At 40.3% G+C, this 71,661-nt stretch overlaps 3 protein-coding genes across 4 annotated transcripts in view; 1 reads left to right on the top strand and 2 right to left on the bottom strand.

The window, feature by feature from the left end:
• Nucleotides 1–2,842, bottom strand: part of DUSP13B (dual specificity phosphatase 13B) — a 7,507-nt gene extending 4,665 nt beyond the window's left edge. Inside the window, exons 1-2 of the mRNA XM_068982742.1 lie at nt 2,669–2,842; nt 1,613–1,707 (exon numbers count right to left, since the gene is read on the bottom strand). Of these exons, the coding sequence (XP_068838843.1) occupies nt 1,613–1,707; nt 2,669–2,842 (269 nt within the window). The remainder of the gene's footprint in view (nt 1–1,612; nt 1,708–2,668) is intronic.
• A 2,410-nt stretch (nt 2,843–5,252) lies between these two features.
• DUSP13A (dual specificity phosphatase 13A) lies at nt 5,253–7,993 on the bottom strand. The gene is made up of 3 exons (XM_068982998.1): nt 7,845–7,993; nt 6,777–6,994; nt 5,253–5,452 (listed from the first exon to the last, which is right to left on the bottom strand). Exons 1-3 carry the CDS (start codon nt 7,991–7,993, stop codon nt 5,253–5,255), a joined length of 567 nt encoding a protein of 188 aa, XP_068839099.1.
• A 28,163-nt stretch (nt 7,994–36,156) lies between these two features.
• SAMD8 (sterile alpha motif domain containing 8) lies at nt 36,157–56,616 on the top strand. 2 transcript variants are annotated; one of them, XM_068983007.1, is made up of 5 exons: nt 36,157–36,734; nt 45,668–45,763; nt 49,481–49,598; nt 55,981–56,131; nt 56,312–56,616. In XM_068983007.1, exons 1-5 carry the CDS (start codon nt 36,157–36,159, stop codon nt 56,614–56,616), a joined length of 1,248 nt encoding a protein of 415 aa, XP_068839108.1. The 2 variants fall into 2 exon arrangements, with proteins under 2 accessions (XP_068839108.1, XP_068839109.1); XM_068983008.1 differs by lacking the exon at nt 56,312–56,616 and having other exon boundaries at nt 55,981–56,169.
• The last annotated feature ends 15,045 nt before the right edge of the window (nt 56,617–71,661 follow it).

Genomic DNA, 71,661 nt, shown 5'->3' with positions numbered 1-71,661 from the left:
TGACCCTCCTGGAGGCTCCTGGGAGATGGAGGAACCAGCAGAGGGGTCGGGGATGAGAGCTGCTAGGCCACAGCCCAGCCTCAGCCTCCTCAGGGCCTAGGCCCAGGTCTGGAGAAGGGGGCCTTTTCCTTGAACTCAGGAGTACTCGTTGTTAGGCCTCACCTTGGACCTCACACTCGATGCTCATGGATGTACCCACTACGTGTCTGCTCTATCCTGTGAGGGCCCAGCCCCCACCCAGCGACTCATCCTTAGAGCTCTGGGCACACCCACAGCTGCAGCAGCCCCTGGTTTCTGCCATCCCCAGGTCTAGACTGAGAGTCCTGCCTGACCCCTCCTCCTGCATCTCTTGGCCATAGCAGGGTGAAACCTGGGCCCGATGTCCAGACAAGATCGGGTGCGTTCAGGGTGACGTGGCTGTAGACACGGGCCACATATCCAGCAGGGATAGGCTCTGTCTGGCTCTGCACCCCGCTCCCTCTGGTGCCCCTTCTGCCTCCTTCCTGAGTCTCCCCTTAAGCTGAGCAGCTGCCCCTGTGGGCGGTGCTCTTCCCTCTCTTGAGTTGCTGCTGTTTACAAGTTCAGACACCTGTTTTCTGCCTTTGTGCCTCTCGTACCCTCTATGTTGTCGCCAGTGCCTCTGTCTCCACCCCACTCACAGGAGCTCACACTCCCCCACAGACCCCCAGCATACTACCCCACATGCCACAGCCTCAGACCAAGGCTCAGGCCTCCACAGGGCAGGGGAGCAGCTGTCTGCCATTCACCCCCTCCTGGTCTTCCCTCCTGCTCACTCTCTCCTCTTCCAGGCAGACCACGCGGGACTGTGGCCACAGGAGAGGTGGGGCCGGAGAGCTCAGGGCAGGACAAGTGAAGAGTCTGGCAAAAGAAGCCTTGGGGAGGGTGGCAGGCGGGCGGCCAGTGGGGAGCTGCCTGTGGCCCTGTGCCCTGTGTGCTGGCCTTGGAGGAGGGCAGGCCTGGGCCAAGTGCTCAGGTCTGGAGCTGGGATCTGTGTGGTCTTCTCTGAGCCAGCTTCCTCAGTGGAGCTGCTGTGAGAATGCCATGTTTAGGGCACCTCCCCCAGTGTCCGCCTCCTGGTAGATGCCCAATAAATGGTGCATCTTACTCTTATCATCGCGCTTACCCTTTGAAGCCTCAGCCATATCCCATGGGACAGTGAGGCTTGGTCTCTATCTCTTTGTGTTCCTTAATTTGTCTTCCTCTGTCCAGTAATGGTTATTATATTTACCACAAACTAAGGATATGCTTTGTATCAGACAGAGCTAAAGGCTTAAATTTTTCTCACTGAATTCTCACAGCACTCTTATGAGGCAGATAACATTTACCATCCCCATTTTTACAGATGAGGAAACTAAGGCTCAGAAAGACTAAGCTCTATGCCCAAGGTCACACAGCCAATAAGCACAGGAGCCAGGATTCAAGCCCCGGTTGATCTGATTACTAGGCTTCATCTGGGCCTCTATCTCCGACCCAGTCTCTCTGCTAATCCAGTGCAGCCGCCTCTCCCACCCCCAACACGCACAGGCACAGGTGTCCTGGCCCTCTTTACCCAGCATGCTCTGTAGCCCCCAGAGTAGGGGCGCTCACCCACCTGTGGGGGTATTTGGCCCAGGCTGTGGTCTTCTCTGACGGGCACTTTTTGCTCCCAGCTTTCAGACGCCCGTCTCTGCACACTTGATGCTGTTTCTATTTTTTGATTGGAGTTTAATTATAAAGCATGATGTGCTGCTCCCCTCCTCTGGCCTCCCCCTGCCACTCCCAACTCCCCCACGGGTCCCCTGGCATGGTCAGTGCCAAGCCCAGCCAGGCACCTGGCCCCGCTGGGAGCAGAGGCAGTCCAGCAAGGGGGTCTGCCTGTGATGTGTGTGGACGTGGATATGGATTGTGGGGCAGGAGGAAGGGAGACGGAATAAGCCATTTGGGAAGGTCCGTTGGTCTTCATGGGGAGCACGTGGAGTATGGGCAGCAAGTTAAAGCGAGAAGGCGTCTCCATGGGGGAGAGTGGGGAAGAGAACAGCCAAATCACGTCCCAGCTGGCAGCGCTGACACCAGAACCCAGGCCCAGGGGCCCCTCGCTGGGAGCCAAAGGTTATAGGACTGGCCCCGGACTAAGATCCAGATCAGGCTGAGGGAAATGTGGGCAGAAAGACAAAGATGTAAGTGGCGTTCAGAGCAGGTCTTTGGAACAGGCCCGGCCTACAGTCAGAAACCGTGCTTCTGGAAACCAGCCTGTTCTCTGCGAACCTCTTCCCTCCCCCAGAAGACATTCCTGGAGCAGACCTCACCGTTCTGTTAAGTCCCTTCCAAGGCTGACGGCTCAGTTAGAGACCTTGGATTTAGGTCTGTTCAGAATTCTCACTCTTCAGAGACCCTCCTCATATACCCATGCTTCAGTACTCTTCTCTACTCACACCCCCAGATGACCGCCACACAGATGATTACCTACAGCCACGCCGCCTCTGGGTCTCTGAAGCCGGAGCTCCAGCAAGCTGGGCTCAGCCCTTACTGTGGCTCCTTGAGCCCTGGCGAGGGCTGATGGAGGCAGCTGTGGCCACAGGCTATCAGGAGCACTTAGAACACCCCTCCCACTTAGAGCCCCTGGGAGAGGAGTCCTCAGGGCCTGGCTGAGAGGGGAGCCCCTTCCCACCTGTGAGCACTGGAGGCCATGGCTGAGAGGGAGTGCAGGCAGCAGGAGGAAGTGGATGGAGCTGCAGGCTCGAGGGTGGGCCCCGCACTGGGCTCTTACCATCTTCTGGGTATCCACCTGGGCCACAACCTCCAGCAGCACCAGCAGGGCCAGGGCAAAACGGCAGAGCCCCATAGCAGGGAGTAAGGCCCAGTTCTGGGGGAGAAATGAACTCCATGTTACAGGCAGGTAAACCGAGGCTCAAAAAAAAAAAAACAAACAAAAAAAACCGAGGCTCAGATTGGCCGGGACTCACCACGGCAGGGACAAGAGCTGCCAGCTAAACCTGCTCTGCCTTGAGCCTCTGTGTAAGATCAAGTGGGTTATGGGTGCCAAAAGATTTAAAGAGGCAAGTTTGCGGCCCAAGGCTCTTGAAGAGAGATGACCTCTCCCCAAAGCCCCCTCACCTCTGAGTCCTCAGCCCTAGGACTACTGTGTACAGTCACACAGGTTGCTCACTGCACAACTCTTGGGGGCCCCAGCTTCACAGACTATTTTGTGGATGTAGCCCCAGGAATTGCTTAAGGCTATAGCCCAACTGACTCCCCCAAAGCCAGCTGCCTGAAAAGAAGAATGCAGAGGCCTGAGGTGAGAGGATTTAAGGCCCCAGGCTGAGGAAGCGGGGTGGTTGGGCATGATCAGAGATGTGCTGTTGCTGCAGTTCCCAAAGCCTGCCTAGAGGAATGAGCAAGGTGGGAAGATGCTCTTCCCATCCCCCTCTTGGCTGCCACACCTGCAGAACCCCCACAACAGTTTCCCCCCCAGCTTCGCCTTGGGCCTAATCCCAACCCCAGCTATAATGCCTATTTTCTTTCATGGCATTCACCCTCAAACTAACCGAGACCTCCTTCCTGCCCCCATTCCCAACCCCAAGATGCTCATCCTCCTAACACCACATGGGAAAGGGTTGATATTGCTCACGTGCTCCCCTTTGGCCAGGCTGGTTATGCATTCAGAGACAAAAGCAGCTCTTATGGGTGGTGGGCAGGGGGAGATTCGTTCATGCCCCAGGGAGGCTCTGGCAGGAGGAGAAAGCTGCTACTCTCCTAACTCTCAGAAGAGCCCAGGACAGTGTCCCACTTCCAGCTGGCAGCCCTTCTGAGCCAGTGGGTGGTGGGGCACAGCCAAATTCAGGGTGAGGAGAGGTGAAGGAAGGAACAGTATGGGTAGCAGGAACTGGAGGTGGGATGGGGGAAATGGAGAGCATCTCTGGAGGCTTAACTTTCCCTCAGATGGCCCTCAGTGGGGATGGAATATAAGGAAAATGAGCTGTTGGAGCCAGACAGGGACAGCCCCAACATGGGCATGGTGGGAGAAGACGGGCAGTGGGCACTCCTCAGCTGCCTCACAATCTGGGGCCCCCACAGCCTCTCTACCCTCAGGAAGAGACACCCCTGCCTCCTCTCAGTTGAGCAGGAAGAAAACACAGAGCTGATGCCAAAGAAATTACAGCAGCACCTTGGCAACCATTTGTGGGCTGGGAGCCTGAGATGCACCATTGCTGTGGGGGAGCCAAGCTCCTTCTGCTGGGCAGCTGGGGAGACTGGGGCCTCTAGCAGGAGGGAGGTGGCTTGGGCAGAGGAGATACTGGGGATCTGTCTCTTTTATGAAGCCTAAGGACTGAGGGCTTGTGCTCCAGATGCACTGAATATGGAATAGGAGGAGGCAGAAGGTAAATGGATAGACTTCAGGAAGGCTTTATGTCCTTTGGGGTCCCCAGAATCAGAGACGGAGGGAGGTTAGGGAGGGTCCTTCTGTAGATCTCTGAGATCACATTGGGTGGGGTGTGAAGGTAGAGAGTGGGGTGCTGAGTCCAAGGCAAAGAACTGAAGGGCGTGGCGATGGGAGAACTTTGTATCAAGCAGGGCTTGTGTGAGGAGGTTGTGGCCAGTGGCAGGAGCACCTGTTCTCTTTCTCCATTGTGGGAATGGATGCGCGGGGCTGACATGATTATTAACTAAACTTGGAGCAATAGCTGCAGCCCCACGCTTCACCAAGGACTGGGATCCAGACCTGAGGGGAGGGTGTGCAGAGGTGTGGGAAGAGCCAGACAGCCCTCAGGTACAGGACCGGCTGTGATCCTATCTTGGTGGGGTTCAGGTGGGTGAACCCCACAGGCTTTTGGCCAAGGAGGTAGGGCAGGTCAGCACCAGGACCAGTTTGGAAGGCCTTACCTCTTCCATTTTATGCTTCCCACCCCTTTCTTTCCCAGCCTTTCCATCTTCTCTGGCTCTGAAGAATCTGTGAGTGGGCTGGGAGTAGGGGGAGGGACTGATGATCAAGCTGCCTGAGCCAGGCCTAGGATTGGTGAGGGCAGCCCAGTAGCTTGGGGAATGGGCCAAGCCCCTTTCAACCCTCCCCTCCAGCCCCACTCAGCCCTGAAACCCAACCTCTGAACTGCTCTCATTCATGTCCTCTGCCTGGCCTCACCCAACCCCTTATTCTAGTTGTACCCTTGCCCTCTGCCCAGCCCTCACCTAACCTTTCACTTGGCACTGCACCCAGCCTTGGCCCCTCACGCCCTGCCCAACCCTCACCTGGCCCCTCAGCTCCGGCCTGCACCCCGCAGCTGCTGGTCCAGCCGGCAGAGCTGGTGAAGGAAACCTCTGTTGGGGAAGACCCATCGGCGCTCCCTCACGGTGATCACCGCCTGGCGCAGGGAGAGCTGCTGGCGCAGCATGAGGTAGGCCAGGACCAGCGTGGCAGAGCGGCTCACCCCGACCACGCAGTGTACCAGGACCTTGGCTGAGGAAGACATCCTGCTGAAAGACCCTTTCCCACCAGCCAGCCCACCCAGTCGCTGAGGTGGGGACCCAAGTTCCTTCCCTTACTCTGCTTTGGGTGTATTCTGTGACCCTCGGCAAATCACTCAACATGTCTGGGCCTCCATTTCCCGATCTGTCAAGTGGGTACATTAGCACCTCTTATGCCTACCCTTGGGATGGGGTAAACACACTCCACCCAATACGGCTTCTAGGACTCTCTGTGGGCTGGCCTTGCTGACCTTGCAGCTTCACCCCAGGCTGTCCCACCCCAGCTCTCAGCTCTGGAAACACTGGGTAACTTGCAGTCCCTTGAAGCTGTCATGGTCCCTGGCCTCCAGCCTTCCCACGTGCTCTTTCGACTACTTGTAAAAGTTTTTCCCTTCTCTCAGTCTGACTAACATCTACTACTCATTTGTCAGGATTCCACTGAGATAAGGCTTCCTGACTACTCATGGTATCATTTGAATCACAAAGCAGCTCATCCTTTTTGCATGGATGCAACAGTGAATACATTGTAGAGGGAATTCCCCCCAACTTCCTGATCCTCTGAATCCAGGACCCTGTCCTGTACTCTGATCGCTCTTCACTTTTACCGACTCATCTGAGGAGTGCTCAGATGTAATAACATTTTGAATGTCTTTCCACCAGGGACCCTGCTTTGTTTAAGGCAAGTATCTAGTGTCTCCTTATCTAGCTCCATGCCTGTCACAGAGAAGATAATAAATAGTTGATGAATGAATGGGTGAAGAAAAATGAAGCTCAGGATGCTTTGGATTGAAAAGTGCTATGAGCCACAGTCTTGTCTTTCCCATGACACAGATGAGAAACCGAAGTATAGAGAAGGACACTGGCTCATCTGGGGTCAGGTAGCAAGGGGCACAGCTCTCACCCAGGATGAACACGAAGCAGCTTCCCCAGGCTCCTTTGTTGCACCCCAGATATTAGAACATTTTTTTTTTCCATTTGAAAGTACTTTGGGGGCAGAAACCAGACATCTAGATACCAGATGGCAATCTCCCAAGGCTGAGTGATGCAGAGAAAGAACTGTTTTATTGTTTGGGAGACCTGGCTTCCAGCCCCAGGGCTGCTCCTAACTCGGGGCATGACCTTGTACTTCAGGCCTCCCTTTCCCTGTCTGTGGAGCAGTGCTACTGGATAAAGTGCTGGGACACTGAGCAGAGGATTTAAAAAACATGGTGACTTTTTAAAAACTAGAGGTGGGAAGCCACTGATGTTAAAGGGGAACCTGGACATCTTCCCATGACTGAGCTGGCTGGAATATGGGTTCAGATGCCAGGTCCTACCCCCAGGCGTGCTCAGGGCACGGTGGATGAAGTCAGCTGCAGAAGAGAAGTAGACACTGATGTCGAACTCAGGAAGGTCGTGGGCTGGCACCCCCAGGTAGCTCACACTGCTGCCATAGAAGTCAGCGTTGCCCTGACAGTAGAGGCCCCCGTGGGCGGCATTCAGCACGTGGGTGATGCCCAGCTTCCAGAGCTCAAAGCGGTTATTTGCTGTGGCCCTAGGGAGGGGAGGAAGGGAAGCCATGAGGTCTGGGAAGGAGGCGTTGTCTGGTCCCCCGGCTTAGAGCGATGACTCCATTAGGGTCCAGAAGAAGCCAGAGGAACTTGTGGGGTTCACGGCTCACAGCCTCACCCAGGAGCTTTCTAGTAGGGGAGCTGGTAGTACAGGGATGTAGCTTTAGCTTCTCTGCTTCCTGAGGCAATCCGCCCCTGCCATGCCAGGACAGGAAGGAAAGGATTGCTTCAGCCCTAGGACCCAGCTGCACCTCCCTGCTTGCCCCATGCCCTGCCTCGCACATCCGGCTCTTCCTGGCCACTACCTCATACCTGTTTTTAATCTGCAAATATTTAAAGGTGACACCTTCCTTGATTCACCTCCAGTCAGCCTTCCTCACCCAGTCTGTGTCCAGAGGAAGAAGGCCGGAACCGGAAAGGGGAGCTCTCTGTCCACCCCATCTCTCACCTCAAATCACCACGATTCCCCGTCCTTTGCCCCACCCACCCCACCCCACCCCCAAGACCCCACCCCCCACCCCCACCCCAAGACCCCACCCACCCCAAGGCCCCACCCCCAAGACCCACCAGTTGTTCCTGATGTAGAAGACTCTGGGAACTTTTGGGAGCTCCCTTCTTTCAGGCAGGCAAAGTCCCTGCTCCCCCTGGTGGCTGCACCTGATCACTGCACTGTTCCTAGCACGAAGGGGTCCTGGAGGAAGTCCCTGGCTTGGGAAACTCAGAGCAGAACCAGCTGCCCTTTCTCTCACCCCAACCCCCCATCTCTGGTAAAGATCCCAAGAACTGTCTCTCCTTGTCCTCACCCCCACGTCCCTTCAGCCAACTACCACTCACGCATCTCCTATGTAAAGGTTGGGCCAAACTTCATCCACGTGGCTGGAAGAAACCTTCCCTGCCCTCAGGAGCTCCTCCAGTTCCAGGACGCTGGGGCAAGGCGTGGCTTCCGCATCTCCCCTCAGCTGTGGGAGCGAGGCTTCCGCCATGGGCCAGCCCACCCACCCCTCTGTCTCTGTGGTCACTCCTCTCTGCCTCTCCAGTGTCATTCCTCCTTCGTAGAGACTGGCAGGGACAGGTGAGACGGGAGCAAGTGACTCAGCAAATTACAGGGGCCTCTAGAGAAAACAGGACATTTTCCTCCCCAAGTCACCCCCTGGCCTGGAACTGCCTGACAATAGGGAATCAGATCTATCTATGCAAGCCACGTTACCTCTCAGCCTCAGTTTCTTCATCTCTCAAGTAAGAATGATAAGGATTAGCTGAAACAAAAGATACTCTGAGTCTAACACACAGTAGATATTAATAGATTTAGAGTCCTGTATAAGTCTATTTGGTTCTGAGGACTGCGTTAAGGTAGCGATCCAGGTGCAGAGGAGGTGGTTGGCTCCAAGGATGCATGATGGGAAAAGTTCTTCAGGTCTGGGTGGGTCACATACTAAGTGGAAACTGTTTGACTGTTGGATGAGCTTCTGGATTATGGGACTCAGGGGAAGTTTCCTGAGTTAGAGTCTGAGAAATGTGTGCCCACGGGGTTTGTGGGGGAAAGTTTGAACAATAGTTCTGTTATGAAGATGGCTGATTTCTCAAAAGAGATGGCTAAAATGGGCCATGTGTGCCAGAGAGGCAGAAGGGAGAGATGAATGTTTCCCTCGACCTTCTGAAGAGGCAAAGAAAGGGCTGTCATCAAAAATATTTTGGGGTGGGAGGGAGATTCCTCTGCTTATAAGGGCTTTTGTCCTCACAGCAAAAACAGAGAAAGGTCTGTATTCGTCCTTCTGCCAGAGGTCCTTGTAGGCTGAAGTGAGATGTCTTGCCCACTCTCAGATGCCTTCATGAAGGCTTGGTGGGGGGTGGGGGGGGCATAAGCTGTAGTGGGGAGGCTCCCAGTTGCACCTGGCTTTGAGTCTGGTTTGAGGGTAAAGGCCATACCAGGGCATTCCACGGATGCAGGTTGCACTCAGTGTCCACCCTAGAATCCCACTCCCATCAGAGCCACTGAAGCCTGCCTTGCACCACCCGAGGAAGCAAGGTGAAGAGGGGGCTGGAGCCGAGGTCGAAGGCGGTTTTAGAGGTTAAAGCGTCTGCCTGGAATGCAGGAGACCTGGGTTCGATCCCTGGGTTGGGAAGATCCCCTGGAGAAGGAAAAGGCAACCCACTCCAGTACTCTTGTCTGGAGAATCCCATGGAGGGAAGAGCCTGGTAGGCTACAGTCCATGGGGTCACAAAGAGTCGGACACGACTGAGCGACTTCGCTTCACATGCCACGGCTAGGCCTAAGGTGGGGGCTTCCTTCAGAGTGGGGTGGTACAGTAAAGCGAGAAGAGCATATGTTCTCAAGTTAGACTTCAGTAGGAATACTGGCTTCGGCACATATTAACTGCGAACCTGAGGCAAAGTTGCTTGGCCCTTCTCTGTTGTGATGCCTGTAGAGGTGGCACAAGGATTAAGAGATATATTTATATGGCATTTGGCATAGGGACAGTCAGAGAGTAAAGGGCATATAAACGGTAATAATGATGACTGGAGGCTGGCTTTTGGAGAGGAGCTGGCTCCCTGCAAAGGAATTAGGGGAAAGTCCCTCTTGCCCCCAATTTACTAATCCCATAGGCCCCGCCCCGCCTGCACTAGCTAGCGCCTCATCTCTCATCTCGTTAGCTTTGGACCAAATGCACGCTCTCTTGGGTTTCCTTGCAGCCGTTTCAGATCACCGTCTCCCCTCACGCCCATCTTGAACCCCGAGCCTCTTCCGGGTTTTGCCCCACCCCCTAAGGCTCCGCCTCCCATCGATGGGGCCCCGCCTCGCGAAGTATATCCGGTTCGGGTTTGAGCAGCTGCCGGCGCGGATGAGACCGCGGCCGGGGCCGGGCCGCAGCGATGCCTGCGCGCAGCCGCCACCGCCCCAGCCTCCACTCCGGCTCGCCTACCCGGGCTCCGCCCCCACCGCTTGAGGCGTCTCTCTCCAGGGAGGCCCGGAGGGCACCGGACTCCGGCAGCGGCTCGGACGCCGACCCGGAGGCGGGTCCGGGGAGCGCGATTCGGAACAAGGAGGTGAGCGGCAGCTGAGGTGGAGGAGAGGGGAGTTCGGGGTGGGCGCATGCAGCACGGGTGAATGGGGGAGTCGGGGATGGAGGCGGGTGGGGGTGCCAGGGACAGAATTCGGAGGGGCCGTGGGAGACGGTTGAGGGAGCGTGGAGAGTCTCTTAGAACGGAATCTGAGGGAAATGGAGGTTGCTGAGCCGAGGCCCTGAGGCGGGTGACGATGGCCCGCGACTAAGGGGTAAGGAGAGGGAGATGTGGCCTTGAAGAGGCAGGGCTTGGACGTTTTTGGAAAGCCGGGTGAAAGTGAGGGGAGAAGACCGAAGGGTCCCCGGGAATGTAGGACCGGGGGGGAGATGCTCTGCGGTTTGGCAGTGGGAAGAGGGCTCAGAGGAGCCGATCCAGGGTCGATGCTACCACTGGGCGAGAGAGAAGGAACTAGGGTGGGACTGACGAGATTGCTGACCTAAGGGGTTGGTACTAATTAGGGGGAGGATTTAGGTTTGAAGAGGAAGGGGCTCTCAGGTGGCAAGTCGTCTGGCCTTAAAGACCAGAAAGAGATAAATGGGGTCAAGACCGAAGAGGAGCCCTTGGGGGCTCTAATTTAGGGCTTGGGCATTTTCACAGGTGTCTTTCATAGCATGGAAGGTCTCTGGGGTAATATACTTGGATTATGGAGCTTTCTAGTTTGTGGACAGTGAGTCCTTATAAGAATCTGGGGTGAGAAGGGTGTTCTTTAACACTGATTTGCCCAAAGGACTCGGAGAAGTAGTGAAAAGGAAGTGATGTTTGGAAAAGATAGTGAAAGGAGTGGTTCTGAATGTAAAGATAAATCCTTGGAATTTATTCTCACAGTGATAGCGTGTTTCTCTTTATTTGTTTGTATTTTATTTAAATTTGTTTTGTCTTAAATACCTGACAAGTTTAGGTAATCTTTAAAAAAAATTTAATACTTTACCTTTATTAAAAAAAAATAAAGTCGAAACGAGTTTGGAGACTTAGATTTTTCAGATACTCCGTACTGACTGATTTCACTCTTGATCATTTGAGTTGACACATACTGGTCACGAGGTAAAAATATGATCACGGCAAATATCTGGGTTAAAAGTATCTGGTTTTATCTACCTAAAAAAGTAGATAAAACTGTCTGAAACCACCACAGTCCAGGAGACTTACCAGACCTTTCTCTCTCCCATGACTCCACAATTGGAGTTATCTCTTGAAAACTGGAAGGATACCCTTGACAGATTTGCAGGACCAATACTTTGCAGTTATTGTATAAATAATATTTTTAGTAAAGTTATCTAGAGTAAGAATAGAGGATGCTTGTAGCTGGCAGTTAACAGAACTGGGATAGGTGGGTACACAGATGCCTTTTACTGTATGGAAGACATAGTACCAAAACCATGATTGTGCCAGAAAAATAATTATTACCATATCTATATTTAGTTGAAATAGGGTTTGTTTTTTTTTTTGTAATTGTTAAATAGCGTGATTTGGTGAAGTGTTTGACTAGCCACATCTCATATGTTGTTTTACAACTTTTTATACAGTTAGAGGTTTACAAAGTTGTTGGCATTTCAAAACAAAAGTTTTAATCAAGTATTTCTAGTCTAAATGGGTATCTTAACAGTTTAATCTTAATGAGATGATAATTTACTTACTGCAGCTACTTACTAAATTAGTGTATGTGTATACACTCTATGTCATATCTTCAAATGCCCAGTGGACTGATAATTATTTCTTCAAAGGAGAGATGAATTCTTAGCCTTGCTTTTAGCTATTGTTCAAAATTAGCTCCTTTTTCTTTAAATTAGTATAGTTGAGAAAGTGTGTATACTGTTGCTTATTTATGTTTGTTTACCCTCACTAAGCTTCCCTGGTGGCTCAGAGGGTAAAGTGTCCACTTGCAATGCGGGAGACCTGTGTTTAATCCCTGGATCCGGAAGATCCCCTGGAGAAGGAAATAGCAACCCACTCCAGTACTCTTGCCTGGAAAATCCCATGGACAGAGAAGCCTGGTAGGCTGCAGTCTATGGGGTAGCAAAGAGTTGGACACGACTGAGTGACTTCACTTCACTTTACTTCACCCTCACTAAACTGAGATTCTCTAGAGATCTTATCTTCATACTTAGCTCTAAATAAAAGTCTTGGCATGTAAAAATTTGCTGCACTGAACTGAAGTATAAGAACTCTATTAAGATTACATCTTAATGTTAGCGCAGAATTAAAGAAAGGAACTTTTAGATGAAGTTGTACAGTTAATATATTAGCGTGCCTAATAGTTATTTTGTCTTTGTTTAGCCTTGGCAATTTTCACAGCCACTTAGTTGTAAATAAAATCATTTTTATGGTAGAGCAGTTTCTCTTAGGCAAGACAATACGTATTACTCCCAAATAAGTCATTATGATTGCAATGGCAGAACATGCAGATATATTTAGATAATCATTTTTTATTTCAGTAGCATCTTGGCCATTGTGCAAAGACTCTTCACATTTCACAATTCCTCGTAAGCATTTTTATTTTGTTAATCACTAGATCCTCAGTGCTTTTTCAAAACTTTGCCGTAGATGATTTAGAGACATTTTCATGACTTTTCTTATAATTGAAATTTGAACATTGTTTTGGGGAAACTGTTGAATCACAGATGTTCTGGTGAATATTATTATTTTGTCTTGTAACAGCGACCATATTAACTAGTTATTCTTTCAAAATTCTTACCTCTAGGCCTGATACAATACTATGGTGTTTGTAGGATGTACTTAGCGTGGCCGTTATTCATGACAGTGCTTCTTATGTATGTGTTTGTGCTTCTCTTGGCTTTGAGAAATCAGGTTAACTTAGGCACCCTCTGAGACCATTTCAGTGTTCATATGCTGCCTTTTTCATTGTCTGGTAATTTACCATTTGCAGATGTGGGTACAGATTTATGACGTACCTGTACCCTCTCCTCCCATACACGGCACCATCATCAGTGGATCTTAATCTCCCTGACTTCAGGCTTCTATAGTTGAAGTGATTTTTTACTTCACTAAATTTTGCACCCTGTTAGTAATCACCTCACTGCAGAATGTAACATAATGTAAGTGTATCTTGGCTTTTGCTTAGGGTAGTAGAAACTAAGAAAACTTGGTCATAGTAGTTTCAGCATAGAGTTTTACCATTAAATAGTGCTTTATGGTATGAACCCTAGAAGAATGTTACGGAGGCAGAAACCTATTTTTATATTTGTCTTGAATATTTATTGTGGGTTTTGTATAGCTTTTGATTTGTGGCTGAGATAAGAGAGGTGGTAATATGTCTATTATCTTGACCCTCTTTCTGTTCTCTTAAAGTTTTTGATAGGTAAGAAATTCTAGTATGGAGTGAGAACCATGAATTTAGGTTCTTTCTGTAAGTTAAACTGTGTTACTGAATTTCTGGAGATACCTGCAAGCTGGTTTTAGTGTGGAACTTTGAGACTAAATTAAATTGATGTCAACTTCATCAATGTAAATTGGTATGAAAGTCAAAGATTCCCAGAATCATACATTAAATTTTGGAGCCAAATCTATTGTATTTGCATAATATTGTAAGGGAGAGTGAAGTCTTGAGCCAGTTTTTCATTTTCCATGATGCTGATTCGATTTAGAGGTGTAGCACATTTAAAAATAAAGATCTTTACCAGTCTGTCAAACCACTACTAGACTGCCCAAATATTATTTTAGTGAGTAGAATAAGAATTTGAATTTCTTCTATTCTTCTTTACTGGTGTGCTCTGGCCTGCAGCCAGGTTAAGTATTCTTCATCAAACTCACCAGTAAATTTTAGCCGTTGTGTAAAAACTTTTACTATATCTGAGGATGTAACCTACACAGTGTTGTCTGTAAGATTCTTATTCATTGAACTGAGACAGTTCTGACTGTGATATAGAATTAGGTGCAACCTAATAGTGGAAGTCTTAATTTGAATGCAAGTTGGAGTCGGAAAACTTTTGTGTTCTGACAAAAACATGAAAACTTTTTTAATAACGGTAGGTAACAGTGCATGGTCTGGGGCTGAAGTGCAGCCAAAAGAGTGATAATGTAACTGAAGAGGCAATTTAATGTATTTCAAATGTGCTGCCCCAGATTCTACTGCCCAGGAGTGGGATATAGCAGAAGGGTTAAAAAAAAATCACTGCTAGTACAGAGTGAAGCAAGTCAGAAAGAGAAAAACAGTTATCATATATCAATCAGTCTATATGGAATCTGGAAAGATGGCACTGATGAACCTATATGGAGGGCAGCAGTGGAAGTATCAGCATAGTGAACAGCATAGTGAACAGACTTGTGGACACAGTGGGGAAAGGAGAGAAATCGGGAGGGTAGCACTGAGACATAAATATCACCATATGTAAAATAGATAGCCAGTTGGGATTTGCTGTATGACGCAGAGAGCTCAGATTCAGTGCTCTGTGACACTGTAGGGGGTGAGATGAGGAAAGAGGTTCAAGAGGGAGAGAACATATGTATACCTGTGGCTGATTCATGCTGATGCATGGCAGAAACCAACACAACATTGTAAAACAATTATCCTCCAATTAAGAATAAATAAATTTTTAAAAATTACTGCCAGTGTTTCAAAAATGGTAGTAAGTGGTTCTGGGTCTTTGAAACAGTTTTGTAATTATAGCAAATTCATAGATACTTAGAAATGGTGCTTACTAAGAAACAAACTATCTTTTGATAACTGTAAAGAGAAAATAGTAGTTTTTTGTTTGCTCAGTGAAAAGCTTTTAATTTAGGATTAAAAAATTTTAATGGGATTTTTAAAAAGCTGCAGAGTCCCAAACACTATAAACTGAGAGCTAAATGACCAAAGTAAATCTTGTCCTCCTAAAAATTATTTTTATACTCTGATTTATGGATCTGCACATTGGTATAATTCGTCTCTATTATGCATATTGAATAAACTTTATTAGATAAAGTTGGATTTAAGCTTATTTTAGTGTGAGTGCAACTGTAGCGTATAATTGCTTTAAGGAGAATAGATTAACATTAACTTCATAAAATTAAAAAAAAATCTCTTCCCCATTGTTTGTCTTGGGATATGGGTATTATTTTTTAGATTTTATACATCACTTGGAAATGGTAATTTTTTAAAAAATTTACTGGATACCAAATCATGAATAACTTCCTAAAACAGCACATATATTTATGAACCAAATTTCATCAATCATTTTAAATTCCTTTAGGGACATTTAAATGTGTGGTTTTTGAAGACAGCGTATGATATTTAAAGTGGACAGTTATTTCAGGCAGCTGTACTCCAGTATTTTAGAATATTTGTACACACACACAGGCATACACACACACAATCTAGTGAAACTACAAGAAAAATCCAGCCTTCTTATTTATTTACATGTTTATATATTCCATTATGGTTTATTACAGGATATTGAATATAGTTTCCTATGCTGTACAGTAGGACCTTTCTGTTTATCCTTTCTATATGTAATTGTCTGCTGTTTCCAAATTCCTGATCCGTGGCCCCCTGCTCTGCCTTGGCAACCACAAGTCTGTTCTCTCTGTGACTGTTTCCGTTTTGTAGATTAAGTTCATTAATTTCATATTTTATGTTACGTATATAAGTAGCATCATGTGACATTTATCTTTCTGACTGACTTTGGTATAATGATCTCTAGGTCTGCCCATGTAACTTCAGATGTCATTATTTCATTCTGTAAGAAAAATTCAGTATATTTAAATCACTACAATCACCACCTGAATAAAGATTTTGGTTCTGTAAAACACATGACAAGTAAAGGTTTCATTTTGTTGATAATGTCTTCATTATGTCTAAAAAACTGCATAATGATAAATTAGAAGCCATTTAGGTCTCTTGTGTGTTTGTGTAATTAAGACCAGGGGAGTGGTTTGTGTCTTTCCACTTATTGGTACCTGTCGTGTTAGGAAATTTTCCCAGTGAATTCCCAAATTGTCATAGTATAGAAGTTCTTTTGGTGTCAGCAATAATCAATTACATCAACCTATGACATACTTTTAAAATGTGTTGGTGAGTGGTATGTTCTTGTCGAAATATTTTTGCTTAGTTAAATTTGGTATTAAATAAATGTTTGAGAAACTCATGTTGACATATAGAATTCTGCATTGGTTTACTGGAATCACTATTGTTACTTTGCTTTTCAGTTTTTGTTACTTAATTGCATTATTGTTTCCCTTAAAGATAATTCCACCTTGAGTAAAACCTTTATAAACTTTTAACAGTTGTTTTCAAATACCCATTTCTTTTGTATTAACAAAAGATTTCAAGATTTTGTATTAAAAAAAAGATTTCAAGAGGTAAGAGTGGGTTTGATTATTAGTTGATAGATGACTGATCCTAATGATTTAATTTCAGGTGTAGGGCAACACGAGCAAAGAGCAGAGTTGATGGGGGCAATACCAGCTTACATTTACTGAGAATTTCTCTTTGTCACACATTACTACAAATGCATTACTTGTATTAGTCCTTGTATTCTTTACAACAAGCCTGTGGAGTAAAGAACTAGTATTCTCATTTTACATATAAAAATAGTGACTCCCAAAAATGTTAAGTAACTTCTGTAAGATCACATAGCTTATAGCTTGTGAATGGTAAATCCACGGTTTGAACCCAGGCAGTTTGATTCCAGAGCCGGTACATTTTTTTCTTTTCAGGGAAAAAAAGAAGGATCCCACTTACCTGACCAGGGACTGATCCTGGGCCATAGTAGTAAAAGCCTGGATTCCTAACCAGTAGACAACCAGGAAACTCCCAAGACTCCCTACTCTTAACTACTATGCTTTGTGGTTTTTATATCAGATTCTGTGTTGGAATAGCTGTTTGAAATATTTAACTCTCTAGCTCTGGTTTCTTAAGCTGTAAATTAAGAAATTGTACTAGATCTTGCAGGTCACTTCCAATTCTAACATAAGAATTCTTCCATCCTGACATAAAACATGATTTTAATATTTCTGATTATTCTTTTTGAAATCTCTTGATCTGTTGAAACACAAAGGTTCAGTCATCTTCCAAAGTCACACTGTTAATGGATAACAATGGAGCTGGGTTTGTACTCAGATCTCTTATTATCTTGGTCTTCTTGTATTTAGTATGTGTGTGTTTGGTTGCGTTAATTGAGTTGAATTTATTTTCTTAATTTTCAAGTCATATCTGTTTGTGTGATATGCTTCAAACAAATGAGAAATGATATTGCTTTTATTTTCTTAAAATAACTTTTCCCCCCTGATTATCAAGTATTGCAACATGCTTATTGTATAAAATTTAGAAATTTTAGAAATACCACCCCAGTATTCTTGCCTGGAGAATCCCAGGTACGGGAGAGCCTGGTGGGCTGCTGTCTATGGGGTCACACTCGGACACGACTGAAGCGACTTAGCAGCAGCAGCAGAAATATTTGATATAGAGAAAGAAAGAGTCCACTGGAGGAGTAACTATTGATAGCTTGGTATTTCATTTATTTTTAAATATATACATATGCTACAAGTGCTGTGTACTTTTTAGGACACTTTCTCCTTTAAAATTTTTTAAAATTTTTTATTTTGAAATAATTATAGATTCATAGGAAGCTGTAAACAGTACAGAGGAATCCCATGCACTTTCAGTGGTCACATCTTACATAATTATAGCGCTATATTAAGACTAGGAAATTGACATTGACTCAGTGTGTATATATGTATGTCATTTTATCCTGAGCAGATTTCTGTAACCATTAATCTACTCAAGATATGGAAATATTTCATCACTGTGAAGATCTTCGTTGGGTTAGCCCCATCCCTCAACAAATTCTCTCTAACCTCTGACAGATAACATTTAACCTCTGTACTGTTTTATACCAGTATAATTTTGTCATTTTGAGGACAAATGAAATCATACAGAATGTGAGGTTTTAAGATTGACTTTTTTCGCTCAGTATGATGCCCTTGAGAACCCTTCTAGTGTGTGTATCCAAGGTTTTACCGCTGTGTTTTCCATAGTATGGATGCATCACAGTTTAACTATTCATATATTGTAGTATACTTGTTTTTATATGTCTCAGCAATTACAAGTAATGAAGCTAGGGACACTTGAGTATAGGTTTTTGTGTGGACATAAGTTTTCATTTGTCTGGGATAAGTGCCCAAGAGTACAATTGCTAGGTCATATGATAAATTTATGTTCATCTCTTTAAGAAATTGCCAAACTATTTTCCAGCATGGCTATATAATTTTACTTTGTCAACAGCAGTGCGTGAGAGATCCAGTTTCTCTGCATTCTTGCCAGAATTTCCTTTTTTCAAAATTTATTTTAGCTATTCTAGTAGGTATATAGTGATACCTCATCATAGTCTTAATTTTCATTTCCCCAGTAGCTAGTGATGCTGAACATCTTTTCATGGCTTATCTGCCATTCATATATCCTCTTTAGTAACATGCCTCTTCATATCTTTTGCTCATTTTTGTTTCTTTTCATCCTAACTTCAACCCTCATAATCATTTTACACTCTTCTGACAAGTATTCTTTCTAAAGCACACTCTGATTATATCATCCTCTTTTTCAACAATCTCTAGTGGTTCTCCATTATCTGTAGAGTATTCTCAATTTGACCAAAGTTTCCATTATCTGGCCCTAGTATACATTTTCAACTTACTATACTACTATTCCCTGTGCCCTAAGAATACTAACAGTTCTCAATTGTTTTCTGTCTTAATACCTTTGTCCTGTAGTTTTCTCTGCTGTTGTGCTTTTTCTCCATCTCTGCCCAGTTTTTAAAGTCTCAGCTCAAATGTTACTCCCAAGAACTCTTCTGTGATCTCACCAACAGGAAATAACCTCTTTCCAATTCTCTTTTTTATTTTTAGCAAGTCACTTAAGTAACCACTTTATTAGCATTCTTCAGAGGGTTAAATGAGATAATAAAGAACTAGCAGCTATAATTCCTTTTATCTTTTTAAGAAATGACTTTCTTCAATACCCACCTGTAAAATCTTTGAGGGTAGGCTCTGCTTCAGATTTATCTAGGTAAATGCCCCATTGCCTAGTATGCCTTCAGATAGCATATGCACAGTTTTAATCCAGTTGATGACCAAATGAAACAAGAGGGCATCTTAAGACTGTGTCCCCAGTGCGGTCCTAGCTGACATCTGTATACAACAGACAGTAAATGTTTGAGAGTGAACAGTGCAAAATTTGTGATTCACAGAAAGCCTTCATTATTAGGCAGTCTCATTACTGTAATTATTTTTTTTAAGATTTTTTTTTTAATGTGGGCCATTTTTAAAGTCTTTATTGAATTTGTTGCAAAATTGCTTCTGTTTCGGTTTTTTGGCCATGAGGCCTGTGGGATCTTAGCTCGCTGACTAGGTATAGAACCTGCACCCCCTGAGTTGGAAGGCAAAGTATTAACCACTGGACCACCAGGGAGGTGCCTCATTGATGTAATCTCTGACGTAACTGAAGATCTTTGATAAATTCTTCTGCTGATAAGTAGAAAATATTCAATATTTATAACCATCAAGCTCTACAAAACTCCATGCACCCTTAGCTCATGTGAGATGGTGTGGTGTAATGAATAAGCAGATGGACTTTGAAATCAGATTGTCTAGGATGGAGTCTTGTTTGTAGTAGTTACTAGTACAAGTTTCTCTGTTTCAGTTATCTGTAAAATGAGAAAGATAATATCTATTTATATGTTTGTTGAGAGGGTTATTTGAGCATATTAGTAGAGTATTTAGAACATGCTGGCACTTTGTAACTGCCTTAAATGTTAGCTGAGCTATTTAACAGGTATGTTATTACTTCCTGAAAATACACTGAACAGAGTTTAGAATTAAAGGGAATGAGTTAGGGTATATAGTTAGTTCACCCTTGAGCAACAAGGGTTTGAACTGTACAGGAGCACTTATTTGTCAATTTTTTTCAGTAGCAAATAACTGCAGTACTACACGATTTTCAGTTGGTCAAATCCCTGGATGAAGAACCATGGGTATGAAGGAACTGCCCATTTGGAGGGCTGGCTAGAGGTTATATGCACATTTTTGACAGAGCAGAAGGTGGGCATGATATTTTTAAGGATTAACACTGCTAAGCTAAGCTAAGTCGCTTCAGTCGTGTCCAACTCTGTGCGACCCCACAGACGGTAGCCCACCAGGCTCCCCCGTCCCTGGGATTCTCCAGGCAAGAACACTAGAGTGGGTTGCCATTTCCTTCTCCAATGCATGAAAGTGAGAAGTGAAAGTGAAGTGGCTCTCGTGTCCGACTCTTAGCAACCCCATGGACTGCAGCCCACCAGGCTCCTCTGTCCATGGGATTTTCCAGGCAAGAGTACTGGAGTGGGGTGCCATTGCCTAAGGATTAACACTACAGATGTCAAATATCTTGTACCTGAATAACTTGCTCACCATATCCCTGTACCACTGATTGGATGCCTCATTGTGCTTATCATCCTGTGCTATGCTTAGTTACTCAGTCGTGTCCGACTTTTTGCAACCCCGTGGACTTTGCATTGCAGCACACCAGGCTCCTCTGTCCATGGGGATTCTCTAGGCAAGATACTGGAGTGGGTTGCCATGCCTTCCTCCAGGGATTCTTCCCAACCCAGGGATTGAACCCAGGTCTCCCATATCGCAGGAGGATTCTTTATCGGCTCAGCTACCAGGGAAGCTTGTGTATATGTTTATGTTTCATTCAGTTGTATCATGTAGATTATAAGAGAGACAACAACTCAACATAAAAACAGCCAGTGTATAATAGGTCAAATAAGATGTGTGCACAGTCACCTCAAAGATTAGTTATCCAAGCCAGAAGTAGAAGAACAAACAGAATTAGATTGAGCAATGTAACATAGTGCTTTGAAACTCTTGGTACGTATCAGAATTGCTTGGAGAACTTTTAAAAATGTATAGGTATAAAGATCCTCTGGAAAAGGTCAGTTTTCATTCCAATCCCAAAGAAAAGCAATGCCAAACAATGCTCAAACTACCACACAATTGCACTCATCTCACATGCTAGTAAAGTAATGCTCAAAATTCTCCAAGCCAGGCTTCAGCAATACGTGAACCGTGAACTCCCAAATGTTCAAGCTGGTTTTAGAAAAAGCAGAGGAACCAGAGATCAAATTGCCAACATCCACTGGATCATGGAAAAAGCAAGAGAGTTCCAGAAGAACATCTCTTTCTGCTTTATTGACTATGCCAAAGCCTTTGACTGTGTGGATCACAATAAACGGTGGAAAATTCTAAAAGAGATGGGAATACCAGACCACCTGACCTGCCTCTAGAGAAACCTATATGCAGGTCAGGAAGCAACAGTTAGAACTGGACATGGAACAACAGACTGGTTCCAAATAGGAAAAGGAGTATGTCAAGGCTGTATATTGTCACCCTGCTTATTCAACTTATATGTAGAGTACATCATGAGAGACGCTGGGCTGGAAGAAACACAAGGTGGAATCAAGATTGCCGGGAGAAATATCAATAACCTCAGATATGCAGATGACACCACCCTTATGGCAGAAAGTGAAGAGGAACTAAAAAGCCTCTTGATGAAAGTGAAAGAGGAGAGTGAAAAAGTTGGCTTAAAGCTCAACATTCAGAAAACTAAGATCATGGCATCCGGTCGCATCACTTCATGGGAAATAGACGGGGAAACAGTGGAAACAGTGTCAGACTTTATTTTTCTGGGCTCCAAAATCACTACAGATGGTGACTGCAGCCATGAAATTAAAAGATGCTTACTCCTTGGAAGAAAAGTTATGACCAACCTAGATAGCATATTCAAAAGCAGAGACATTGCTTTGCTGACTAAGGTCCGTCTAGTCAAGGCTATGGTTTTTCCTGTGGTCATGTATGGATGTGAGAGCTGGACTGTGAAGAAGGCTGAGCACCGAAGAGTTGATGCTTTTGAAGTGTGGTGTTGGAGAAGACTCTTGAGAGTCCCTTGGACTGCAAGGAGATCCAACCAGTCCATTCTGAAGGAGATCAGCCCTGGGATTTCTTTGGAGGGAATGATGCTGAAGCTGAAACTCCAGTACTTTGGCCACCTCATGCGAAGAGTTGACTCATTGGAAAAGACTCTGATGCTGGGAGGGATTGGGGGCAGGAGGAGAAGGGAACAACAGAGGATGAGATGGCTAGATGGCATCACTGACTCGATGGACATGAGTCTGAGTGAACTCTGGGAGTTGGTGATGGACAGGGAGGCCTGGTGTGCTGCGATTCATGGAGTCGCAAAGAGTCGGACACGACTGAGCGACTGAACTGAACTGAACTGAACTGAAAGCTCCTCTATCTTGAGAGATTGTGACTCAGTTGTCCTGTAGTGGGGCATGGGGATTGTTGGTACAGACATGTTTTTAAAATTTAGATTATTCTCATAATAGCCAGGGTTGAAAGCCATCATATATATGGTTTACTTAGAGCATAGGCAGAGGAGGAGTCAGAGAGAATTGGCTTTTTATATCCTGCACTGTGTAGAAGAGAGATAAACAAACTGGGAGATATAAACAGCCTTTTCTAGATAGATACTCTCTGTGTGGCACAGATGGTACTTTAGGTCTCATAACAGTCTGAATTAAATTTTACTTAATAGCATCTGTTTTTCCTTGTTCTGATTACTTACTCTACAAGTAACATTCTGCTTACTAAATCAGCCTTCTAGATATATCCAAATTATAAGGTTGTGTCTGAGACAAGGTGTTTGAGCATTCGCTCTAGACACTTGTCTAGTGTGGGCATTCTGGTTGTGAGTTTGCTGTTAGTCTCCCTTGGTTTTGATGGACTTTAGAGGTACTGACAAGGTCAGATTTTGAAACTTCAAGACTGGATACCAGATCCTGATTCTTTGTGAATTTACCAAGTTAGTGACCAGGGGTTGTCTCTTGGGAATTAGACATTCTAAATTTCTTGATTTAAAACTATTCTAAAGTCCTGAAGAATTTGTAATAAAATATTGTAATTAAAATAGGCATAAATAACAGGAAATTTTTTAATCTTTTTAAGAGTGTATACTTTCAACAATGAAATAACCAATCTAAAGGCAGGATTTTGTTTTTTTTTTAAATGATCTTGTTCAAAAAGTCTTTGGGAATTGAGTTCAGTTATTTTGATTACTGCTACTTTTTTGCACATTCATTTAATAATACTTACTGAGAACCTATTATGCGCTAATCACACAGACCTTAGTAGTGTTCTTAGTAATCCATACTATCTTCTGTAAAAATAAAACAAAAATAACCTAACAAAAACCTACTTAATTTTCTTGCTGTCCTAGGTATTAGATATTTTTTTTTGTTTACTAAATACATTCTTATTTTCCTTTTTCTCCCCCTTTCTTTAATTTTTACTGTAGTATTTGTGTATTTTCTTATTCTTGATATTGTTGAACCTAACTAATAGATGAAATGGCCACATCTGAATATAGGCTTTATTTACATTTTTAATGGGACATTTTATTACTCTAAGTCCTTTTCTACTGACCCAGTGTTCTTGGTTGAGGAAAAGGTATTTGAATAGCCTATTGTAATAAAAGGCTCAGAGGTTAAAGCATCTGCCTCCAATGCGGGAGACCCGGGTTCGATCCCTGGTTCTGTAAGATCCCCTGGAGAAGGAAATGGCAACCCATTGTAATAAAACATGTCATTCATTCCAAAGAGAATGGTATATAAATTTAATAAGAGCAGGAAATTAAAGGAAACAGCATAAAGTTATTTGCCTTACCTAGAATTTTACCAGATTGTGGACCTTATGAGTTAGTTTGAAGCCTTTTAACTTTGGGTACTTTACTTGCTTTGAAAGATGACAACTTGAAAGACTGAAGGGCTAAAATGATTATATTCAGTCAGGGTTCGGTTACAAGAGACAAACTAGCCTGTGGACTGGGCTGCTAAGAGTGACTTCTATTGTTTTGTTTTGTTTTTCATTTTGTCTGCGCCAGATCTTAATTGTGGTATGTAGGATCTTTTAGTTGTGGCATGCAGACCCTTTAGTTTTAGCTTGTGGGATCTAGTTCCCTGACCCGGGATCGAACCTGGACCCCTACATTGGGAGCGCAGAGTCTTAGCCACTGGACCACCAGGGAAGTCCAGGAATGATGTCTAGAACAAGATTTGAACAAGCCTGCTAGAGGAGTGCTACCTTTGCTGCGGTTAGCAAAGGTAAATATTAGGGTAACAGAAGGCCAGTATGGAACTGTTAGTTTAAGAACATACCATTTGAACAACAACCATCACAGACCAATTCAAAAATGAGCAAAAGACTTGAATAGACATTTGTCTAAAGAATATATACAATTGCCCAGAAAGCAAATAAAAAGATGCTTACCATCCCTAGTCATTAATGGGACTCAAACCAAAATTACAGGAGATACCACTTCATACCCATTAAGAGGACCATTATTAAAACCAAAAATCAAAAAAAAGCAAGTGTTAGTAAGGGATGTGGAAAATTAAAACACTTGTGTGTTGCTCTGGGAGTGCAGCTGCTTTGAAAACGGTATGATGATTCCTGAAAAAATTAAGCAATTAATCAAATGACCCAGAAATTCCACATCTGGATGTATACTCAAAAGAAGTGAAAGCAAGACTTAAACAGATATTTGTATATACTCATGTTCATAGCAGCGTTATTCACAATAGCCAAGAACTAAAAGCCACCTAAGTGTCCATTGATGGATGAATGAATAAACAAAATGAGATATATACATACAATGGAATATTATTTAGCCTTAGAAATGAGAAAGTTTCTGACATATGCTAAAACATGGTGAATCTTGAATATTATTTAGCCTTAGAAATGAGAAAGTTTCTGACATATGCTAAAACATGGTGAACCTTGAAGATATTATGCAAAGGAGAATAAGGCAGACATGAAAGGACAAACATTGTAGGATTCCACTGGTTGTATCTCAATTTAGTGCAGTTCAGTTGCTCAGTCGTGTCCAACTCTTTGCGACCCCATGGACTTGTAGCACACCAGGCTTCCCTGTCCATCTACCAACTCCCGGAGCTTGCTCAAACTCATGTCCATCGAGTCGGTGATGCCATCCAACCATCTCATCCTCTGTTGTCCCCTTCTCCTCCCGCCTTCAGTGTTTCCCAGCATCAGAGTCTTTGCCAATGAGTCAGTTCTTCACATTGGGTGGCCAAAGTATTGGAGCTTCAGCTTCAGCATCTGTCCTTCCAAAGGAATATTCAGGACTGATTTCCTTTAGAATGGATTGGTTTGACCTCCTTGCCGTCCAAGGGACTCTCAAGAGTCTTCTCCTAACACCACAGTTCAAAAGCATCAGTTCTTCAGTGCTCAGCTTTCTTTACAGCCCAGTTCTCACATCCATACATGACTACTGGAAAAACCATAGCTTTGACTAGATGGACGTTTGTTGGTAAAGTAATATCTGTGCTTTTTAATATGCTGTCCAAGTTTGTTGTACCTTTTCTTTCCAGGAGCAAGAGTCTTTTAACTTCAAGGCTGCAGTCACCATCTGTAGTGATTTTGGATCCTCCCAAAATAAAGTCTCTCACTGTTTCAATTGTTTCCCCATCTGTTTGCCATGAAGTGATGGAACTGGATGCCATGATCTTAGTTTTCTGAATGTTGAGCTTTAAGCCAACTTTTTCACTCTCCTCTTTCACTTTCATCAAGAGACTCTTTAGTTCTTCACTTTCTGCCATAAGGGTGGTGTCATCTGCATATCTGAGGTTATTGATATTTCTCTCAGCAGTCTTGATTCCAGCTTATGCTTCATCCAGCCCAGTGTTTCTCATGATGTACTTTGCATGGAAGTTACATAAGCAGGGTGATAATATACAGCCTTGACGTACTCCTTTCCCAGTTTGGAACCAGTCCATTGTTCCATGTCTGGTTCTAACTGTTGCTTCTTGAAATGCATACAGGTTTCTCAGGAGGCAGGTAAGGTGGTCTGGTATTCCCATCTCTTTAGGAATTTTCTTAAAATTTAAGAATTTTAAGTTTATTGTGATCCACACAGTCAAAGGCATTGACATAGTCAATGAAGCAGAAGTAGACATTTTTCTGGATACTGGTTGTGTCTAGAATAATAGAGACAGAAAGTAGAATGGTGTTTGACAGGAGCATGCGGGAGGAAACAGTGGGGAGTTTTCATTTGGCATGATGGAAAAGTTTTAAAAATAAATGGTGGTTAATGATTGAACAACAATGTAAATGTACTTAATTCCACTGAAGAAGTGAAGTGCTGTGCACTTAAAATGATTGAAACAATAAAATTTCAGGTATGTATAGTCTAACACACACACAGAAGAAACGTATCGTCACATATGTGATGCAGGCATTAGGGAGCCGGCACTGCTGCTCTACAGCTGCAGCTGCTTCCAGACAAAGAGTGAGTGATTGGAAACTGGAGAATTACATACACACTCACACCCAACATTTCCATAATCTGTCTTGTGGATACCAAACTTTAGAAAAATTTGGCCCCTACTTCACTTTCCGCTTTTGATACTGTGCAGGGGTCCCTGTGGGGTTCCTGGGCACAAAGCCCTTCTGTGTCCCGCATTTCTTTGATTATAGGAAACAGCCTTCATTCATCCTCCATCACCTTCCCTGAGTCCCAGTGGGCAGATTCAAGCAGTTGTTAATTAGGAAAGGGATGGGAGACCAGAGAGAAACAAACAGTCCAGAGCAGCCTTGGGGCAAGGTCCTGTTTCCCTATCAAAGGTTATACACATCATCTTTGAGCTATTTTGCAGATACTTAAACCCTCTCCAGGTGGGAGAAGTTAATGATTAACCATGATATGCTATCCACAAGCATGTAGACCCCAGACCAGTTGGACCTGAAGGTGGATGATGCTGACTCCTACTTACCTCGCCATCAACCTATCAAAAGAATGTCTAGGAGCCGATCACACCCTCTTGGACAATTACTGTAAAACTTCTCACTGTCTTCCCCAAGTTGGGACAGATGGTTTTGAGGGCATTAGCCTGCTGTTTCCCATTTTGCCTGGGAAAGCAATAAAGCTGTTCTTTTCTACTTCAGCCAAAACTTTCTCTGAGATTTGATTCAACACTGGTGTACAGAAAAGCTCAGCTTTCAACGTCACTTTTCCACATCTCATGTCAGGGGATATAGTTGGCTAAACTTAATTCACATTTAGAACCTTAGTGGCAAGGGATCCTGGAGGATAATTTTTAGTTTTTTAACCTCTATAGTACAAAAAACAACTGGAGGGAGATTGGAAAGGATGCTGAGTGCCAATTCATTGTATTTGTCACAGACACTGAGTCAGTGGTGATTCACAGATGGTGATACTCCTTGTGTCAAGTCATCATTTCCAGGAGTGGCCAGATTGTCCTGTAGCTGGTCAGTCACAGAGATAGGGAAGGGCAAAACAAATAGCTTTAGTGAGGCAGAATAGGGAAAGAGTTTGTTGATAGACATTGTCTCTTTTTGTAGTTCTGGACTGATTGTGCTTGGTTTGTTACACCTAATACACAGTATTTACAGTTTTAATATAGTATTCACAACTGAGTTATTTATATTATTGTGAAGATAATAATTTAGTGCCTGTCACTCCAGTGGAATGCATACCACTCACTGATTAATGAATAGCTGTGCTTCTGTTAAGAAATACCAGATTTTGGGAGAACTTCCCTGGTGGCCCAGTGGTTAAGACTTTGTCTTCCTATGCACTGGGTGCAGGTTTGATCCCTGTTTGGGAAGCTAAGGTCCCACATGCCTCATGGCCAAAAAAGCAAAAACATAAGCAATATTGTAACAAATGTAATAAAGACTTAAAAAAAAAAGAAATACCAGATTTAAAGTTCTTGTGTTTATGTAAGCTGTTTTCATTGTGTTAAGTATGGAGATAAGATCATAGGAAATAATGAATTCTTTTGCTGTCAAGCTGTTGAAATCTCTAATCAATGTGAACTAAATTTGGAGAGAAATATAAATTTGCTAGTAAATGAACAAGTTGATATGCTGAAAATTGAATTTTTGAATAGGTTTCAAAAATTTGTCAGTCCATCCAAAAGATAAGATATCTGTACAGAACAGTCAGATACTTTAGTTTATGTATTATCTATGAGTTGGAACTAAGCTTGAGTAATGCCTGTTGATGGTACAATTCTGCATCAGTGGACTGTGTTCTCAGTGCCTTGTATTGACCTTTGATAACTAATTTCTTAATTGCTCATGATTTCAAAATAAACTTCTTTGAAGTTGTGTCTCAAGTTGAGATCTTTCCTTTATGTACCAGTTAACATTTTGGACAGGTTCTATGCTTTGCATGCAGTGCTTTTTGATGTGGGTCAAGCTTTTTGATGTGGATCAGGCTTTAATGACTACCTAGGAGTTAATGTCCAATTAACATGTCAGAATTTTTTGATTCTGTTATTCTACTTCTAGAAATCTAACCGAAGACACTACGGTACTGTTTGTAATAGTAATAAAATTGTGAACAGTTGTCAACATTGGGAAATCGGCAGATTATTGTATAGACATACAATGGAATGTCCTTTTCAAAGGATAGTTTGATGACGTTAGACAGGACTCATGCAACAATGTTAAGTTAAAATGTATTACATGTGGCATGGTTTCTCTGTAGAAATTTTCTATATAGAAAATACTATGTGTGAAAGATAAATTAAAAAATTAAAAGTAGTTCTTGGGGGAGGGGTAATTTTGAAATTATAATTTTAGTGTTCTTCAACAGATACATTGTTCTTCTATATATTTTTCTGTCTGTATTATAAAAGTATATACTTTAACAGATCAAAACAATGCAGAAATTTGTAGAGTAAAAACCATAAAATTATGTCCTTAAGTCACCTGACTAGGCAAATGAAGTCCAGTTTATCAACTTGCTCTCTTAAGGATTTTGTTTTTGTTGTCATATCTAAGAAATCTTTACTTAACCTAAATTCAAGAAGATTTTCTCATATATTTTCTTTTAGAAGTTTTCTAGTTTTAGATTTTACCTTAAGTCTATAATCCATTGAAGTTAATTTTTATGTGGTGAGAGATATGGATTACTGTTTTTGCATATAGATATTCATTTGATCTAATAGCATTTGATGAAAAGACAATTCTTTCTCCACTGAATTGCCTGTGAACAACTGTAGAATATTATATATCCATAAATATGTAGGTCTGTTTCTCAATTCTCTGTTCTATTCCATTGATTTATTTTTATGCCAGTACTCAGTTCAGTTCAGTGGCTCAGTCGTGTCTGACTCTTTGTGACCCCATGGACTGTAGCACGTCAGGCTTCCCTGTCCATCACCAACTCCCGGAGCTTACTCAATCTCATGTCCATTGAGTCGATGATGCCATCCAACCATCTCATCCTCTGTCGTCCCCTTCTCCTCCTGCTTTCAGTCTTTCCTAGCATCAGGGTCTTTTCCAATGAGTCAGTCTTGTAATTAGTTATCTAGTCTTATTCTTTTTCAAGCTTGTTTTGGTTATTCTGTGTCCTTTGCATTTCCATATCAGCTTTTGAAATAAGTTTATCAGTATCTACAAAGAAACTTGTTGGGATTTTGATTGGGACTGCATGGAATTTATAGACCAAATTTGGTAAGAATTGATGCATGTCAATGAAAATCAGTCGATCTAAGAAAGAAATGGAAAATTTTATTTGAGCCAAACTGGAGACTATAACCCAAGAACAGCATGTCAGAAAGCTCTCAGAGCTGTTCTACCAATTAGAAGTATAGGCATAGTTATGTAAGTTTTTGTTTTTTGTGGGTTTTTTTTTTTTTGAGACAGAGGGCTGTACATTAAATGATATATTATTGACAGTTTAATACTCCAGATCTGAAAGTCTTGCGGCCCCTTAGCAAGATCAAGAAGGAAAGTTATCTTTTAAGGAGTTGTCTTATTGGTGCTAGAAGAATGTTGCACTTTATGGCTGAGCAGGTGTTTCTGCCAATGGGGGAGGTTTGGTTGATGCATAATGCGGATATGCAGTTCTTGGTGGTGAAGGGAGAAGAGGCCAAAGGCAGAGAAAAAAATATTTTTTAATTTTATGTTTAAATTTTTCTTGTCTTGCTGTAAAATATGAATGTTTTTGTATGTAAAATATGAATCCTTTTAAAATATTACTGAATTTGATTTGCTAAGATATGTTTCAGATTTTTCCTTCTGTGTTCTTAAGGCCTGTCAGGCTATAGTTTTATTTTTTTGTAATGATATGTCTGGTTTTGGTATCAGGATAATACTGGCCTCATGGAATAAATTCAGAAATATTCCCTGCTTTTCTGGAAGAATTTTATTTTAGTAGTCTGTTTCTCCCAACTTCTGTGCTATTGTTGACATATATTTTACTTAACGTATTTACCCATGTAAGTACCATTTCTGATATTCTTCCATGCTTTGTGTAGATTCTTATTTTCATATGATGGCATTTTTTCCTGTGTGAAGGACTTCCTTTTCACATTTCTGGTGGTTCAGGTCTGCTGGAGATGAAATTGTTTAGTTTTTGTGTGTCTGAAAAAGTATTTATTTTACCTTTGTTTTTTAACAACATTTTACTGGTCATAGAATTATAGGTTGATTGTTTTTTTCCCTTTTGGTGTTTTAAAGACATTATTTCACTGTCTTCTAACTTCCATTGTTTCCTATGAGGAATCTGCTATCATCTTTGTTCCTGTGTATGTAATGTATATATCTTCTCTTTTTACTTTTAAGATTTTTTCATCACTGATTTTGAGTGATTTGATTATGTTACGGTGTGGTATAGTTTTTTGTGTGGTTCTAACGTTTGGAGTTTATTGAGCTTTTTGGATGTGAGTTTATTGTTTTCACCAAATTTTGGAAAATGCTGGCCACTGGTACTTCAAAATGTTTTTTCCTGTCCTCTCCTGTCTCCTCCCTTCAGGACTACATAAATGCGTCTATTAGACGGTTTGAAGTCCCACCTCTCACTGATGTTCTTTTCATTTTGTTTCTTTTTCTTTTTTTTAATCATGGTAAAATATACATAGCAAACATATTTTAATCATTTTGAAGTCCATAATTCAGTGGCATTAAGTACATTTACTTTGTTGTGCACCCATTACTACCATCCATTTCCAGAACTTCTTTATCATCCCAAATGAAAACTTTGTACCCATTAAACAGTAATTCCCCTTTGTCTCTTATTGCTCAGTCCCTGGAAACCACTATCTGCTTTCTGTCTCTATGAATTTGACTGTTCTGGTACCTCATCTAAAGTGTAATTATACAACATTTGTCCTTTTGTGTCTGACTTATTTCATTTAGCATAAGGTCTTCAAGATTCCTTTTAAAGACTGAATATTGTTTTCTTCATTTTTAAAAGTTCTCTTTTTCCTGTGTTTCATTTTGAATAATTCATATTGTTAGGTCTTCGAGTTTACTATGCCTCAACAGTATCTAATCAGCTATTAATCCCATCCAATGTGTTTTTTATTACATATCTTTGCAATTTCATTTCTAGAAGTTTGAGTTGGATCTTATGTGTCCATATCTCTTATTTCACTTTTTGAACATATGTAGTACAGTTATCATATCTGTGTCAACATCCTTGTCTGATAATTTTATTATCTGTGTCTGTTCTGGGTCAATTTCAATTGATTTTCTACATGTTGTAGGTGAGTTTTCCTACTTCTGTGCATGCCTGGTCATCTTTGATTGGTTCCCAGATATAGTGATTTTACCCGTTGGGTGCTGAATACTTTTGTATTCTCCCGCTTTGTTGAGAGATGTAATTAAATTACTTGAAAACACTCTGATCCTTTTGATTCTGCTTTTAAGATATGTTTGGCTGAACCAGAGACATGTTTAGGTTTAGGGGAGGATTTCTCCATATCAGCACTAATTCTTTGTTGTGAGAGACTGTCCTGTGCATTGCAGAGTGTTTTAACAGTATCCCTAATGTCTAGTCTTTAGATGAGCGCCCAGCTGTGAAAACCAAAAATATCTCCAGAAATTGCCAAATGGTTTGGGGTGCCAGTTGCCCCCAGTTGAGAGCTCCTGTTTTAGGGTTAATTTTGCCTTTCTACTATGGAAAGATCTTGCTGTGTATTCTGCCCAGTGCCCCATGAATCATGAGATTTTTTTTTCCAGCCTGGTTGTTTGCAGTAGGCGCTTTTAGTGATCTTGTGTGAGTACTAGGCATTATCGCCTCTAATCTTTCTGGGTGGTTCTTTTTTCAGTCTTGTTTGGTTTCCTCACATACAAGTGTTGATCCGCATTCAGCTGCCTGTTCAAGGGAGATCCTTTGCAAATCTCTGGAGTTCCATCTTAGTGTACATACATTGTTATAACAAAAATACTGTAGGCTGAGTGCCTTAACATGTCTATTTCTCATGGATCTGGAGTCCAAGGAATCTAAGATCAAAGTGCCAGCAGCTTTGGTGTCTATGAGGTCTCCTTCATAGGTGGTCTTCTTTTATCTGTGTCTTTACATGGCAGAACAGCTGAGAGAACTCTCTGGGGTATATAAGGGCATTAATTCTGTTCATGAGGATTCTGCATTAATGACCTAATCACCTCCTAATGCTATCCCACTAGGAGTCAGAATTTCAATATAGGAATATAAGCATTCAGGCTATAACAAGCTCTCTTTCTCCTCTCTGTTATTCTCTCCCGTGTACACTAACCACCTTGATTTCCCTAGACTCTCACTTCCATCGCCACTCACGTAGCCTGCTGGGCCTCACCCAGTTCATACCCTGCACTGCTCATTCTTGCCAGGGGCAGCAGGACTCACCTGTTTCCTCCTCTCAAGGATCTCCTTGATGTCTTGTGCCCACTGTTTTGAAACTGGTTTTCTCTCCATATATTTTGTCTATATTTTGGCTGTTTCAGGTGGAAAAGTAAATCTGGTTTCTCTTATTGGATCTTGCTCAGAAACAGCAGTCCCTTTAACTGATAGTTGATTCATATTAATTATTTATTAAAGCTGAAAGAATTCTGAAATGTTTACTAATTTCTTCATTCTGTATATTTGTAGAAAATCTATAGCTGTCATATTCTTCATTAAAAGTTTCCTGTTCCCTGTAGGTCCTGTGGTACAACAAAAATATTATGTTGTCCTGAAGCCTTTTATCATCTTTTAACATACCTCTTTAAAGTGCAGGTTTTCAGAGTGTTAACTAAATATGGGCCTCTAACTGTATGTAGCAGTATAGAATTAAAGGGCATGCCCTGACCTGATGGAGTACAACAGTGCAATGTGTCTTGCTTTTAGGGCATTGCCACAGCAGGTTCAAAGACTTGCAGGAAGCTTTCTTGTATGACAAGTCATATTTTCTAGCAGCTGAAACACCAGCATCAAAGCCTGTTTGTTAGTTAAGTTGAGGTTATAAAGAACAGATTGTTAGCCAGATTGGAGGTGATACAAGACAGAAAAAAACCCAAAAATACAAGAGAGATCATTTTGAGCAGTGTATGAAATGAAACTCTACTGAAGAACAAGGATAAAAGGATGGGAGTGACTTGGAACCCACTGGTGGTAAGCTGTTAGAAAAATGAAAAAGTGAAATAGAAATAAAATGACAAAAGGAATCTGGCCTTATTTTGTATGAGATGAGCCTCTCATACTTTTTACATTGTAATTGTTGCAGAGTTCATAGCATGCGCTTGTTGGATATTCAGGGTTGAAATAATTTATTCAGAGAATACCTTGGGGAAAAGATATGTATGTAGTATGTAGAATGAAGCCATCTGGCTGTCTATATGGATTAAAACGTAGCAAAATCATTTTAAATGGCACCATATATATGTAATAAGTGATATAAAATTATATACATCAATGTGTGTAAATTCCATGAGTTGAAGTGAATAAATCATAATTCCCTGTCCTTTGGGGGTGGTGATGCTATATTGTAAGTAAAAAGCCTGGAAAGCTATTGTGGCTTTAGACTATTAAAAGCTTTGTTTGGAAACACTGAGTTAAGGTTTCCAAAAACTAGGTTTGCTTTGTAGTAATCAAAATATAAACATTTAATCAGCATGTTTCTTGTTGGCTGAATATTTTTGATGGTGTAAAAAGTACTTATGTAGCTGAGTATCTGCCTTTTTCAGGTAATTATAAGTATTCCTGGCAACAGTTTGTGTTGGCTAGAAGAATGCAGAAATGGCAGCTTTTTACTTTTCCTCCACATAAGGAAGCATAGAAAGTTTTCATAGCCAAAAATGCTTATGATAAAGGAATGATAAGCACTAAAACCAGGAGTTAATATGTCTGGGAGGAGAGAAGGGCATTGATGTTTTGTTTTAGTTTTTAAAACTATTTAAAATCAAGTTTAACACATGTAAAGTGTACCTCATAAGTATACGGATTGATGAATTTTCAGTGTATAACTACTGTTCAGATTAAGAAATGAAACATATATATTGGAACTGTTTGATTTTTTTTTTCCCCCCCAAGCTGTGTAGTGGGCATGTGAGTATTCGTTGTGTTATTCTTTCTTCTTCTTTTTTAATGCTTTAAAGTTTACTGTGTTTTTAAAAAATCATCTCAGAGGAAAATATGGCCTTTAGTGATCTGGAAAATGCCAGAAAACCCACTGACTTTAGTTGTTGAGAAAGTACTTTAGGGAACTAGGTTTTTTCCATGTAAGCCTTTGTCTCCCACGTATCTGATAAAAGTTTAGAAGCCTGATATAGGCCCAAGTGACTGAACACTTTAAAATGGAAAAAGAACATAAACAGAACTGTGTGGGATCAAAGTAGTAAAAATTATTAGTACTTTTTGAAATGGTACATTCCTTTTATAATTGAAGTATAGGGAATTCCTTGGAGGTCCAGTGGTTAGGACACAGTGCTTTCATTGCTGAGGACTCAGATGCAGCCCCTGGTCGGGAACTAAGATCCCAAAAGCTGTGTGGTGTGGCCACAAAAAAAAAAAAAGAAATAATATAACTATAATTGCAGTGTAGAATATGGCCCCTCAAATTTATGGGCATTGAAGTGTTTTATCACTAAATCACAATGATATTTTAAGAAGGAAATTCCTTATAAGTTCTGTAATGGAATATTCAAAGTATAGAAAGAAATGAGCTGTTAAGATGTTCATAGATATTTATATCTAGTAAAGATTTTATATCTATTGTAGAAATTATTTGGATAGTATGTTTAATCTTAAGGGGTTTCCTGAAATTAGTTTTCCATCTACCTTTGGGGGTTTTTTGTGTTGTTTTGTTTCTTTTTGGAGTCAGTTGCTGTTCAGTTGCCAAGTTGTGTCCAACTCTTTGTGACCCCATGGACTGTAGCGCGCCCGGCCTCCCTGTCCCTCAGCATCTCTCAGAGTTTGCCCAAGTTCATGTCGATTGAATCAGTGATGCCATCCAATCATTTCATCCTCTGTCACCCTCTTCTGCTTCTGCCTTCAGTCTTTCCCAGCATCAGGGTCTTTCCATTGAGTCAGCTGTTCAGAGCTGTTAGTGATTGCCTTCCGCTCTTCTTTCTGAGCTGGGGGGCTCATCTTTTGGTGTGATTATCTTTCTGCCTTTTTATACAGTTTATGGGGTTCTCATGGCAAGAATACTGGAGTGGTTTGCCATTGCCTCCTCCAATGGACCACGTTTTGTCAGAATTCTCCACTGTGACCGTCTGTCTTGGGTGGTCCTGCATGGCATGACTCATAGCTTCATTGAGTTATTCAAGCCGCTTCACCGTGACAAGGCAGTGATCCATGGTTTGGAGGCAGGAGAGAGATTTATTCCTCAAACGTGAAGATTTCTAAAATTTGATCTATTTTCGTGTATGACAAATCTTTCTGTATATCTCATTTTACGAAAGTGTTGAGTTATTCTTCTCAATTGTTCTCACCAGTAGGCTTTTTCTAATTAAGTTATGGCCTGCTATGGTATGGGAAAGCCACTTGTAAAATGTTACCAAAAAAACATTTTATAAAAATGTTTGGTCATTAGCTTTTCCTCAGCTACTGAATCTATGTGTATAAACTTATTAGAATGTTAATCTATTGAAAGCTACTCATTAATGAATAATTTTGTTTCTTTTTTCTTGTCCAGAAGCCAATATAGCAGTGTAGATGAATAATTGTTTCTGGTGTATTTATGTGTATTTGTTCTTCAAAGAAGTTGTTAGGGCACGTTGAGTTTTTGTTTATTTTCCTATTTTCCCTTGACAGACAGTTGAAGAAATGGCTGGTCCTAATCAACTCTGCATTCGCCGCTGGACTACCAAGCATGTAGCTGTTTGGCTGAAGGATGAAGGCTTTTTTGAGTATGTGGATGTTTTATGCAACAAGCACCGACTTGATGGAATCACATTGCTTACACTGACTGAATATGATCTCCGATCTCCTCCTCTGGAAATCAAAGTCTTAGGGGATATTAAAAGGTTAATGCTCTCAGTCCGAAAATTGCAGAAAATACATATTGATGTTTTAGAAGAGATGGGATACAACAGTGACAGTCCCATGAGCCCCATGACTCCATTTATTAGTGCTCTTCAGAGTGCAGAGTGGCTCTGTAATGGGGAGCCTTCACATGACTGTGATGGACCCATCACTGATTTGAGTTCTGATCAATACCAGTATGTGAATGGTAAAAACAAACATTCTATTCGAAGATTGGACCCAGAGTATTGGAAGACCATACTGAGTTGTATATATGTTTTCATAGTATTTGGATTTACATCTTTCATAATGGTTATTGTCCACGAGCGAGTGCCTGACATGCAGACCTATCCACCACTCCCAGATATATTCTTAGACAGGTAAGTTTTCTTTCTAGTTACCAAATTTGTAGAAGATAGCTATAATAGCAGTGATAATATATTCATGACAATTAGGTTGCTATACTACATACAACAGTTATACTGTTGCTTTGGTCGATATATACTTTCCATTTACTTTATCTGGTAATATGTAAAGATAGTCTTTGGAACTGCCTTTTTCCCTTATACTAGACCTCAAGTCTAGATGAGTAGAAAGAACCACTCCTTATTTTATTTTTCTATGTTATATTCTATTTTTCTATGTTATAGCTGTAATATTTTCTATATTTATGTTATAGCTCCTTGGGCACTTCATATTTTAAAAGGGTTTCCTGGAATGTTATTTGTAATAAATGGAATTAGGTTATTATGATTATTTTTTTAAAGATGAACAGGGTTTTGCTTTTATAAAAATGTGGGGAAGTCTCCTGTATCATCAAATAAATTAGAATTATCATAGATGCTACAAACTGATTGTTGATAGTATTCTGTTGATTTATAAATACTGAATTCATAAAAAAGAATACAGTATATTAAATGAAAAATAAGAATAGAACAAAACTTAAAACTATTAGTTTTTATATTTGTGATTTTAAAACATCTTTTTAGTTTGTATTGCTATCTTATTTGTTTTTATAAAATATTGTACCCTTCTGAAAGTGCCTTATAGTATATGGTTTGTTTTTTTTTAATGAAGTGAATTACAGTGTCCACATTAAGGTGGCAGAATGACACATACATCACATTTTATTCTCTCTCAAGCCCTGACAAAAACCATAGTGAAGAAGTTATGTTTGCTTGTAGGTCTTAAATTATAAACACAAGGAAAGGGCAGATAAGAGAGGAGAAAAGAGCCGTACATTTTTGAAAGTTTGAAAGCAGATGGGTAAGTAGCAACAAGCAGAGCTAAAGTAACCTAATTCTAAAGCAGCCATCAGGAAAACAGAAACAACCCAATCTATGTTGCAGATTTCTCAAAGCTCTGGATACTGTAGGTGAAAGGGTAATGCTAAAAATAAAAAGAGAGAATTGAATGAAAGCTGTTTAAGAAACTGTATCTCCTTCCCTGTTTTATCGTACACAATTTTTCCAACAGAAAACCCTAAGCAAGTAAAGAAGACAGCTTGTGGATAAGAGTACTCTGGGCAGAAGAAACAGCAGGGTGCAAAAGTCCTGAATTGTTAGTAGGTTTAGCATGTTTAAGGAACACCAGTTGAGAGATGGGGAGAACAGCTGGAGATGAGATCTAAGAGCAGACAGGAATCCAGACTGTGTATGTACTTGTTGACAATTGTAAGGACTTGAGCTTTCATTCTAAGTGAAAAGGGAAGCCATTGAAAAGTATTTAGGATAAGAGTAGAGTGATCTAACGTCCATTTTAAAAGGGCGCTCGAATGGTTGTTGTATTGAGAATAGCATGAGGATGGGGATGGGAAAGCAGAGGTTAGTTATTGGAATTCATCTAGACAAAGATGAGGTGGGTTGGATTAGGATAGTAGTGGTACACACATACATACATGTGTGTGTGTTTGCAACAAGATTTGCTTGTGGATTTGCATGTAAGGTGTAGGAAAAAGAGAGAATTCAAGGATTATTCCAAGATTTTTGACTTGAGCATCTGGAAGGATGAAGTTGCCCTTTATAGAGATGGGAAGACTGTGGAAAGACTTCCAACTTCTTGAAGAGAAAAGTGAGGGTTTGGTTTTAGACATGTCATATTTGAGGTATGTTTTACACCAAATCAGATGTCAAGTAAGAGATGGGAAGATGAGTTAGAGTTCAGAGAGTCTGGGCTGAAATTTGGGAGTTAATGAGCATAAGTAAAACTGTGATAATTGGTTAATGTCTCCTAGGTAGTGAGTTTAGAAGGGAAAGGAAGAAGATTGAAGATTGATCCCAAGAATAAGTATAATATCTAGAGTCAGAAAAGTAAGTCAAAACCAGTAAAGAAGAAAACTGAGGAAGTCAGGGCAGAGAGAGCAAGAGAATATTCTGGAAGCCAAGTTTGTTTGTTTGTCTGTTTAAGTTTTTTTAGAAGACAGGAATAATTTATAATTAGCTGTGTCAGATGCTACAGAGGGGTCAAGTAAGATGAGGTTAAATGACTGTTGACCTTGACAAGGGCAAAAGCCTGATGGTAGTGGATTCAAGAGAGAATGTGAGACTGGAATATACCCAAAGGTGTATCTCCACACATATGAAGCAGCATATGTACAGAGTTATTCATCGTGACATGTGTAAAAATTATAAATATTGGAAATACTGTAAATGCTTATCCACAGACAACTGGTTGAATACACTGTGGTATACTTACACAATAGAGTACTATCTAATCATAGAAAAGAATGAGGAAGATTTCTGTGAACTGATAATGAAATGGTTTGTAAGAAAAACTCAGTAGCAATGAAGCACCACGAGCATCCAGGTCATGGTTTCTAAATCCCAATCTCTACTAAAGGGACAGACCAGGACTCCTTAGAGAAATGGCTGATTTTAAGTTTGGAGCATGGTAAGCATAAAATGAGCCTGAAATAGATCTTATGCCATAAAGCAAGGAAGTGGAAACCAGTGGAAACCTATCAAAATAACATATGATCTGGTTTTAAGGGGCTCCCACTAATCAAATTAGGACAGTCAGAACATCAAGAAACATAGTGATGGTAATGAATTATAATATCCTGAGTAAGAATCTATGGACCCATAGTGATAAACAAAACCAAGGAGTTCCTCAAGGGAATTATAAGAGAAGTTGAAGAGCCAAAACCAAGCACAGCACATGAACTTTAATTGGATCTTTGATCAAGAAGAAAAAAAAAATTCTGCTGTAAGAACATTTTAGGGATAACTAGGAAAATTTGAATATAGATTGCATATCAAATGATACAGTATAACACTAAGTATTACAGTTTCCTAGGTATAATAGTGTATTGGCTTATAAAGAAGGTACCCTTGATCTTAGGACATATATGTTGAAGTGTTTAGAGGAGAAGTATCATAATGTTTGCAACTTCTCAGGAAAGATTTACTCTCAGAGAGGAAAGTGTGTGTATGTGTGTGTGTTGGTATATATAGAAAGAGAGAAATAAAGCAAATGTGGGGAAATGTTATTGTAAACAATTAATAAGTTTAAATAAAAAATATAAAGTGTTTATTCTTTAAAGGTTTTTTTTTGTTGTTGTTGTTATCAGAATTTTTCAAAGTTAAAAAAGAGGGAAGGACAAAGAAATGATATGAGAGAGAGGACGAAAATGGGAGGAGAGAAACTGGAAACAATCAAGTCTTACAGGCCCTTAAAAGTTTTTCTGTAAGGGCAGCAGAGAAATGGAGCTGTTGCTTGGAGAGGAGGCACCAGGGATTTATTCTGGATGGACTACATTGAATGGTGTGGCTGTTGTAATGATGATGGGAATGACCCAATTTAAGGGAAAGGATATGAGAGCGTATAATTGATGGAGTAATGCCCTTAAGTAGATAACAGGGGGTTGGATCTTGTAGGTGGGCAAGGCGGGTCTTAGTGACATGATCTATTCATTCACAACAGGGGAGGATAGAAAATATGGAAACAGATATAAGATTGCCAGTTGTGTTGGTAGAGCATGAGGAAGTACTCTGCTGATTGTCTTTATCTTCTCTGAAAACAGATTTAGAAGAGAGAGAAGGTCAGAGGTTTGCAGAGAAAGGACAAGTGTGAAATGGCCGTCTGTGAATGAATAGACTTGTGTGAGGTAGCAGCAGTACTAAGGGCCTGCTTGCAGTTAATAGGTTGACTTCGTGTTTTTTCACCACTCAACTGCACAGATACAGGTATAGAACAGGTAGATAGTTGGATTTCAGCTGGGTCAAAACTTTTCTAGGTAATACAATAAAGGAAGAAGAAGAAAGAGAGTGCGTATAATGACTATAAACTTAGGTGGATAGGAGGGAGGGGAGGATATGAAGTAGGTGAAGGACAGAGGAAGTGTTATTAAGATCTATGGATTTGGGGTCTCAGAATTATTAAAGTTGGAGAACTAGGAGGAGTAAGATGGTAAAACAAGAAATGTTGATTAGTATAGGATTCTTGACCCTCAGCTGTGAAGAATAATCTTGGTGATGACAAGATCCAATTTATAACAGTGGGTATAGGTCACTGAAGTAGAGTAAAAGAAGTTGGAGGAAAAGTAAAAAGGGGAGTGAGAAGAACAAGTATCACAACAAAAGAAGCTTTGGAGAGACTGATATTGAACCAGAAACTAAAATCTCAAATCGGAGAATGGATGCTGAGGTTCTGTAGATGGCTATAACAAGGCATAATGAGAAAAAAGAGGGGAAAGGATCGTGAGGATTTTATTTTAAAGTGTACAATCGAGTGGGTTTTAGTATATTTATAAAACTGTGCAGCCATCACCACTACTTCCAGAACATTTTCAACACCCTAAATAAACTCATATCAGTCACACCCCATTTCCCTCCTCCCTCTAGGCTCTGGCAAGCAGAATCTACTTTCTATGGATTTGTCTGTTCTGGACATTTCATATAATGGCTGTATACAACATGTGGCCTTACTTTATGTCTGGCTTCTTTAATTTAGCGTACTATTTCTAAGATTCATCCGTATGAGTAGTATGCGTCTGTACACCATTCCTTTTTATTACAGAATACTATTTCATTGTATGGATATATACTGCATTTAGCTTATCCATTCATTAATTGATGAATGTTTGAGTTGTGTTCACTTTTTGGCTACTATTGATACTTCTGCTGTGAACATTCATATACAAAGTTGTGTATAGGCATATGTTGTCAGTTTGCAGTGGGGATTTGAAACCAAATTTTGCCTAACATGCTACAGTGCCACCAGCTGCAAAGCCTCGTGCTCTTAAATATCTAAACTTCATTCACAGGAGAATGGTAGCAGGAGCCGTCAGCAGTCCTTCTATATCCTCTTGGATTGCTTTTCCATTTTCTTGCACATTTATACTCCCAGCATCCATCAGTTGTGTGTCTTTGTTAGAGGACTGTTCTTGGGCTGCTGGGATACACTTTGCCTGCTTAAAAAGAGAACCAGACATGCTTGGAACTTTACATCCCTGAAGCAGCAGCTCTTAACCGATGATGTGAGGTGGGATATATGTATTTCATTTCTCTTTGCCCAAGTTAGGACAGCTTTTAGGTTGGACCTGCACTGTCTCCCAGATTCCCCACAGACTTAAGCCAGTTGCCCTTGCCTGAGTTTACCACGGAGGTTTGCTTGATGTTTCACCCTTGGCTTCCTGATCTCATTTCCCCACTACGCTATGATTTTCCCTTGGGAACATTCCTAATCACTTTCACAGTGATCTTTGTTGTGTCAAGCTTACTTGACACAATTCCAAGAGCTTCAGCACATCATAAACAAAAAATTAGGGAACAGAGATGCTTTTAGAGGCAGGCCCACTTACATGTGAGGAGAGATAGCTAAAAACCATAATAACAAGAGAGGAAACAGAAGCACTGTAAAAAGCACACATAATTAATGGAAAAACCACATCAATCTGGGGCTTAACTGCCTTTCATTTCTCAGTAGTCCCTGAGGTCATTACCTTGTCCAGTATAATAATCTGTGTTCATAGTAATGACTCTGGAATATGAAAGAAAATTAAATTCTATCCAGAAAAAAATGGAATAACATGTATATTGCACTTTAGAAAGCATTGCATCAAAATAAATTTGAGATATTGAAAACACATTTGACAATTTCCTTACAATGCTTCACTAAAAAACAAACAGGAAAAAGTGGAGATGGGGTTCCCAATAATCCAATGAAGGCAGAAGCAGTGATAATAATGAAAATTTGTAAAGTAGAAAGCTAAGTGCCTGTCGTGAGATTGAGGACTAGCAGTGCCTAAGAGGTGAGTTTATTCATACTGTGGTGCTCCAGAAAAACTTTCAAAACGAGAGGCATCAAGCGTCTCTCAAGACAGGGTATAGATAGGAGCTAAATATGGGAGAACTGGTTAAAAATCTACTTAAGACCTGTTCTACTGCAACTGAAGACAGGTAGTTTGTTCTCGAACATAGTTGATGTGAGGGTCTCTGGACTCGGGGACACCATTCTCACATGAGAACAAAGGTGCATGTTTTCATTATATTTTCAAGGTGATTAACTAAATCTATGGACTAATCACAAGACTTCAAGCTCCCTTCCTTAAGTAGCCAGACTAACTTCCCATGCCCAGTCATACCAGCCCCAATCCTCCAAGCAAGGAAACAAATTACTCTCCTTGGAAAACCTGCAGAAGAGAAAAGGACTGTAGATACTGGAGGGTGCACTGACTTCAGTATTAATAGGTTGTGACACATGGGCTCAATAGTTGTGGGTCCCCCGCTCCAGAGCACAGGCTCAGTAGTTGTGGCGCATGAATTTAGTAGCTCCACAGCAGGTGGGATCCTCCCAGATCAGGGATTGAACCCCTGTCTCCTGCAGTGGCAGGCAGATTCTCTACCATTGAGCCACCAGGGAAGCTCTTGATAGTTTCTTAAAAAGTTAAACATATTCTTAACATAGAACTCAATGATGTCATTCCTAGGTATTTGCCCAAGAAAAAAGAAAACATATGTCCATGCAAAGACCTGTTCATAATCACCCGAACCTGGAAATAGCCCAGAATACCCATAGCTTGTGAATGGATAAGGAAATTGTGGACAAAGAATTGTATACACAGTTACATGGATGAATTTGAAATATATTATGTGAAAATAGCCAGATACAAAAGGTGTTTGGACAGACATTGTGTGATTGCCTTTATATGCCATTCTAGAAAAGGCAAACCTGTAGGCATCAGAAGTCAGATCAGTGATTGCCCCACAGCTGAAAGTAAAGGAGATTGACGACAGTGAAGGGACACAAGAGAAGTTTTTAGAGTGATGAAGGTGTTCTGTATCTTTATTGTAGCGGTGAGTGCATGACTGAATGTTTGTCAAAACTCACAGAACTCTATAGCTAAAAATGGTGAATTTTTGTACATTAAACCTCAGTAAATTTGACATTAAGAACAAGTTCATCTTCTAGTCCCTCATCTGAGAAAATAATTCAAGGATACACTACATCAAAACTAAGAAGTAAATTGAGAAAGAGGAGGACATGAGATTCAGGAAATAGTGGATCCAATATAGAAAAGAAGAATTCCCAAGATGAGGGCTAAGTTTTACTGTAAGAAACGCCATGCAGGAGTAGAAAATGCAGGCTTTCTAAAGAAGGAGCTCTTGGATAGATTTCTCTCAGTTCTCAATTTCTTGATTTTATTGATAGAATAGTCTGGAAGTGAATTGGTGATAGGCACCCAAGAAACAGAACAAAAAGTTACTAGCTCCAGAGAATTGTAAGAAGTTGTACAAGAGATTGTCTTCCATTATCTTAACTATGAACTACACTTAAAATTTTACACTAAGTAAAAGCCAAAAGTTATTTGAAACAAAATTATGAAATGATATTGAGAGCATGGGAGAGAAAGAGAGAGAATGTGTGTGTGTGTTTTGTATGTGCTTTTGTGTGTGTTACTAGAAGATACAATGTCAAATAAAACACAAGAATGAAAGTGATTCCCTTCCGGGAGCAAGAATTGCGTTTAGGCTGAGGATGAGGCAGAAAACTTACTTTTACCATAAAAACTGTGTGCTTTGTTGCTCGGTTTTGTCTGACTCTTTGGGACTCCATGGACTGTAGCCCACCAGGCTACTCTGTCCGTGGGGATTCTCCAGCCAAGAATACTGGAGTGGGTTGCCGTGCCCTCCTCCAGGGGAGCTTCCCTGCCCCGGGATCGAGCCCAGGTCTCCTGCATTTCAGGAGGATTCTTTACTATCTGAGCCACCAAGGAAGCCCATATACATATATACCTTTTTGAAAATTGTTTTAAAAGTTGTAAGTTTTTAGAAGTCATCTGAAAATTTGTATTATGTGAAATAACCCTTTTTCCCATAATGCCAGATAAATAAGGCAACAACAGATTAAAAATACACAAGAGGAATTTTTTTTCTGAGGTAATAGGTAAAAGATGAGTCCCTGAATGAAGATGATCGTCTCTCTTCAGGTACTCTGAATAAGGTTTCAGTAGACTGTTAATATCTTTCAGATTTCATGTTTTCTTTTTAAAAATACCTTTAGTTCCTCAGTTATAAAATTAATGTGCCATAGTATAGAAAATTTTAGTGTAAATTAACAAAGAATAAAAATAAAACTATCAATAATCTTACCATTCAGTGATGACCTATTTGGACAAATTCATTTCCGTCTTCTTCCTCCACCACACTTCTCATTCTTCCTCCTTTATTTTTCTTCCTTGTTCTTCTTTTTCTTCCTCTCCTTCTCCCCACCCCCTTCTTCCTTTTTAATTGAGAAAAGTGACACGTCTTTTACTGGTGGGTTATCACAGATGCTGTGGATTTAGTAAGGAAAGAGAGATCAATGGAAAAGACAGAAGAAACAGAAATATAAAACAAAGGAGGGCAGAGAGAGACACAAAAAGGAGTAAAACAAAACAAAAACTCTATTTACTTTGAAAACAAAATACACTAAACAAACAGCCAAAAAAAAGAGTAGTTGAGTTCAAGTCCTGACTGTGGATTCTGAAATGCATATCATTTAAGACATGAGCCTTTTCCCCTCTTCTCTTTTGGGAGCAGTCCTGTATCTGGGTCTGCCACGTTATGGGGAAGGAGACAAGAGTTGTTACTTCTCTGCAGAGAACCGTAACTGGGAATCACAGACACAGAGAGGTTCAAATAGTTTCATGAAACTATTTTATGAAATAGTTTTTTTTTCTCAGGTTCTCCATATACAATCTTCTAAAAGAGGTAACAGTTAAAGAAAGTACTTTTAAGGTCATTATTAGAAGAATATCTTATTGAAAAGGGTGGCACCATTTGCATACATGTACTTCATGTCAGTCCAAACATGTAACTTTCTTCCTTTCCAGCGTTCCCAGAATTCCATGGGCCTTTGCCATGACAGAAGTATGTGGCATGATTCTGTGCTATATTTGGCTCCTGGTTCTTCTTCTTCACAAGCACAGGTACCTCTCTTATTTAAAATTACAAGACTGAAAATGTTTTGACTATCTTACGTCAAGGTCATCAAACCTTGTTTCTTCCTTTGCTGTTTCCTTATTAATTTCCTTCTCTAGTTGTTATAACATTACAGTTATTGGTACAGAAAAATATTTTGGGTTTGATTGGCAAAAGAGTCAACCTGAGGTAGTACCTATATATTTAGTAATATTCCAAATATATTTTGCAGGGAAAGATGGTGATGTATAACCATGTGCTAACTACTAACAGTCTAAGTCTAGCCTTACCTTTCTCTGTAAGCAAATTGGAAATATCACTGTCTATAGAAGGCTTGGGACCCCTCCAGGGAATAGTCTTCTGTCAGATGTTTGGATGAAAGAAACTATTCTCTGCTTGAAGGAGGCCCATTAAAACAGAGGTCACTTTGCACATCATGCGCATCTAGCAAGTGTAGTTTACTACAGATAACACAGGAGATTGCAGAATAGGAAAGGTGCTGCTTTTGTACTTTCACAAGAAATATAAAGGGAAGAATGTTTTCATTAAAAAAGAAAGGAGAGAAGTGTAAGAGAAGGCTCCTTTCCTATATAGTTAAAGAGGGGAAATTATTTAAAAAATAAAGACATAGTGTGAAATCTAAAAAGCAATATAGTTCAGTTTATTTACAACAGAAAAACAGACTCACAGACATAGAAGACAAACTTATGGTTACCAAAGGGGAAGTATGTGTATGACACAGGAGGGGTGGGAATAAATTAAGAGTATGGGATTAACAGATATATACCACAGTGCTGTGATATAAAACATATAAGCAACAAGGATTAAGGCATAGTAAAGAAAAAACTAAAGAACTGACAAAGTTTGTGGATGTCCTATCTGTTGTCTTTGGACCCTGAAGAAGAATAGGGACATTTGCTTGATTTTTTTTTTTTTTTATTCTTTCTCCTCACCAGGAGGTGCTTAAGGTAAACCACAGTGATGGGCTTTTGCTCCTAAGCAGCAGTTATTTCAGTGCTTTGAAGGTGAAAAGAAAGGTTGATGATTGCTATTCTTGTCACACTTTTAGGCCATATTGCACTTCATTCTCTTTTACTCTGCAGGAATATATATAGCTGGATTGCTTAAAACCAGAGGTGGTTTAAAAACACATGTATCACTGCTGCTTTCTAATTTAACTTTGCCTCACAAGACCCTGTAGATCTGAATGGATCCACTCTTTAAAAACAAGCGTTGAGTTTATATAGGAAACCTTGGTAGGTTTGGCAAAGTGCAGCAACTAAATTCCAGTTTTGATGTTTACTTAGTCAAACAAAGTGTTTCTCAAAGTATGGTCTTTGTGCCACTTTCATTAGAATCACCTGGGTTCTCGTTAAAATCCAGGTTCCTTGTTATCTTCTTCAAAAACCTCACAAAATGATAACTTGGAAGAAAGAAGGCAGAAACCTTTGCTCTGGACTTTCCACCATATGATAAGAAAATTCTCCATAAATCTTGTATTAAGAAATTTTTATTGTATCACTGAGCTTGTAGGAAGACAGGAAAATCCCAAAGATCCCCAAACACACATACACGTGAAGAAGAAAATAAAGAAAAAATAACCTATCTTGTAAAATCAGAGGAATGAATACGAATCTTTGAAAAAAACAGGGTTACACTGGTTGTATTGCCAAAGCTGAGATAAGGAGACGAAGCCTTAGGTGTGTAACAAAGTTGAGTGGCTGATAGGAAAACTCGCAGATTAAGCTGTGGATCTTGGAATGGGCTAGACTGTTCTCAAGTCAGTACTGCTAACTGAGTCTCAACAAACTTAATTCTTCTCTGGATGATAGTGTATTCAATTTAGGCTCCTGTGGTTTCTCAAAATGTTGGAGAGCAGGGCCTATTAAGAAAAGTAAGAAATGGTAGAATCTTCCTGCTTTGAGTTGGGACCCTCTCCGTTCAGTGTTAGTTCTTCTCTTTCTTAGCTTCTTTTCCTCTTTTTTATAGTACCACGGCTTCAGTAGTGAACCAGAAATGAAGCAGATCCTGCAGAGACGGAAACCTAGTTTGAAATAATTTCAGTTTCTAAAATTGTATTAAAGTGACCCTAGATTGTTAAATCCCTTAACTAGTTGCCAAAAGAGATATCAAATCTCTCTTTGGGAAGACAGTATAGACCTATCAATAAATTTAATTCTAAAAATTTTTATATACAATGTCTGGCACTCAAGTAAATAATAAAAAAAGCGCACAAGTATGTAAGAGAATATGATTAAAATTTAAGAGAAACAGTAAATAATGGAATAGACCCACAGTGGATCCAGAAAATGGAGGTACCAGCCACAGATTTTAAAGTAATTCTGCTGACTAGTATAAGTAGTCTCCAACTCTTTGCGACCCCATGGACTGTAGCCTGCCAAGTTCCTCTATCCGTGGGATTTCCCAGGCAAGAATACTGGAGGAGGTTGCCATTCGCTTCTCCAGGGGATCTTCCCAACCCAGGGATCAAACAGTCTCCTGCAGTGCAGGCAGATTCTGTGCTGTCTGAGCCAGCAGGGAAGCCACCAGGAAAGCCCCTGCTGACTGTGTTCAATATAATTTTAAAAGAAGAAAATGGACACTCTAGAAGCAAACACAGTTTTTAAAATCCATGAAATTGAGAATTCAGTAATGAGTATGACATCTGGTTGAATTCAGCAGAAGAGGGGATTAATGAATCAGAAGATAATTTGAAGAAAAAATATTTTTAAAGATAGAAAATAGATTAAATTTTGGGGAATACTGAGGGGATAGCCTGGAAAAGGTGTAACTTATGAATAATTAGAGTTCCTTGAGGAGAGGAGAAAGACAATAAAGCAGAAGTATATTTGAAGTGAAAAAAATTAAAATAAATCCAGATTTCTGATCTCCATCCCAGGTGTACACACACTGCAGTTTGAAACTCACCTAACCTTGTGTTCAGTACTTTTTTTGAGGGTGGGTGGGAGGAGCATTTTAAAAATGTATAAGCCAAGTCTCTGTACTTAAGAATCTTCTAATCTGTTTTCGCTTAAAACATATAAAAAAATTATCAGTACAAGTGATTTCATGCAGTTTCAAGTTTTTGTTAGAGATGTGCTTAATGTAAAACTTAGTATTAAAAAAACAGTATTTTATAGCTTAAATTTAAGAGAAATTAGAGAGTTTATTATATAATTAGTTATTAACCAATTTACAGTGTCATTGATGAGCAAAAAAATTCCCTAGAATCACATATTTAACTTTACTTCTCATTAAGTAAATAAGTTATGACAATATATGAGTAATAAAACTAACGCTAAGATAAGTGTCAGGCGAGGGACTATCTTCTTTTTTGTGTAACTTTTGCTTTCTCTTAGTCATATTTTCTTACAGTAAAATGATGCTCTTAGGTCTGCACTGTCCAACATGGCAGGTGCTAGCCACATGTGGCTGTTCAAATTTAATTTAGTGGAAATGAAATAAAATTAAGTTCCTCGCTTGTACATTTCAGATACTCAAGAGCCACATATAGATGGTCTATTGGACAGTGCATAGATAGTCCGTTTCTATCATTGTGGATGGTCCTGTTGGACACTCTGTTACATGGTCTCTTAAGATTTCTGTCTTCAAAGAATCTAATGGTTTTCCTGCTTGTTCTCCCTCAAAGTAAACATTAGTTGCCTGGGGATATTTTGGTTTGTTTTCTTCTGACCTTTCTTCCCTTTTGGTCACTCTGTTCACAGGTCCATACTTCTGCGAAGGCTTTGTAGTCTGATGGGCACTGTCTTCTTACTTCGCTGCTTTACCATGTTTGTGACCTCCCTCTCCGTGCCAGGACAGCACCTTCAGTGTACTGGAAAGGTAGCCTGCTGTCTTCTTCACCATTCTTCCCTCTTACTCTTAGTGTGTTGATGGCTTAGATGTATGTATGAACTAGGGCTTAGATTTTGCTTTTAATATTATTAATTAAATGTGCTTTTTAGCATTTTTGGTATCAGTAATAAATGTGTAGAAATAATTTGGTAAAAGTTTTAAGCCATAAGCCAGAATCTGCCTCCCTGTTACTTCCATCCATCGATCCTAACTAGTTCAGTGCTGTAGAGCTACAGAAAAAAAGTAGCTTTCAATTATCATTTTTCCTTTCCCACCATCCTCAGCGTCTTTAGTTACTCATGTTATGTGACTCCGGACCTTTCACTGTCTTCATCACTCCTCTTTAAAAAAGTGTTGCGGGGGCTTCCCTTGGTGGTGCAGTGTTTAAGACTCTGCTTCCACTGCAGGCGGCACGGATTTGATTCCTGGTCAGGGAACTAGATCCCACCGTGCCACAGCTAAGACCTGGCGCAGCCAAATAAAATAAAGTATTAAAAAAAAAAAAGGCAATGAAGTTCAACCATATTCCATTTAAAATATAGTACCCACTACTCTAAACTTTACTCTTTCGGCTGCTGCTGCTGCTAAGTCGCTTCAGTCGTGTCCGACTCTGTGCGACCCCATAGATGAAAGCCCACCAGGCTCCGCCATCCCTGGGATTCTCCAGGCAAGAACGCTGGAGTGGGTTGCCATTTCCTTCTCCAATGCATGAAAGTGAAATTGCTCCGTCATGTCTGACTCTGCGACCCCATGGACTGCAGCCTACCACGCTCCTCTGTCCATGGGATTTTCCAGGCAAGAGTACTGGAGTGGGGTGCCATTGCCTTCTCCGACTCTTTCGGAGATGTATTTAAATAATGGCTGATTTTGTTTTTGTTTTATACTTTATAGGTTGTTTTGGTGTACTGTAGATATAACCTTCTCTTCTGGCTAAACTGAGAGAGGATAACTTATACAGATGGGAACAAAAAAAACAAAGTAATGAATTATTTAAAAAAAAATTTTTAAATCGTGAAGATCATTTGTGCTTTGTATACAGAATTGGCTGTTGTGACTCATTAAATTTGGACAAAAGGATTTGTTAGCCTCTTTTCTAAGCCTCCATGCTTTAGTTAGGTGTTCCCAAATATTTTAATAATATACTAACATGTTTCTTGTTATTTTAATGTTGTTTGTAAAGTGTGAAACAAATTAAGTGTCAGTTCTTCTGCTGCAATATAAATAGCTGAAATGTCGAGGAGGGAAGATTAAGCAGCCAAAGGAGATCAAGAACTAAAAATATAGCCCTGAGCTGAAGGATATATAAACTTTCTCGAGGTATAAGGAGACTGACCAGTAAGAAAGGAGGAAGGGGTAATGACATTTAGGATTTACCGTAAAGGAAATCTTTTATTTTTTTAAGGTAAAAGATGCTTTTGTTTCTTCTTTTTTTTTCCTCCCCCAAAAGGGAAAGTATTTCTAGTTACCAAGTTATATAAACTTATTGTAAATTTTCAAATTTTATAAAAATATGTAAATTAAAAATTCCCTCTTCTTTCACCCCACCCCATAAATAATACTGTTAAAAGTTTATATAGCCACACAGACTATTTTTAACCATGCTTGCACATTCACACAAGTTTGTATAGATAGCTGCTTTTTAAACAAAAGATAGGATTATATCACAGACGTTGTACTTCAGCTTATGTTTTACTTAACAATGTGTTGTTTACTTTTTTCTGAAAAAATACATATAACTATACCTCATCTTTTTAATAGCTGCAGAGTATTCCATTGTACAATTTACCACTGTCCAAGTGGCATGCATTTAGGTTATTTTCAAATCTTACTCTTTATACATAATGCTATGATAAACATGCTTTTTCACTTATTTAATAGTCTTAAGTTCCTGGGAGTGGAGTTATGAAATTAAAGGACAGAACAATCGTGATACATATTGCTGCCATTTTCACTAGGAAAGACTACTTTTTCATGCTGTCACCACTGTGCATGTCACTTTCCCCGTCACACTGCCAGTACTACGTTTTATCAATTTTTGGAGTCACTGTCATTCTGATTAATGAAAGATGATGTCTGAGACTTTTATGGTCTTATATTTTGAGTTTCAATCTTTTAATCTCTTGACTGAAATAAAAATGCACAGTGTGAGAGCTCCGAGTTTGAGACCAGCCTCTTAGGAACTATGCTAAAGAAGTAAGGGAAGCAGTTAGCATATATGTGATCTTGGAGAAAGTGATCGAGCCACACATCTTGGTAGAAAGTTGCTGCTAGGCGTGAGGAACAGATGTCTCAGTCAGTGATTTTAGTGCTTTTCTAAGTATGGGTGCAAGAAATTAGGTTCATAAAATTTTCTCCTGGGCAGGCAGGGGGAAAACTGTCCTGAAGGCCTGCTGCTGCTGCTAAGTCACTTCAGTCGTGTCCGACTCTGTGTGACCCCAGAGACGGCAGCCCACCAGGCTCCCCCGTGCCTGGGATTCTCCAGGCAAGAACCCTGGAGTGGGTTGCCATTTCCTTCTCCAATGCATGAAAGTGAAAAGTGAAAGTGAAGTAGCTCCGTTGTGTCCGACTCTAGCGACCCCATGGACTGCAGCCCACCAGGCTCCTCCGTCCACAGGATTTTCCAGGCAAGAGTACTGGAGTGGGGTGCCATTGCCTTCTCCAGTCCTGAAGGCCTATTCTGTCTGTTTTTGCAGAACACAGAGTACCTCATTCCTGGTCTCTGTCCTTGAAGTCCTTTCAGGGCATGTTGAAGGTCAGGGACTACAGTGGCTAATGACTTAATTCTTGTACAACTGGATAGCAAGTGACATTCTTTAGCTAGAAAATCTGCTGAATTTCTGTGCATAGTGTGAAGGAGAGATAAAACAGTTTCCCCCAAATCAATTAGAAGAGATTTAAAAGGAAAAATAAGTAAGCTTGTTACAGTGAAAGGAGAATTCCCTGTAGCTGAGGAATTTAATTGCAGGTCAGCCACTAAAGGAAAGGATATATATGCATAGGGCTGCAACATGTGTTACAAAAATAAATTAGATACCATCCCTCTACAGTATGGACAGCCCTTTTTCTGTCTCTAATGACAGTTTTTCATTATCAGTTAGCTTAATGTGGGTATACCTGTTCAGATCTGCCCTAAATACTATTAATTGCTTTGAATTATAATATAACCTATTTATTGACCTGTATTTGCAGCAGTCATTAAAATTAGAAAGTTAAGATAATATTATCTATCAGTCAAATCCCTTACAATGAACTCCATAGGGCTTTTACATTGTCATAAAGTAATTGCTTGAAATCTCATTCCCAGAAGTAGTGGGTTTGGAGACAGAACCAAGAACATGCCTGTTTTCTTTTTTAATTTCGTGATGGAAAGGAAAGAAACAGTTAAAGAAAATTTCTCATCAAAATGTCTAAATTCATTCTATTGTGTTTCAGTTTTTATTTTTCTGGAAAGATATTTGGGGCATTTTACGATTGGAAAGGATAGGGAGACAAGTAATTGGGCAATAATTGCTTTTCTTTTTTGTACTATAGTATTTTTCTTTAATTTATTGCAGTATAGTTGATTTACAGTGTTGTGTAATAATTTCTTTTTTTTTTAAACTGACATCACTTGTTTCCTGTCTTTGGCTGAGATATGTTCCTAGCAATCTGTTCTTCACGGCTTGATTTTTTTACTCTCACTTGCGCAATGTCTCTAACCCTGTTCTCATTAGAGGTCATGGAAATAAGCAAACCATGTATATTTTAGTATCTCCTTTCCTTTTCTCTGATAATAAATTTCTCTCCCTCCCCTGCCATCAGCTGAGACAGAAGGGGGAAACTGGGTAGTGTATAATCAGGTGAGATTTCTAATGAAATGGTGATTCTAGTGAGATTGTTCCTCTTGTTCATTGGCCATGGAATCTTTAAGATATAGGGCTCTAGAACTGGACTCCCTCTGTTCACATTATTACTTATTAGCCGTGTGACCTCTCTGAAGCCAGTTTCCTAATCTACACAGTTAAATCAGTTCATACAATTTTTGTGGAAATTAAATGTAATAACATAAAAGCATATAGTAGCATGCTGCACATAGAAATGCAAATAAACTTACAGCAATTTTTTGTATTGTTATTATGTGTTAAATGCCTTTTTAAAAAAGTGACCATTGCTCAAACTCTTCCTCAAAATGGATTACTTTTTTTTTTTTACTCTATTTTACTTTACAATGGATTACTTTTTTAAGTTTTATGTGTGGGGGTTGGGATTAGATTTGGCTACTAATAACAGGAACTTTATGGTGGCTGTAGTTTAATAAACAAGCAATGATTTATTCTCTCTCATAAGAGAAGTCTGAAAGTAAGTACTTCAGATCAGGTGTTTGATAACTTTATGGAGTTATCAAAAATCCATGATTCTTCTGCCTTTCTGCCCTCTTGTCCTAACACTTGGCTTTCATCCTCAAGGCGACTTTGTAGCCATGGTGACTGCCAGAGCTTTACCTGTCACGTCTGAGTTATAGGCTGGAAGAAGGAAAGGTAAAGAAGACTTCCTCCAAGCTGTTGTCTCTTTCATTGATAAGAACCTTCCCAAAAATCTTCTATACTTCCACTTTCCATCTTACTGTACAGAACTTAGTCGCTTAGCCACACCTAGCTGCAAGGAGGGATGAGAAATACAGTGTTACAGTTGAATTCATCACCTCTTCTAAATGATTTTAGAACTGTTACTACTGAAGAAGGGAAAGAGGATATTGAATGGTAGCCATTATCTCTGTCATAGCCTGTTTCTTATTGGCAAGAACAGGCAAGCAAATTCTACTGTGTTATAGGGTATAAAACTTGGCAATGCTTTTGTGCTGTAGTAAGCTTTTAATTTCCATTGGATCATAGAAAAAGCAACAGAATTCCAGAAAAACATCTACTTCTGCTTTATTGACTACTCCAAAGCCTTTGACTGTGTGGATCATAACAAACTGGAAAATTCTTTAAGAGATGGGAATACCAGACCACCTTACCTGCTTCCTGAGAAACCTGTATGCAGATTAAGAAGCAACAGTTAGAACTGGACATGGAACAACAGACTGGTTACAAATCGGGAAAGAAGTACATCAAGGCTATATATTGTCACCCTGCTTATTTAACTTCTATGCAGAGTACATCATGTGAAATGCCAGATTGGATGAAGCACAGCTGGAATCAAGATTGCCCGGAGAAATAATCAGTAACCTCAGAAATGCAGATGACACCACCCTAATAGCAGAAAGTGAAGAGGAACTAACGAGCCTCTTGATGAATGTGAAAGAGGAGAGTGAAAAAACTGGCTTAAAACTCAACATTCAGAAAACTAAGATCATGGCATCCCATCCCATCACTTAATGGCAAATAGATGGGGAGACAGTGAAACAGTGGCAGGCTTTATTTTCTTGGCCTCTAACTTCACTGCAGATGGTGGCTGCAGCCATGAAATGAAAAGACACTTGCTTCTTGAAAGAAAAGCTATGACAAACCTAGACAGCATATTAAAAAGCAGATATGTTACTTTGCCAACCAAAGTCAAATCTATGGTTTTTCTAGTAGTCATGTATGGATGTGAGAGTTGGACTATAAAGAAAGCTGAGCTCTGAAGAATTGATGCTTTTGAACTGTGGTGCTGGAGAAGACTTGAGAGTGCCTTGGACTTCAAGGAGAGCAAACCAGTGAATCCTCAAGGAAATCAGTCCTGAATATTCATTGGAAGGACTGATCAAAGCTGAAGCTCCAATACTTTGGCCACCTGATGCAAAGAGCTGACTCATTGGAAAAGATCCTGATTCTGGAAAAGATTGAGGGCAGGAGGAGAAGGGAAGATGAGATGGTTGGATAGCATCATTAACTCAGTGGACATGAACTTGAGCAAACTTTAGGAGATAGTGTAGGACAGGGAAGCCTGGTGTGCTGCAGAGAGAGCCTGGTGGGTCACAGAGAGTCAGACACGACTGCACGACTAAACAACAACAACTTTTTCACGGTAAAGGAAGTCCTAGTAGAGAAGTTTGAATTGCATTGATTTCACTGTATGTGTGCTCAGTTGCTTGGTCATATCTGACTCTGCGACCCCATGGACTATAGCCTTCCAGGGTCCTCTGTCCATGGGATTCTACTGGCAAGAATACTGGAGGAATGGGTTGCATTTCCTACTTCAGGGGATCTTCCCAGCCCCAGAATCAAACCTGCATCTCTTGCATTTCCTGCATTGGCAGGCAGATTCTTCACCACTATGCAGTTAATTACAGTGGGAGTCTGGTTGATTTTGCTTAGATCTGTCATTCAGTCTTTGAATTTCAGTGGGAGTTGTAAGAGCCTCTATTGCCCTAAGCATTTGAAACACTAATTCTTAGCTTTCTTTATAGGTATATGGCAGTGTATGGGAGAAATTACACCGGGCCTTTGCCATTTGGAGTGGCTTTGGTATGACCCTGACTGGCGTTCACACTTGTGGAGATTACATGTTCAGTGGCCACACAGTCGTCCTAACTATGCTGAATTTCTTTGTCACTGAATGTAAGTATCTTTTTAGTACTTCTCTACATAGCAAATGACTAGCTGTACAGGGGGCGGTGGGAAGAGTGTCAAATTCTATGAAGAATGGGAAAAACAGATCTAGGAAACGTATGACTGAGAAACATTGGAAGAAATGTTGGAAGAAATGATTTTAAAATGATCTTTCTGTCCTTTTCTCAGATACACCAAGAAGCTGGAATTTCTTGCACACTTTATCCTGGGTTCTCAACCTCTTTGGAATCTTCTTCATTTTGGCTGCCCATGAACATTATTCCATTGATGTGTTTATTGCCTTTTATATCACAACGAGACTCTTTTTGTACTACCATACTCTCGCCAATACCAGAGCATATCAGCAGAGTAGGAGAGCAAGAATTTGGTTCCCCATGTTTTCTTTTTTTGAGTGCAATGTTAATGGTACAGTCCCAAATGAATATTGTTGGCCATTTTCAAAACCAGCAATAATGAAAAGACTAATTGGATGAAGACTATCTTTGTAATGGGCTCATGACTAAAAATGCAGTCCTTGTTGAAAGTAACTTTGTTTTCTCCCCCCAGCTTGTTCCTGAATGTCTTGGTTTTTTGCCTATGTGTTGACAAAGTTCTCTGAGCGAGACTGTGACCATAGCAAGCAAATAAGAACAATCAAGAGTCCTTACCTGTCTGTCAAACAGAAGTTTAAGTAGATGTTTTCTGCCTCTTCTCTTTAGGCAGACTTAATGTTATGATTGAAGTCAGGCTCTTAGCTTTACCTTTTGAGTATTTGCCTATTGAACTTAAGCTTAAGCTAATCAACGTAAGCAGTTTGCTGGTTGAAAGGTGTAAAAAAAAAAAATTCCAGTAGGACTGTAGGCAAGAAATATTGAGAAGAATACTAATAATTTGTTAAGCTCCTTATTTTCTTCAAAGGAAAAACCCCTACCCAATGAGCAGTGCTTGTTCTTTAACTAATCTCTGTGTCTTTCTAAAAAAATGCAACTCTGGGAAGTGATCCATTTTACTGACAAATTAATTTTTGCCTTCTGAACTGTCTGTAAGAAAAGTATACTGAATATACCAGGATCCTTGAAACGAGAATGAAAGAGGCCATATATAAGATGACAAAGTACAAATATAACACTGGCATTTTTTCACCAAAATTAACAAAAGATTCAGTTCTGTTTTTGTTCTAAGGGTTTAGTATGATCATCAGTAAGTATTCATGAGGGGAAAAATGTCTGCGTCCATAAAAATAAAATTGGCTTAAATTTAGTGATGAAAGTACCTGGAATAACTTTGTTCTGTGACTGTTAGCTGGAAAGATGACAGGCCAATTTTATGCTTTTTAATGATGTTATTTAATGAGCAAAATGAGAGTTTTTATCAGATGTTAGATAAAGTTCTTATGTCCTTAAATGGGGATGTTTGCATGCAAATTTTTCTCTTTCTGAAATTTATAACAGGTTGCAGGCATAATATAACTAGTTGGTTTTTGAAATTTCTCATCTTGACCATCAGACAGCCTCAGACGCATTTGGATATGAAAAGGTTTTGTTCTTTTTTATTTTTAAATACAGTTGTGTACATACATTCTTTCTATTTAGCTTTAATTTGGCAGTCAGGAGTAATATAACTTAGTTGCTGTTTACAACACTAGAAATTTAGTACCTTAAGTAATTTGACCTCTGTGATAACCTTTGTCACTTTAACTTTAAATGATTTTGTACAGTAGTTCTGATAGTAGGATGGTTCTAGAATTAGAAGTTGAACCCCAACTCATGAGCTTAGCCACTTGGAATATTAATTGTGTAGTTTTGCATTCAGCTTTAAAACAAGGAGTTAGAAAAGGTGCTGGCATATTGAGGTCTAAAATTAGGCCACTTAGCAGAAACATGCTGTTTATATAGTGAAATATTTTGTTTTTGCACTTTGAGTCATATTCCCACCCCCTGTAAGTTACAGAGGAGGCTGAGTGGATTGGGCAGGAAACAAATATAATGCAAGCAAGTTTCAGCTAGTGCTGAGTGACCCCAATTTGGGTCTTTTCTGAATATTGTTTTTTATTTTTCACTTGAGAAAATGTCATGAGATAATTTAGTTTTATTATGCTTTTAAATCTCATACTTTAGAATCTGATAATACCTTAAATTCTTGATTCTGTTACATTCTGGGGATGAAAATGTCAACATTTCATCCAAGGAAAGTGCATAATCATGAAGGTTGAAGGATGTTTCCTATGCAGTTAGAGTAGTTTGACCCTTGAATTCAAAAGATATGTAACATCCACTTTTTCCAAATGACAGAAGAAACCTGAATTTAACTAGGAAGGGACTGATGTTGGCTTTTGGAAAAATGTTTGGAAAAAATCCATGGCACCATTAAATCAAGAATGTTGAATAAGTACTTAATGGTAAATTTCCTAACAGCAATCTTCTTTCCTTCGTATGGATTTTATTCTAGAACAAAATAGGAAAAAAAAAATTACAACTAACTTTGCAGAGCTATTGATACTGAGAGTGCCTAACAGCAGACTGCAATGAGGAGTATAAAATAACTTCCCAACCTTCCTTTTACCGTATCCATTTTGAGGAAAAGGTAAGCTAGATTTATAATTTATTGTTATAACTATTACAAGGCAGTGTTTACATACATTAATCATCTCCAGGTCTCTTCCTTGGAAAACTTTGAGACAACATTTTTTTCCATTTCTTTTTTTAATATAAAACTTATATTTTTGTTACTTATTGTTTTGTCCAGAAATTTCCAGATTTTGTCTTTGTATCTTTTTTCTTGTAACAATTTTGTTAAAACCATAGTGAAAGTAGAATTTACATTTTGACTGTGACTGTGGCTAGGTAGAGAAGCTGCATGCCTCAGATCTACAGATTTTTCACCTTGTATGCAGTTTCAAACATGTGAGAGGTTTACCTCATTAAATACTGAGACTTCAGTATAGAGGGAACCAAGGCAATTTTTTGTTCAGGGATGCAAACTGGAGGTTATACTGAAAGTCTTCCATGCAATTTCTCTCTTCTTAAGGGCAGCATTACCCTTTTTTCTTTTTGTAAAATTCCTTGCAGGACAATGTTACTGAAGGTTGTTAGTTGACGTTTGTAGAGAATATCAGGTTTAGAAGAAGGCAAGCTTGCTACTATCACCACATAATTTGGGAGAAACTTTTTTTGGCCATGCTGCAGAATTTTCACTATGCCTATCTTCTCAGTAGTCCTCTGTAGCCAAAATTGCTTGGGTAAAAATAGACCTTCCATATGCTAGGTCTGTTTTTTAGTGTCACTTTAAATCAGAACGTAGTGAACTCAGCCACAGAGCCAATCAGTTAAAGGAGTGTGGACTGTTCACAGGAAGAACTCCACGCTAGAGACCTGCTGATAATGTAACTCTGGCACTGCAAGTGGCATTCTCCCCTACCCTGTACCTGCTTAAAATTCTTACTTAAAACAATAAGGACAGAGGTGCCAAATCCTTTTATAGCTAATATGAGACCCTGTGTTTTGAGGACACCTGTTTGGAAAGTGTTATTTATATATTCAAAGTGATAGTCATAACACTAACCTGCTTAGACTGTATTCAGTAAAAAAGCAATTTCATTGTCAGTTTCATAGTAAACTTCTTTTAAAGGATTCTTGTTCCATAGTGTTTTAGAACATTAACCATATTCTTGTTTTAAACTCTTTAATAAACTTAATTCTTTGATTGTCTTCTTATAGACTTAAATTATCCCTTGCTAAAACTAATTATAGTAACAATCATTTGCCAGTTCTTTACAGGCATTTGAGATAAGGTAACTCTTTTATAGAATAGTCCCATGGCTTTCTTAAACAGTATTGGTTTCATTTAGAGAGTTTCAGAGCCAACAAAGTATGTCAACTTTAATGCCATCTTTACTTGGCCATTACAGTTTGCATTTGTGAAATGTTTAATCTGAATTACCCTGTACTGCTATAGAGGAAATTGTTAGTAACATCAGAAGTCAGACTGTTGCTACAAGTGACCAATGAGAAAGGAAGGAGGTTGAAGGTTTTTTCCTTCTCTTTTAGTAGCTTTGAATGACTGAAATTACTATGGAACTAGGTTTTGATGCCCCTCTCGCTTAATCCTCACCCCCAGCAAAGACCACCAATTTCAAGTAACTAAAATGTGGCCTATTATTTTGCACTAAGTTGAATTAAAACATCTGTCCAATCTATAAGCCATAATTCAGCTTCCCCCAAAGTTAATTTTTTAGACTATGGTTCTACCTTATATTAGCCAAGGACTTTTTCTCTGTGTACTCCATGTTTATGCATAAAGAAGTTTTGTACCTAATATGGAAGGAGAGGGAATACTATGTTAATTTTGCTGTTATTTCAGCTCTGTTTCAATCTGAACTACTGGGTTGTCTGAACTAGTGAAGCATTGTTACCAGTTAGTAATACCATCTTTAAAATATTCCATTTTAATAACTTCTTATTCAAAGAATCTATGACTTGTTAGGACAACTGAAGTATTTCTGATATGAAACAAAAGAAGTGGAGACTGGTACTTAATGGGGGAAGCAAAATTAGCTTGGGCTGAAATGGGCATGTTTTGTTCTATGAATTCTACCTAAATGTCACCCAATGTGCAGAGAAACTAGTATTACTTGAAGATGTGAAAGTTCCTGTGGTAGCCATACCTTGAAGCACAGTATTGTATATAAGTAAATATCTCAATTCTAAATTAAATCCAGATTTAACTAATATATATTATTTTATATCTTTGTTGTATTAAACTGTTTAAAAACACTAAAAATAAAACATTTGAAAATTGGATTGTAGTCTCTTCTTTAAATGTCTTTGCATTATTAATGCAGCTGCTTTATTTTTTATAAAGTGAATTTTTTATTTTTGCAAATGATTGGGTCCTGCAACTTTAAATACTAACTGTTGTCTAGTCCCGGGCATGTACTGCTTCTTAGTTGTCTATTAGATAAGCCATTTGCCCTTTCTCCTTTCTTTTCCACAAACTAGGGAAAGAAAAGTAATATTACTGATGGTTTAAGAATAATTGTAGATTAAGTTGAGAAGAAGGAAAGGGAAGCAAACAGCTACTTATTCCTGGGCACATTAAAGTTTGTGTTTGTTGGTTTGGGGTTTAATTGTAGATTTTATAGGAAGGTACCATCATCTTGTTGGATCAGGCTTGGAGATAATGATAAATAGGAAAAGAAGAGAAAATAGTTGTTAGCAGTAGCTCAGCAACTCAGAGCCATGGAAACACCAAATGAGCTTCCCACTGCTGTCTGCTAGTGTAATGTGAATGTAGGATATGATATACTTTGTATCCAAAATGGTCTGTCTTGTGCCGATGCCCCTAACCTATTGAAATGCTGAACTGCCTGGCATTAAGTGGTGTGGGAGCCAACTCTGGGAATACTAAGTATTGTCACGGGACCATGTGAGTTTATTAATTCATGACTGAATTTGTCTTCATGATCACTACTAATTGTAGCCTCTCTGGTGCTGGCACCAGCTGGTATCTTGGGGAATCTGGAAAAGAATTGTCCAAAACAGACTGAGAGGCAGCTTGGTAGAATGGAAGATGTGGTGGATTTAGACTTTGAGGACCTAGGTATGGGTTGAAGCTCTGCTGCAGATTAAATTGGGCCTTTTCTTCCAGCTTCACTTAACCTTATGTGTAAAATGCAAGGGGAAGTGCCTGCCTCATAGGCTGTGTTAAGAGCCAGATTATGGAAGTATTATAGCCTTTATGACTCAGTACCTGGTATATCATACTGAACTATTACTTGAATTTAGGTCAGTAACACAGGGCCTGTACTCTAGGGAGTTAATAATCTTAGGTTAAGATGACCTAAAAATGGAACTGACAACATTCATTGGCAGAATAGAGCAGTAGTTTAAAAACTGCCTGGGTGAACATCTGGGGTACTGGAAGGGAGTTGAAGCTTGTACCATTTTCATCCAGAGTTCATGTTTTACATATATGGCTTTCCTAGTTGGCTTTCCCTTGAAAAAAGGGTTGAGAATAAGGGAAGTAAATGTTTGGAAACCACTGAGGCAGATGAGTTTACTCTCTTCATTTAATAGTAGCTTGGAAGAGGAAGGGCTCACTGGGGACTGAGTATCCAAGAAAAATTCACTAAACTTCTGAATCTTGAATTGAACCCTCCTTGAAGGATAAATCCACTAGGGTGTGATGAAAGGTTTAGAGGGCTTTAACTGTGATGCAAAAAATTGGATTTATTTGAGAATAAGTTTGGAAATTGTTGACAGGGTATATGATTTTATTTTAAATGGAAGCATTAGGAATGCCTGTTGCCAGGGTCTAAATTGTTTGGACAGGTATGAGTAATTCTTTGAAGCAGGAGTTGGTAAAGAGCAAAAGTGTAAGTCTAAAAGAGAGAGGAAGTATAATGGAAAGTACACAGATCACTGGAGATGAAAGGCCAGAGGGACCCCAAGTTAGGTCGGGGAACCAGGACTGGGCACAGCTTGTAGGAGGCCTTTGTCCCCAGTCAGGGAAGATCAAGACACCAAACAAATGAGCTGCTGGCTGCTGTCTGCTGGTGTAATGTGAATGTAGGATATGATACACTTTGTATCCAAAATGGTCTGTCTTATGCTGATGCACCCAACCTATTGAAATGCTGAACTGCCCCGCATTAAGTGGTGTGGGAGCCAACTCTGGAAACTTGAGGATGGTGCTGTCATAAGAGAATGCCTCAGAGGAGCTCAGTGATCACCCTCTGCTATAACTTAGAAATAAGAGCAGATGATAGCTGTAAGGCCTCTGCTGGAGTAGCATGATATTTAAATGCTATTATGTACTCAGTTCACAGGGCTCCCCAAGACAGCAAGAGATACAAAACCACCTTGACCTACCTGTTCATATTTCAATTGTAAGAGCCTTGTATCCCAATCTAAAGAGAATATTTGTACCTAATTTTTTTTTTAGTTGGAGTATCAGTTCAGTTCAGTCACTCAGTTGTGTCCGACTCTTTGCAACCCCATGAATCGCAGCACACCAGGCCTCCCTGTCCATCACCAACTCCCGGAGTTCACCCAAACTCATGTGCATTGAGTTGGTGATGCCATCCAGCCATCTCATCCTCTGTCGTCTCCTTCTCCTGCCCCCATTCCCTCCCAGCATCAGAGTCTTTTCCAATGAGTCAACTCTTCACATGAGGTGGCCAAAGTATTGGAGTTTCAGCTTTAGCATCAGTCCTTCCAATGAACACCCAGGACTGATCTCCTTTAGAATGGACTGGTTGGATCTCCTTGGAGTCCAGGGGACTCTCAAGAGTCTTCTCCACAGTTCAGAGGCATCAATTTATTGGTGTTCCGCTTTCTTCACAGTCCAACTCTCACATCCATACATGACCACAGGAAAAACCATAGCCTTGACTAGACGGACCTTTGTTGGCAAAGTAATGTCTCTGCTTTTGAATATGCTCTCTAGGTTGGTCATAACTTTTCTTCCAAGGAGCAAGCATATTTTAATTTCATGGCTGCAGTCACCATCTGCAGTGATTTTGGAGCCCCCCAAAATAAAGTCTGACACTGTTTCCACTGTTTCCCCATCTATTTCCCATGAAGTGATGGGACTGGATGCCATGATCTTCGTTTTCTGAATGTTGAGCTTTAAGCCAACTTTTTCACTCTCCTCTTTCACTTTCATCAAGAGGCTTTTTAGTTCCTCTTCACTTTCTGCCATAAGGGTGGTGTCATCTGCATATCTGAGGTGATTGATATTTCTCCCGGCAATCTTGCAGGATTATATGGTAGTTCTATTTTTGTTTTTTAAGGAACCTCCATACTATTCTTCACAGTGGCTATACCAATTTACATTCCCACCAACAGTGTAGAAGGGTTCTCTTTTGTCCACATCTTCTTCAGCATTTATTATTTGTGGACTTTTTAATGATAGCCATTCTGACCAGTGTGAGGTGTTACCTCATTGAAGCTTTGATTTGCATTTCTCTGATAACTAGTGATGTTGAGCATCTTTGCATGTGTTTTTTGGCCATCTGTATGTCTTTGGAGAAAAGTCTATTTATATCTTCTGCCTATTTCTTTATTGGGTTGTTTGTGTTTTTGCCATCAAGCTACATGAGCTGTTTATATATTTTGGAGATTAAATCCTTGTTGGTCACTTGATTTGCAAATATTTTCTCCCATTCTGTGGGTTGTCTTTTCATTTTGTTTATGGTTTCATTTGCTGTGCAAAAGATTTTTAAGTTTGATGAGGACCTATTTGATCATTAAGTACCAAGAATCTTTATTCTTAGGTCTGATATTTAATCTGTGGCTGCAGATAATATGTCTCTATTTAGAGAATAAAAGGTCCCATTATTTTCATTCAAGTCTTCAGCCACAAAGTCACACTTTATTCTCATACAAGATAAGGGTTGGTAGGGGATTAAGGAGGTACACAGGATAAAAGCAAAAGGGAACAAACACTTTTACAGGCATATCGTCCCAGTTACCGTGAAGGTTACATTTCAGGTTAATTTACAAAAGTAGTGACAGAACCATGATTTCAGTGATAATCAACACGTTACACCTTTTAAAAAACCAGAAATACTAAGGCAAGCATGCAAAATTCAGAGTATAAAAAAACACAAGGGCTGGCTGCCCAAACAGGTATTTCCCTTAGAAAGAGGGATTTGAAAATGTGCACAGAACCAAAGGAATTAGAAGCTGAATTAGCAGACCCATTTCCAAATGGGCAGACATTAACTGGTAAAGCTTACTCAGTCAGATTAAGAATGTATAGACATCTAATTCCTCGTGCTATCCACAACTACATGTATTTGAAATACAAGGAGATAAATATCCAGAATACATCAAACCCACTGATTTAAACAAAACATTTCAAGGGAGGGGGTGAAGTTGTTATTATAGTACAGCAGCACATTACACATATTTAAGAGATTAAATGGAAAGAAATAATCTTATTTTAATGCTCAGTTTTGATCAACACGAGTTTCCAGCCAACTTTCTGATATAGAGCAAAACAAGTATATTCTTCAGTTTTCTTCTACATTTTTTTTCACTATCTTTCAAAACTGAGCACTGGGTATTTTTAATGTAAGTAATGGGATGTTATATGTACATTCTAATTACACATTTTAGGAATAAAATGCATATTTCAGTAATTCATAGTGTATTTATAAAATTAAAAGCTCTCTATCAAAATAACACTTTTCACTGGGAAAAATAAATGAAACAGACAAATGGATCTACACAAAGTAAAAATTCAACTTTGGTAGACTTCACTGTGGAGGACAGTCCATAACAAGCTTATCTGCCCTTACTCCCCCAGAGCCGATCATCTGAGTTAAGGTTTTTAAAATATGTTTTAATTGAGATCATTATATTGACATTTGTTTCTCATTCCACAGCATCTTCAGCCAAGCTCTGAGCACTTACAGTTCTCTAATTGTTGGGAGCTTAGTCAGGAGCATCTGGAACACTGGTGGTGGAAGAGTTTGCTGCGACACTTGCATTAACTGCTGTGGCTGTCCACACACAGCAGTCGCATTTGCCAGATGGTCCACACCCTTCTCATACTCACCTTGAGCTAGTAATTCTTCCACCAAGCTGTATTTCTTCTAGAAAGACTTTCTGAACGGCTTCAGCATCTTTAAGGTCAGGTAGCTTGGAAAGCCCAGCTCTCTCCTTGGCAAGCTTTTGTTTGTTTCTTCGTTCTCGCAGCCTGTTCTTGAAGTTGGGGTCACTCCATCTCTTGCAGTCGAAGTAAATGCAATAACTGATGAAAAGGGCCCCGCACACTCCAGCGGCGATGGCGCTGTTCTGGCCCACCATCTTCTCTCCACCAAGGAGCCGGGTTGGCTGCGGTGGGGCCCACAAAGAAGCCGTTGACCGCGAAGCCTCGCTATTGGTGCGATTTATGTCAGTGTTCTGCCTACGTTTTCCTCTAAGAGTTTAATAGTGTCCAGTCTTGCATTTAGGTCTGTAATTCATTTTTAGTTTATTTTTGTGTATGTTGTTAGAGAGTGTTCTGTTTCATTCTTTTACATGTATCCAGTTTTCTCAAAACTACTTACTGAAGAGAGACTGTCTTTTCTTCAGTATTGATCCCACAGCAGTGCCTGTGATTCTTAGTCTTTTTTTTTTTTTTTTTAATTGTCCTTTGGTTGTGCTGGGTCTTCACTGCTACGCGTGCTTTTCCCTAGTGGTGGCACACAGGCTTCTCATTGTGGTGACTTCTCTTGTTGCAGAGAATGGGCTTCAGTAGTTGTGGTTTCTGGGCTCTGGAGCACAGGCTCAATAGTTGCAGTTCACAGACTTAATTGCTCTGCTCCACGTGGGATCTTTCCAGATGGGGGATCAAATCCATGTCTCCTGCGTTGGCAGGTGGGTTCTTTACCACTGAGCCACCAAGGAAGCCTCTTACTCTCATTTTTTAAAGTTATTAATTTCAAGTAAATAAATTGCAAACATGGTAACAAACTGAATACTGAAGACTCTTTCCTACTCCTGTACCCCAGCCTTTAGTTCTTCCAAGAGACAACCATTTTTACTGAATTTTTCCTGAGCTATTTTCTATGCACATACAACATATTTCTAAAATTGGCTTTACATTATTTTATACAAATTGTAGCATATACATATATATACACATATATACATGGTTTTGCACCATGCGTATTTTGCTTCACACGTGCCAATGCCTTCCCCTCTAGGGACGCACCTTAGTTGAATCAATAGAGCTTGTTGCTCATTGCAGTGAGTGGGAACACACACCGTCAGGAACCACAGGGCACCTCAGTTGGAGTGTGTTGGAAAGAACTTATCAGATTGGGGTTTAGATTAGTTGGTTTAATGAGAAAGTTTTAAGGAAACTCATATTTGCTGTGGATTAGATGGATTTAGGATGCTGGAGCACTTTGTGTGTTTTAAAATAAATCCTAACAGTAAGACAGAGGGAATGAATTGAGGCTAATGTTAATCGATAAAGAAGCAGCAACCACACATCAGCCAGGATAGAGGGATGTCTGATCATGTTTGTAGTTACAGTAATATTCATGTTTTTATATGTGTTCAGGTATCATTGCTAAATAGTCTTGTTTTCACTTGATCTGTCATGGTCTCATATCTCGTCTGATGATGTTCTGGGAAATTTTTTGTGTTTAGCAGGATAACAGTAAAGCTAGCGTTTTCCCCATTGCATAGATATTGTAATTTATTACTCATTCCTTGAGAGAGAGACATTTAGATTATTTACTGTTCAAACAACGCTGCAGTAAATAACGTTACTTAACCTGCATACAAGTTTATCTGTAGAATTGCTAAAAGGAAAGTTTTTGGGTCAGAGGTTTTGTGCACTTTAAATCATGTTAGATATTGTCAGATTGACCTAAATAGAAGTTGTACCAGTTTATTTTTCCACTAGCAATGTATGAGTTTGTCTATTGACCCACACGATTGCCAAAATAAAATATTACTGAACTTTTGTATTTTTGCCAACTTGATAGGTTTAAAAATGGTACCTCAATTCCCTTTCTGTGTAAACAAGCTGCAAAATTATTTTTAAATTGCAGTATAATAAGGAAATAATAGAATGGTGACAACTTTATTAACATGCGAATCTTTCTGGAAGATTAAATCACAGATTATGTCCTATATTTTGTTAACATATAGTATATATGGCTATAAGATGTTGGATGGGAAGAGAAAGATGATCATTAAGTTGAGTGTTTCAATTTATTTGTAGCATAGTATTTAACTTGGCGTCTTTTATCATTGGCGAGTAGCGTTTTTTCATGGTAATGATCTTCCCTGAGAACTGATGGAAGCTAAGTCCTGTCTGGTCTGAGGGACAGTCCAGAGGACCCAGTTGGTCTCCTTGTCTTAAATTTCTATAAAATGTAACTGTTATTACTTGTCTGCCCACCAGCGGCTGCTGTTGGCTCTACCATCACTTACGAGATATTCCAAGGACTCAAATTTACCTGTCCCAGATATAGGGCTGCCTTGTAGATATGTTGGACCTGAGGTATGGACAATGTTTTGAAAGAATATATATCTAATATTTATTGAACATCTACTATATGCCAAATCATGTTTAAGCACTGTGCTTCAGTGCTGAGCAAAACAAAGTCCTTGCCTTCAGGACACATACTTTCCAGACCATGAAATATATGAGAAAGAAAAAAGCACCCCTGTTAGCTGTCAATTAGCTTAGTTACAGCGGTATTCCCTGATGGCTCAGGCAGTAAAGAATCTGCCTGCAATGCAGGAGACCTGGCTTCGATCCCTGGGTTGGGAAGAGCCCCTGGCGAAGGGAATCGCAACCCGCTCCAGTTCTGCCTAGAGAACTCCACGGACAGAAGAGCTTGGCAGGCTACAGTCCATGGGGTCGTAAAGAGTCAGACATGACTGAACAACTAACACTTTGACTGAATATAATGTTACAGAACAGCAACAGCAGATGAGGACTCTGCATGAGCATGAAGGGCCTTCAGTCATAATTCAGCCTGAATGAACACTGCGCACCACAAAATCGTAATACACCCCCTTTCCTGATTAATACTAGTAACTACGAGGGACCTCCCTAGTGGTCCAGTGGTTAAGAGACCACACTCCTTGTAGGGGGCATGGGTTCGATCCCTGGTCAGAAACTAAGATCCCCACAAGGGGAAACTAAGATTCCCCTTGGTGTAGGGAAAAAAAAAAAACTAGTTACCAAGAAACGGAATTGCTTCAGCTTTCTGAAAGCACTCAATCTGAAATAGCACCCTTCTTGCTTTCTTGAACCCTCTATAACATCACCTAACACAAGCCCAAATCTTGTACAAGTCCCTCCTAAAACCCTCTCACTGAGATTCCCCACTCTTCTGCATGCTGTTCTGCCTCTCTTGCTACAGGGAGTTTAATTTAGAAAACTAACTTTGACTAACGTGTTCCTGGTGGTCTTCGGCTGGTAGGAATTGACTTTCTAGGTAGCCAAAAGTAGTGTTGTCTTTCTGTCTCACACACACACACACATGATGAAAGAAATGAAGCATTTGTTTTCTGATGGCATTAAAAGGCCTGCAGAGGTGACTTGCACAGAGGCATGAAAAAAGTGAGGAAGGACCCATGTGGATATCTAGGAGGGAGGGAACAGCAACTGCGCTGGCCTCTGGGGCAGGCTTGACATGTTCTCCAAACAATTATAAGGCCAGTTTGGCTTAAGAGTGAGAAGTGAAAGGGTGATTAGAAATGAACTTAATCATGAAGGCTTCAAAGGCCCTGGTGCAAACTAGATTTTTGCTTCCAGTGTTGTAGGAAGCCATTGAGAAATTTTGGTTTTGTTTAGGGGAGAGACTCATGGCTGTCTCCCACTCAGCCATTGTAGTGAAAGTGACATTGCCCTTGGGCTAAGACAGGGAAGTCCCCATCCACCCACCTTTGTCTTTATGGGGTGACTTGCCTGGCCTTGGGGACAGTTTCACCAAGCTCTTCTGGAGTCCTTTATCTGGAGAAGAATGAAGGATGCAGAAGGAAATGGAAACTTCAGCAGAGCCATAGGAGAATGCACTCTGAGCTCAGAAATGCTACAGCGGGATGAAGCCACAGTGGATGAAATAGGAAACAGGATTTTTCTTTTCACTTGAATAAAAAACTTAGCAGGCTGTCAAACCTAGTTACAAGCGCCTTGTTTTTACTTCAGAGGTCGGCCTTTGCAGATGGGCACCAGCAGAGGGCGCTACAAACTTCAGCAGCCTGTGTGCTTTTGTCACAGGCGCAAGAATGAACTACGGAAGTGGCGGTCTGGAACAAAGTACAATAGATGGTTAAAACACATTAGATCCTACCTTCCGAGTTTGATTCCACTGATGGGGGGAATTTGCATTTCTGACAGGTTCCCAGGCAATGCAAATTGGTTTTGGAGTCAATCACCTAAAAAGCCTATTTTCAAAGCTGGATGCCCTTCCCTAAGAGCATTTCATGATTGGGTGGGCTGAGAATACAGGTATTCACAAAGCTCCTTCATTCCCTCCTCTGAGGTGGATATGAAAGTTCACTGAAGATTGTAAGCATTATCTCTGTGCTTGGTTGCTTAGGTGTCCGACTCTTGGCAACTCTGTGGAATGCAGCCTGCCAGGCTCCTCTCTCCGTGGGATTTTTCAGGCAAGAATACTGGAGTGGGTTGCCATTTCCTCTTCTAGAGGATCTTCCCAACCCAGGGATCATGTCCTGTGTCTCCTGCATTGCAGGCAGATTCTTTACCTGCTGAGCCACTGGAAAGCACCAAGCATCATATTTAGCTTTTTATTCCTCCATTTCATCTTTTAATTTTGGTTTCTGATTGCATATTACTAATATATATAAATACAGTTAATTTGGGGATGTTGATCTTTTATCTTGTGACTTTACCAAACTCGCGTATTAGTTCTAGAAGTTGTTTTGTAGATTGCTTAGCATTTTTTACATAGGTAGTTTTGTCATCCATGAACAGGGACAGTTTTATCCTTCCCCCTTTCCATCCTGAGCTCTTGTTTCCCTGGTGGCCAGAAATAGATCTTCTAACCCAATTATGTCATGATATTCAGGAGCAGATAATGTACCAGTTCACAAAGCAATTGACGATATTCTGAATCCTAAGTGTCCATGGAGGACACTTAGGGGGGAAAACATCTGCAATGATGATAAGACTTGGAGATGAGAGAGACCTAGTCTTGATAAAATAGTTTGTTCTCATTGGCCAGAGCCAGAGGGTCTAGCCTTACCACAACCCTGCCACTCTAAGTCAGGAGTTTCTGAGTTGCCACATCCCAGGGGATGGGATGGGTTAACTTGGCTTAAGCATTGGAGTGGACCAGGGCTTGGTATAGGGGGATAGCCCATTTGATAGGTCCTGGAAATTGGTAACTGCATTATCAGAGAGGCCTTCAAAGGGAAAGCAACAGATCGGGCTTCTAATGTAGGCACTGGAGAGAGGAAGTGCCTTTTCCTGGGCAGTAGTTGAGTGGGGGTGAATGACATCTGAGAGCAAAGTAACATGTTTGTGTCCTTGCTCCCTGCACACTGCCTGGTGCCTTCGTACACTGGCACTGGAAGCATAAACTCCCTGGGCTCTCCCTTTGCCAAACCCCTTTTCCTGGGAACTAGTTTCTGGGGTCAGTTTACTAAGAGTTCCCATTTTCATAGCTTCATCCTTCCTCTGCTTCTATACTTAAGGGTAGCCATTGTCTTCTCGAGGAAAATATCAACATGTATCAAATGCATTACACTTTCATTTCCCTAGCCATAGGGTAGCATGTTTTAGAGTAGATTCAGAATTAGTACTGCCTTTGGCCTCCCACTCTGGGCTCCACCTCTCATCCTTTATATTTCTTCCCATTGGGAAAATTATTTAAAATAGAAATGGCTGATAAGCTCAGCTATCACACTGTAATAGGTCTTGACTTAGAGGGGAAGGAACTTTGTTCACACATTTTTCTAGTTTTGATGTAGTGGGACTGTGGGTGAGTTCAGGCAAGTCACCAAACCACTCTGTCTCAGTTTCCTCCTTTGATGTAACGGATGGCAGAATAGTAC

The sequence above is a fragment of the Capricornis sumatraensis genome, chromosome 10 (genome assembly GCF_032405125.1).
Source record: "Capricornis sumatraensis isolate serow.1 chromosome 10, serow.2, whole genome shotgun sequence".
Taxonomy (NCBI): Eukaryota; Metazoa; Chordata; class Mammalia; order Artiodactyla; family Bovidae; genus Capricornis; species Capricornis sumatraensis.
This window is presented reverse-complemented; position numbering and strand designations above follow the sequence as displayed.

Excerpts from the sequence above, each read along its gene's own strand:
- DUSP13A (XM_068982998.1), bottom strand. The coding sequence starts at position 7,993 with ATGGCGGAAGCCTCGCTCCCACAGCTGAGGGGAGATGCGGAAGCCACG. Across the intron at positions 6,995-7,844 it reads AACCTTTACATAGGAGATGC|GGCCACAGCAAATAACCGCT; the intron begins GTGAGTGGTAGT and ends TCCCCTCCCTAG. Across the intron at positions 5,453-6,776 it reads TGCCCTGAGCACGCCTGGGG|CCAAGGTCCTGGTACACTGC; the intron begins GTAGGACCTGGC and ends TGTCTTCCTCAG.
- SAMD8 (XM_068983007.1), top strand. The coding sequence starts at position 36,157 with ATGGCTGGTCCTAATCAACTCTGCATTCGCCGCTGGACTACCAAGCAT. Across the intron at positions 49,599-55,980 it reads ACCTTCAGTGTACTGGAAAG|GTATATGGCAGTGTATGGGA; the intron begins GTAGCCTGCTGT and ends CTTTCTTTATAG. Across the intron at positions 56,132-56,311 it reads GAATTTCTTTGTCACTGAAT|ATACACCAAGAAGCTGGAAT; the intron begins GTAAGTATCTTT and ends TCCTTTTCTCAG.